This window comes from Saccostrea cucullata, unplaced genomic scaffold, assembly GCF_032062105.1.
Source record: "Saccostrea cucullata isolate Sc308-1 unplaced genomic scaffold, CSIRO_AGI_Scuc_v1 ctg1484, whole genome shotgun sequence".
Lineage (NCBI taxonomy): Eukaryota > Metazoa > Mollusca > Bivalvia > Ostreida > Ostreidae > Saccostrea > Saccostrea cuccullata.
In genome coordinates this window covers 35278-104446 of record NW_026925796.1, presented here as the reverse complement: position 1 = coordinate 104446, position 69169 = coordinate 35278, and the positions used below count along the sequence as shown (strand labels likewise).

General features: G+C 35.2%; 2 protein-coding genes and 1 pseudogene across 2 annotated transcripts; 1 reads left to right on the top strand and 2 right to left on the bottom strand.

Moving 5' to 3' along the window:
* Nucleotides 1–772: 772 nt before the first annotated feature.
* On the bottom strand, nt 773–10225 carry LOC134269821 (Fanconi anemia group D2 protein-like; the record flags this gene model as incomplete). The annotated part of the gene is made up of 20 exons (XM_062752023.1): nt 10104–10225; nt 9762–9878; nt 9596–9663; nt 9432–9484; nt 9041–9088; nt 8824–8884; nt 8643–8698; nt 8224–8311; nt 7300–7424; nt 6831–6918; nt 6064–6168; nt 5739–5824; nt 5528–5630; nt 5157–5330; nt 4728–4862; nt 4275–4406; nt 3881–3988; nt 2612–2661; nt 1237–1296; nt 773–956 (listed from the first exon to the last, which is right to left on the bottom strand). Coding segments are annotated over exons 1-20 (1890 nt in total), but the record flags the coding sequence as incomplete, so codon positions are not given.
* A 5080-nt stretch (nt 10226–15305) lies between these two features.
* Nucleotides 15306–16306, bottom strand: LOC134269820 (pseudouridylate synthase TRUB2, mitochondrial-like; annotated as a pseudogene).
* A 4147-nt stretch (nt 16307–20453) lies between these two features.
* On the top strand, nt 20454–58217 carry LOC134269819 (uncharacterized). The gene is given in 22 exon segments (XM_062752022.1): nt 20454–20626; nt 20629–20799; nt 20985–21133; nt 26799–26967; nt 27171–27262; nt 27686–27817; nt 28263–28384; nt 30288–30437; nt 30815–31016; nt 31308–31380; nt 32031–32102; nt 33151–34287; nt 35716–37987; nt 38265–38356; nt 41526–43275; nt 43640–45803; nt 45970–46088; nt 46259–46399; nt 46855–47020; nt 47247–47355; nt 51679–51909; nt 52931–58217. Coding segments are annotated over 22 exon segments (14034 nt in total). The 5' UTR covers nt 20454–20505; the 3' UTR covers nt 57331–58217.
* The last annotated feature ends 10952 nt before the right edge of the window (nt 58218–69169 follow it).

Here is a 69169-nt window from a genome sequence, read left to right as displayed (position 1 = left end):
TCTTTAACCTGTTCACTCAACCAGAAAATGTAGGTCAGATTCAGCATCCGAAGCAAGCCCGGTAGTATGCATCCTTAGATGTATCATCCATGCAAGTTTGGTCAACATAAGACTTATAGTTACTTGGAATTGAAATATGCACCAAAAACTTTAACCTGTTCACTCAACCGGAAAATGTAGGTCAGATTCAGCATCCGAAGCAAGCCCGGTAGTATGCATCCTTAGATGTATCATTCATGCAAGTTTGGTCAACATAGGGCTTATAGTTACTTGGAAATGAAACCTACACCAAAAACTGCACCAAAAATGTTAACCTGCTCCAAAAAACATTAATCTGGTCATTTCTTTGTTTAAACTGCAGCATCTGAATCTTGGACTGGTACAATGAAAGACACTAGAAGCATCTTCCATGCATGTCTAATCAATATAGGACATAGAAGTACTTAAAAAGAAAACTGCCCCAAAAAACTTAACCTTAACGTGGGACGCCGACGCCGACACCGACGCCGACGGTATCACATAAGCTCCCCCAACTTCGTTGAGGTGAGCTAAAAAGGGGTCTTAGCCTATCTTGTCCTTTGATTGGCTAAATGGAAGGTCACTCTGTCATGACATTGACTGGGATGTTGCCAAATATTTCAGAAGTGATAGTGTATAATTTTCATTGGATTGAGTACATTCAATGCTTATGAGCTTTGCTTGGTTTTTTTTGTGCCTATGAAAAATATTTGAAATATATCATAACTGATGACAAATGCATCCATTCACCCACCTCCACTTTGCTGTCAAGGTGACCTTTGCCCACCACATTAGCCAGCTCATCCATGAAGAGAGCGGCGGCCTCTGACATCCGGCTGCTGCTGGTTTTGACCAGTTGTAACAGGTTTATCACCTGTTTGTACAGGCTCTCCGTCATAGGACCAGCAGGAACCTGGCTAGGATCATTGTCTCCATTTCTAATGCAAAAGAACAGAATCTTCATGTTTTATATTCCAGTGTACATAATCTTTAGATGGGGGCCCACTTTAATCTTTTTGCTACCAAATTATACTTACCGGAAATATCATAAAATACCTATCTAAGTTTACGAAATCTAATCAGACTCTTTTAACAAATGATCTTCAGAAAATGAAGTTCAAGATTTGTTAACTGTAGAGATTTGTGGAGGTTGTCACATAAAATACATGTACATATATGTCAAATGTCTACCATTGTTTCTAAGTCATCAGAACTTACTGATTGTATGCGATACTTTTTACCACCATTACAGCTCCAATGATGCCCATTCTCTTATATCTAAAATAAAGACATAAAAATATCCCATTCTTTATCATGTTCATGCTTCTTAACCTACATGTATATACCATACTTATTTTGGATTATTGTAGTCCGAAAAATCTGACGATTTTCTGGCTTTTTTACGATTTTGATATTTTACATGCCAGGAAAACGTCAGAACTGGCACCATTACGAAAACCGGGAATTTTACCGTCTCTACCCGAAGTTGATTTTCTGAACTTGGGAACCGAATTAGATGCCGAAATCACAATTTATCAATGGCACAATGCTCCTAGAACTCACCAATATCGATGAATAGAAATTACCACTCCACATTCCGATTCAGAACTTGCACGATTTTAAAATGCACGAAATGAAAACAAATCTCAACAGTCAGATAAAATGTGTTCATTGGATTATATTATTTCATAAACGAAACATAAAAACGGTGTTGGTGAGTACTAAAGGTGTTGTACTATTGATAAAATGTGAATTCAGCATTTATTTCGGTTTACAAGTATCGAAAATCAACCTCTGAATGCCGCCTCCGGTTCGAGGCGGCGATTTCCCAGTTTTCGTAATGGTGTCAGTTCTTGACATTTTCCTGGCATGTAAAATATCAAAATCGCGTAAAAAAGCCAGATAAACGTCAGATTTTTCGGACTAGGATTATTGTAAGATGGAGTTGCACTTACTTTGGATTATTGTAAGACAGAGTTACCATTCTTATTTTGGATTATTTAAGCATTGAATTCATATTTTTGGCTGTCTTCGGTCCTATAACACACCTGGCCGTGCCGACAAATTGAATACCGCACGTTAGCGCAGTATGATAAATTTGTTGGCATGGCCAGGTGTGTTATAGGACCGAAGACAGCTAAAAATATTAATTCAATGCTTATATTTACATTCTCTAATTTTCCTTCTTCATAATTGCTTATTTCGTTAATATTTAATGTGAATTTAGCGCCCTTCAAAACTAACGTGGTTAATAGACGGAAGAGCCGTTTGTGATGTCAGATGACTTTGCAAAGTTAAATAATGCAAACAAACATTGCGAGGAAAAAAAGTGACAAATTAATTGTAAATGCACATTTGTATTATTTTTATGTTAATTTAACAGGATTATAGTTTTTAATTAAATTGAGTCAAATCATTGTACATTTTGGTGTTCCTAGATTATAGAAAATGCATATAGTTCCTACTATGTATTCTAATGCGCGGTGAAAAAGTTTCACGTGTGTTATAGAAATTTGAATGTCGTGGATTTCTAATGAATTTCCTAAGGAAAAATAGACGGAATGTAAATATTGTAAGATGGAGTTACACTTACTTTGGATTATCATTGGACAGCTGCTTCCTTATTATGATGTGAAGATCATCCTAGAAATGAAAAACAGACATTATTATAAATTTACAAAGTCATTTTCTCTAATAACTTCCAAGTAAAAACAAGAGGCCCAGGGGCCACAGTGCTCACCTTAGCACATTGGCTAGGAAAAAGCACATATCAGATCAGAACTGAAAGTTAACTGAGAGGGGGGCTTGAATTTTAACACCCAAGGGGGTCATGGTTTGAACAAACTTGAATCTACACTATCCATATAAATATCACTAATCATGGCTTCGAAGTACTTGAAAAGAAGATTTTAAAAGGTTTCCCTATATGTATAACCCTATGTAAAACTTTGGTCGGCCATTGTGGCCCCACCCTAGCCCCGGGGGTCATGATTTGAACAAACTTGAATCTACACTACCTGAGGATGACTCCACATGAGTTTCATCCTTCCTGGCCCAGTGGTTCTTGAGAAGAAGATTTTTAAAGGTTTTTCCTATATATTCTTATGTAAAACTTTGGTCGGCCATTGTGGCCCCACCCTAGCCCCGGGGGTCATGATTTGATCAAACTTGAATCTACACTACCTGAGGATGATTCCACATGAGTTTCATCCTTCCTGGCCCAGTGGTTCTTGAGAAGAAGATTTTTAAGATTTTTCCTATATATTCTTATGTAAAACTTGGGTCGGCCATTGTGGCCCCACCCTAGCCCCAGGGGTCATGATTTGAACAAACTTGAATCTACACTACCTGAGGATGATTCCACATGAGTTTCATCCTTCCTGGCCCAGTGGTTCTTGAGAAGAGGATTTTTTAAAAATACCATCAATTTTTCTCTAATTCATAATTATCTCCCCTTGAAAAAGGGCATGGCCCTTCATTTGAACAAATTTGAATCCCCTTTACCCAAGGATACTTTGTAGCAAGTTTGGTTGAAATTGGCCCAGTGGTTCTTGAGAAGAAGATGAAAATGTGAAAAGTTAACGACAACAACGACAACGACGACAATGACGACGACACAAACGGACAAATTTTGATCAGAAAAGCTCACTTGAGCCTTCTGCTCAGGTGAGCTAAAAAGCAATTAGCTGAAATATGAATACCTCTCTCTTCTGGAAAGGTACTAATTTAATATTTCTTTTAAGGATTTAAATTTTGTTGGGATAATAATTTGAATTTCTTGTGAATGTGTGTTTTTTAATCAATTTAAATTAATTAATTTCATCAACTAGACCCTTTTGCTTTACAGTTAAGTTGACTGTACCTGAATCATGTTTCCTCCCTGGGTACTTCTGAATGCCAGTGTGCTGAGGAGTGAGTACAGTTTCCTTATCTGGAGGACACTTAGATTATCAAGGTAGTCCAGAACAACCTAACAAAAGAAGACAGTGAAGAAAGCCTCAATGTGCATGGCCCATCATAAAATTTAAAGGGGATAAAGGATTTCTAAGGGGAAAAAATTTCCCTTCTAATTTTTTATCTGAAATTTTCTACATTGATAAATTTTTACATATATACACATGAACACTTAATATGCATTTATCACTTACAGGTATCTGAAAATGATAGATCATTCTCTATTTGGAAATACAAGTTTAGACAGTTATGTTCATTTTTTCAAAAAGAGAAGCAAATGTCTATCAAAGTTTCAATGTCACCTTAACAAAGATTGCAAAAGGTGCCATTTTGTCCAGGTGTTTATCCACTAGCTGGTACAGTATATCTAGAGAAGAATCTGTCTCTCCTTCAAATCCACTACCAAAGTGGGTGACTAGATTTCCAACTATCTCCTAAAAACAAGGAAGAAGTTGAGATTAATGGAAGAACATGTCATTCTTAATCATGTCCTACATCTTTTGCTAAGGATTTTGAATATACTGGTTACATGTATGAATCCTGTGTCTTCTTCTTCGGGGTCTGAGGGATCACTTTTCAATTTAATATGGATCCTGTGTCTATCAGTTGAGAGTCCAGTGTCTACTTAACAGGAATCCTGTGTCTAATTTTAAGGACACAAAATGTCTACTAGACAACCACAATATCACAAACCATATTTATATAAGACACTTTTTTTCATAAAATATTTAAAGAGGTTGACATAAAGTTTTGACCTGCTGACAGTATGTGTCAAAGGCCACAAATCCGTTCCTGTACATGGAGGCAGCAAAGACTGTAATGGCTGGTTCTGGTGAGCGGAGCAGGACTTCAGCCAGGGACAGTATGGAGGGGAAGTAGTCTCTCATCACCTGGTAATCAACACAAGTCAAGATGTTTCTCAAATATCAATTTATACTGCTTTTTCTGAATGATCATACAATTACAGTAAAACACGCATAAAACGAACACTCTTATAAAGAATCGATACTTATAGCGAAGAGATTTTTATTGATCATAGATATTAAAGATATTGTGAAGCTTACGGATTGAACGAATTACTTTTAGAATGGAGCAAAATCACCCATCCCTGGCATTTTGTTATAAAACTATTGCCTTTAAAATTAACAATAACAGCATTTGTTCTAAGTTAGAAGAACAATCACCTGAGCCCTTTCCCTGAAGGCCTCCTGCAGCAGAACCTCTGTGAAGGCCCCTGACCTGATTTTATTTCTGATGAGGCTCTCTACAGGTTTCTTTCGATCAGTGGAGTATAAAATCAGCAGGATAAACAAGTCTATTACTTTGTGGTCAGAGGTTTGCTTCACAGAATCTATAGCCTGCAAAAAAGATATTTTTCTTGATTTAAAATATACGAATGTAATTTTAATATCAATATTAACATTTAAATCATTGATTCTTATGGAGAATAATCTGGGAACCTAGCAGGTACCCTTCTCTGCATTCTATTTATTTACTGATTTGTTGATTTTATTTATATGTCAGACTGTTCTCAAAAATATTGCAAACTGCAAACCTTTATCCATGCCTCTGCGACACTCTTTTGAAACCTGATTCCTGATTTGATAGCATCCAGTGTCAAAGACTCTACACCTCTTGTTTCATCTCCAGACAGCTGTCTGAAATATGAATATTTAATATTAGGATGTTTGGTTCAATTCAGTTCTACAGCACAAATAAAAGAACAAATACTGACAAACTTCACAATCTTTATACAGGCCTCCTACCTCCTGCTAACTGTTTCATGGGGTGTGGATGTAGCTAATGGAAAACTGGATGTAAAATCAAGGTTCTGTCGAATTTCCATGACAACCTACAAACGATTACACCTAGAACATGAAGAAGTATCTTTGAAATCAGCTGGAATGAATTTGGTACCCAAGACTTACATGTAAAATTATGGCTGCTGATCTGCTCTTCCCAAGAAAGACTTATTTAATGCAAGACAGTTAGGATGCACAGTGTTCATATTACAGTTGAAACTATCTTAAACTTGTACTGCAGTCAACAGTTCAGTAAAATTGTAAAATGAGTCCCTCTTGTTTCTCCTACCTCCTGAGCATCAGCTGGGGTGACAGACTGAAGAAGGAAGCGGACCACAACAGGTAAATTCTCCACCTCCACTGTGGACAGAGTCTGTAGTACGGAGCCGCGAACCTACAATGTATAATATGAAGTACTGTAGACATTACATCTAGCCTAGTGTACACCGATACCAGAGTCTGTAGTACGGAGCCGCGAACCTACAATGTATAATATGAAGTACTGTAGACATTACATCTAGCCTAGTGTACACCGATACCAGAGTCTGTAGTACGGAGCCGCGAACCTACAATGTATAATATAAAGTACTGTAGACATTACATCTAGCCTACTGTACACCGATACCAGAGTCTGTAGTACGGAGCCGCGAACCTACAATGTATAATATAAAGTACTGTAGACATTACATCTAGCCTAGTGTACACCAATACCAGAGTCTGTAGCACGTATTTGCAGACCTACAGAAATGTATAATATAATGTGCCTACTGTCTAATCTTGTTATGCTTAAACATAATAAAATGTTGCTTAAATCAAAATCTTGCATAGGGTACATCAGTCTGTATTCATCAAACCTACTACTACATCTTTTACTCTTCTCATACAGCTCATACAATGCACTTAAAATACACTCCCAAAAAGACCACATACACTTTCTTAAAATACTTAAATTTTTGTGCTAATTTAACTCCCAGTCTCCCTCAGTTGCATTTACTGTACATTTCATCTTCAGAGAAAGCTTACTGTTATGGTATAAAATTTCTGTAGAATTCTTACCTCCATCATGAGTTCTGGGTTGAGATTGAGGTTAGAGAGAGCGTCCAGGATGGGTACAGTGAGACTGCTTTTTTCTACCAGTAGATCCCTGATAGCAACAAATATAACAGTATTAAATATAAAACTACTCAAAAAATCTATCAAAAAAGCCTTTTTTTTTTTATCATTGTATAAACATACATGCATTCCTTTTGTACTAAAACAATACATACAGTGCTAATGACTAGTAAAGCAGCAAATGTTACACACATTTTCATTTTTGAAAAACATGCAGCTTTCCTTCTTGATGTTTATCAAACATGCCTATCTGTGTTGTTGATCTGATTTGCAGAGCTTTGTAATGTTTTTCAGTTATCCTCACCTTACTGATGCTGATCAGAGATTCTTGCTGTGGTATCATTAAAATGTTGTGTGTGTGTGTGTGTGTGTGGGGGGGGGGGGGGGGATTTCGTGGTTTGGTCAAGCTTACCTCAGTGATGTGGCCACATGACTGTGCTCTGAATCCTCCACAACCTCAGGTAGACAGGTGATGATTTCTCTCTGGATGTCCACTGATACAATGCTGATCATCTCCAGCATCTTGTCTGCCAACTCCTGTTTAAGATTAGTTAAGATTAATCATGTAACTTATGGGTGGGGGATGATAAATTTGACAATACATGTATTTTATTCTTCACGCTTAAAATAGCAAAATACTATAACAGCAACAAAGTTATAAGGAATTCCAGCTTTATATAGTACAGTTAAATGTTCATTTTTGGTACTTTCAAAAAAAGTATGAACTTAACATATATTCATTAACATTGATTACAAATCAAAGGATTTGGCTACAAGTGTGTGTTACTGTATACATTTTGTAGGAAATACCTGAACACACTGATTATTCTTGAATAGGTCAAGTACCTGTAAATTTCATGGGGGATCATTTGTTTATGAATTCCATTGGTCATCTCTAACCACAAATTAAAATTGCCACAAATGTTTTTATTGTCAACAAATCAATTTATTGAATTTACCAATTAAACAAGTAACTCACAGATTGCATTCCTTGAACAAGTAAATTTGTGTCTACCCAAAAACATTGACCCCCACAAATTAAAGTGATTCCACAATACTGTTTATCACAAAAAAAACAAATTTATATTTCTTGTCGAACTGTAGATCACTTTATTTTCACAACACCTTATTTTTGTGAGATAGACATTAACTATCAGTATTAGCTAGACAAAATTTTCACGAACTATGATTACTGCTATATGCAATCTTTGCAAAGACTATATATACATGAGTCATGAGAATGATAGTTTGGCCGGTTAACTTTCTCTTGTAATTACGAAAAAATAAAGATCTCACAAATAAGAAGTGATTTACCGTATTTTAAGTCATATCCTACCTTGCAATCCAGGATCCTGTCTAACCAGCGGAACTGACTCATCAGAAGTCGAGGGAGATTGACTTTCTCTCCGTGCTCCACTATACAGCTAAAGATAACATATGACTTAAATCAGTAGTTATCTACACATAAACAACTTCCACGTGACATTTCATACTATTCACTCTTCTATTTCCATGTAACATTTGACACTACTCATTCCCCATGTGACATTTTATACTACTCTGGAAATAGCTAAGTTATAGTTCCACTCTCAACAGGAGACTATTTGAATTTCCCTGGGTGGCTTTGCCATCTCTGGAAATAGTTTCCTCCCTCGGGGAACCATAAATTTGGTCTTTTCGGTCTTTTCATCCTACCCATTCCATAACTGTATCATATTCACTTTCATTCTCTGAGTGATTCTTTATACTACTCACTCTTCATTCTCCATGAATTCTGCTAGCTTCTCCAGGAGACACATCATCATCTTGGACTGAAAAATAATAATCTTTTATAAAGAAAGATATTTTAGGACATCTGTAAATTCATGTTTTGTCCTTAATCTAGAGGATTACCAAAACGTCTGAGTTACGTTGTCACCTGTATGACCACACTTACCTGTAGAACGTCCACTCCAATCAACAACCTCACAAGGCTGTCCTGTGAGCTGCATCGAGCACTGAACAAAACAATGGAACTAATAAACTCTCTGTAGATTTTCTTAGAGCATCTAACAAATATCACACTCTAGCACTAGATTAAGACATGTATTTGTGACCATTCATTTTATAAATTGTATAGGTCTATATATCTTTGAACAAAAATACTGCAATACCTTTCACATTTGTCCGATGTTTGTGTTGGTAGTAAGCTATAGTGAAACCTTGAAATAAATAAAAAAAATGAGACTGTATAGAAAAAGAAATAACATGGCTGGCGTTAGAATAAAACACTTAATATTATTATACACATGCATATTCACATGCCTAATTTGTCAGAAAAAATCCCTCATAATATTACAATGTTAATAAGGTTCCGATATCGTCATCATTAGTGATATAGACACTGGTAGGCTTAATGTTTTTAAATACTGATTTTGGACCTGTTAAATTTAAGCTAATGGCAGAGATTTACATTCTCTATATTTGTGTCACTATCATACTTTTAATGGCATTTTTAAATACTATTTATAGATATAGACATTTTCTTTAAAAAAAAAATTTCACCTATGCTGATCTTCAATATATTCTTGGAATCCTTCAATGAACTCATCAAGAACCTGCAATTAAAATTAAGCAGATGCTGAATTCAGGAAAAAAAAAATTGGTTAACTCCTCTTGCAGCATACTATTCTCATAGGATACAAGAGTAACTATATGTAAAATCTCACCGAAGGAAAATTATCACGTCTCTTTAATGCTATTTGTAGATTTCTTTGAAATACAGCCTGGTCAACATCTACAAATATTGAAAGAAAATAACGTATGATTTAGCATCATTTAACAAGTCGCAAACCAACTGCCTACAGTATGTACGAAATGTATGAGAATTCTTACCGAGGACATTTGGTGTCTTTCCTGTTTTGAGTGTTAGTCCTGCTTTCTTCAAAACCTGACAGAATACATTGTCTTTAAAGTATTTCTCCTCATTTTCTGTACTCTTTCTCTTCTTTCCTAGAACAAATATGACGTATTTCTATAAAATATTTTACATTTGAACTCCCCTCTCCCCTCAACCTCCTAAAAAGATGACATGAAATTGAATAACACTTTCCTTAAATTATCATGAGGGAAAAAACTCAGAAAGAAAATATGCCAAACAAGAACTATCCATACATAGGACCCAATGCACTCTCTAAGCTGATCACAGATGAACATGTATATTCAAAGATTTCTTACCAGTTTTCCTTTCTTCTTGGTCAGATAATTTTCTCTTAGTTTTTGACATTTTATCAGCAACTATCTTCAATTTAAAAAGTAAAGCAAATATTCATTAAGTTGATTTTCTTTCTTGCTTCTACAAGATGCTAGGTCCCAAATTATCAAATTACTTAAGGTTCCTTCACACAGAAAAAATACTTTTACTTTCGGTTTTATCTAGTTTGTGCACTGACGATTTGCCTGGCACCGCTTGTAAGAGAGTCTTAAAAATGCTTTAGAGATAAATGTTTTGCTTTGGGAAAAGTATGCAGTACACTGAGAGCAACACCCTAATCATAAACAATGAACACATGGCATGATCACGGAGTGACAGATAGAAAAAAGATGTGCGGTTTTTTTTTCAATAGAAGAACAACAGACGTCTGGAATTATGTTACATAATAATTCGTAAACAACGGGTGCCAGTATGATGAGAAACTTTTAGGTTATTTATACTTTCAGGCTAATCATCAACTGAGCCTGTGTTTTTATAAATCAAATAAATTTCTCTAAAAAATATATTGATCAATAAAATTAAGTTTTAATGGTTATTCTGTGAGCTTAAAAATATGTGAAAGGTTCAGACAAAATTTGCTGTGCTAGGTATGAAAACGCCTTGGGAAATATATTGAAACTTGAGAAATTAATATTTCATTATTTTAAAAAATCAGTATAAATTATGTTTTATTCCTGGCCAGTTTTTAAAAGTTGATATTCTTGTTATTAGTAATGCACAGTAATATGAGAACATAAGCTGGGTGTGTGTGGAGGACCCTTAAGTTTTTAAATTAAATTTCTATATTTATAAAGAAAAAGTTCTGATAGTTTTCTGCTTCAATTTTTCTCAATTCGTCTAATTCACAAATGTAGCAGGTACATTTTGGACGTCTGATTTTTTCATATTGATAGAGCATAACTAGGCCTAATTCCATATGCATTAACAGTGTTTTAGGGTGTGACCGTTGAGGTGAGCCTAGTTATGTACTATCAAAATCCTCTACACAGCTTACATTTGCACTGCATATCCGCAGTTCATTAAAAAAGAAAGAGAAGAAAAAAACCAGAAGTCTCTGTCGAGACTGTAGCTCTACTGGTTTATACTTAAAACAAAGGAAGAGAAAAGTAGCAGTTGGGACTTGAGACTTTAAATCAGCAATAAACAGAAAAATGATCCTTGCCACTCATCAAAATAAAAACCAATGCACAGAATTATGTATCTTAGTATAGTCTACTTGTGTGCCAAGTTATACTGAAATCAGACCAAAACTGCAGGAGGAGTAGCATTTTGAAAGAATTTCACAGAAATTTCTATTTTTAGTAACCATGGGCAACATTGTTCATTGAAATCAAAAACCGATGCACAGAATTATGTATCTTAGTGTAGTCTACTTGTTTGCCAAGTTATATCAAAATCAGACCAAAACTGTAGGAGGAGTAGCATTTTGAAAGAATTTCACAGAAATTTCTATTTTTAGTAACCACTGCAACATCGTTTATCTAGATCAAAAACTGATGCACAGAATTATGTATCTTAGTGTAGTCTACTTGTGTGCCAAGTTATACTAAAATCCGACCAAATCTGTAGGAGGAGTAGCATTTTGAAAGAATTTCAAAGAAATTTCTATTTTTAGTAACCACGGCATAACCGTTTATCGAAATCAAAACCGATGCACAGAATTATGTATTTTAGTGTAGTCTACTTGTGTGCCAAGTAATATTGAAATTGGACCAAAACTGTAGGAGGAGTAGCATTTTGAAAGAATTTCAAAGAAATTTCTATTTTTAGTAACCACGGCAACACCGTTCATCGAAATCAAAACCCGATGCACAGAATTATGTATCTTAGTGTACTCTACTTTTGTGCCAAGTTATATTGAAATCAGACTAAAACTGTAGGAGGAGTAGCATTTTGAAAGAATTTCACAGAAATTTCTATTTTTAGTAACCACGGCAACACCGTTCATCGAAATCAAAAACCGATGCACAAAATTATGTATCTTAGTGTAGTCTTCTTGTGTGCCAAGTTATATTGAAATCGGACCAAAACTGTAGGAGGAGTAGCATTTTGAAAAATTGTTTACAGACAGACAGACAGACAGACGGACGGATGACGGACGCATTACTATCGCATAAGCTCTTCTGGTCTCTGACCAGTAGTGTTGTATAATCGGAAAAAATCTGAAACCGATTATCGGTTAATAATCGGAGTCCGATTTTAGTGATTAATCGAATTAATCGGTTTCCATATTTATTTTGAAACATATGTGAAATAAAGGATATATGACTCTATAAAATGTTTATTTTTTTACTATTCAATGTAACTAACAACTTATTAACATGAAATTTGGCAATTACAGTAACAAGGTAACTACTAACAAGTAACTAGTACTAACTACTTGTAACTAACAAATTACATAACAACCTCGCAAAATACGAAGAAAGAAATTCACACTGGATCAAGAAATTGACATCATAGACTAGGATATTGACAGTAGTGTTTGGAAATCAATTTTTAACCTCTCAAATGTCATCTTTTTTCCTGTAAAAACCAGGTGTCCGATAATTACTGGTCCGCTCTTCAAAATTTGAATGAATTTCGGTATGTTTTCTAGTGATCTTTAAACAATTTTTCAAGCAAAAATCATAAAATATTTTAATATATTTGTTTTGCTCTTGAGTTAACCTCTGGCGAAATGTAAATTTTTAAATTTAATTGTACAACACTGCTTAGAAAATCTGAAAAACGCACGATTTCTGTCCGATAATTACTGGAGGACCAGTAGCGTGTAAAGCGTTTTTCCAAACTTCTTACCAAGGACGACAGAGCGTAAAGTCGATATAGTACCACTATTGGTGTACGAGTTTGCAAACGGCTCTTGACATGTCTAAGTTTTGTTTCGTCGGCGGACCGGCTGTCTTTCTGTAAAATCCAAAGTATTTCCATACCTCCGACTTCGATTTAGTGCCGGGGTAGGGAAGTATTTCTCGCTGGTCGTCCTCGTTGTCTGCGACACAGGGCGCCGCCATCTTTGCCAATGTAGTGTATTCGACTATTCGTGTCAACAACAGTTTGTTCTTTGTAAACTCGTACGTTTACGGGTTTTACCAATTAATCGATCTCAAATTTCGATCCGATTAATCGAAATCGGTTGGGTTTCAGCGATAGATTCGGCGATGTCGGCGATAATCGAAACACCACTACTGACCAGTAGAGCTAAAAACAATAAAAAGAAATCGCATTTGTTACACTACTACACATAATATACGATATAATTCAGATTAAAAAAATTTTATCGATAAAAACATAGGTACTTGGGTCTTGGTTTATAAATATGTAAGTACTTTATTGATATGTAAGAAAAAAAAAAAAGGAAAGGTAACAAATAATGCACCGAGTATTTTCCTGGTTGAAATGCGGAACAACTTAAAACACTGTACCCTGTAGTACGTTTTTAATTATAGCATTAATTGTCAAGTGAAAGTGCTAAAAAAGTGCATGTGTTCATTCATGTAAATACCTATCTGGGTCTCCATCCTTCTGCTTATAAACATAGCTGCAGATCTTATTATATTAGTCTTTGAACATAACGCTACAGATCCCGTAATGCAAAAAAGGTGCAATTTACGGCACAATATTTTTTGCGCACTTTTGGAGAGAATTTCTCCACTTTCCAACATCAGTCAAGTAACTACCTTTTACTTCCTAATTCACGGCTTATTATTTAACTAGTCTGTTTATTTCATCCATCTCCCAACCCTTTATAGTCGTCTCTACAAGTGATAAACTCGCTTGATTAAAATTATTTGTTAGATTGCTGAAAATTCACTTCAAGCAAGTTTATTGCCTGTAGAGACAACTATAAATGGTTGGGAGGTGGATAAAATATACATATTGGCTACAGAATGTGTCTAGAATTAGGGAGTGAAAGGTAGTTGGTTGACCGAGACTGGAAAGTGGAGAAATTCTCCCCAAAAGTGCATAAAAAAATACTGCACCGTAAATTGCACCTTTTTTGCATTACGGGATCTGTAGCTCAAAGACAAATACAGTAAAACCATAACGCTACAGATCTGCAGCTACTTATAAACACTTATAGATGATGAAAAGTTGTGGTATTTTTTTTCTTCAAGTAGGCATATACCAAAATCTCTTCAGACTTTGTAATTTTTCAAGCCATAAGATTTTAGACGTATTCTTTTTATATATATATACATATATATATATATATATATATATATATATATATATATATATATATATATGTTTTCGCGCCATTTTCCGCCATTTTGAAGATAGCAGGTCGTTCCTAAACTGCCTTGTTCTTTATTAAGTCGTTCTTTGTTGAATAAGAAAATTCGAGTATCTGACTTTCTTTTTATAAATAAAAAAAATCTTGATACTTAGAATATTTTAACGTTTTTGTTTTGGTAGTACAACTTTCTTTTATTTTCTCTCAAAATATTGTTTTAAAATGAATATGAAAAAACTTTGTCTTGCCTGTATTGAAATCATGTGGGGGGGGGGGGGGGGGGATAAATTTCCAGATTTTGAAAAATAATAATTTACCAGTACACATACTAGGAAAAATTTGCAGCATTTAATTATTTTCTTATAAGCTTTAAGCCATAGGCTCATCAGATTTTTTCAGCATTAAACAAAAGTGAGTACAGAATAAAGATGTATGGATACAAAATTACTACACAAAGGATATAAATATCAATAGTATGTTAAAATCTAAACTTTCATGCAGCTGACTTTACATAAAATTTTTTACAGGCACATGATTCTGTTATAATTTTGACTAACTCATTAAATAATGACAAAAAAAACTTATTTTGACATAATACTAGTTCTGTGGAATGTACATAATTATATTAATTTCTAAAATGGATTTTTAATATGAAACTGAATCATGTTTACATTAATCCATCTGCATTAGAATTTTAATTATCTATAATTTATGTTTATAAATTAACGGTAATAGTGAAATCATAATCTTGGGCACCAAACTCTAAATTATCATCAGCCCATAGATTATACAATGTAATAGATCTTTGTAAATAAAAATTATTTATTCTTTCAATTGAAATAATTAACATGATTAATGAAAGAATTTAAAACACATATTAGGTGTGTGTTTTAATTCAGCCATCCATTGTACAATGTTGTTATCATTAAATTCAGTCCACAGCAATGTCTAGTTCTTTAAATTCTTGGCCTGACTGTCTCCCCAATTTTCTGGTAATAAGTTTATTGCACTGCCTGATACTGTTACAGATTTTCATAACATGCCCCAATCCTCTACAACCAGAGCGTGCTCTAGACCTATGGGTCCATATCGTATTCGTAAAAATTTTTAATTTCATTTTTAGGCAGTGGATATCGCACAATTCGCAATATCCAATTATTGTAAACAAATTATTAAAAAAGTGTATGACTCATTCACACAGATGAACTTGCAGTGTAAACTGAGGGGGCTCAAACTTGATACACTTGACACCATATATTTTAAAAAGGTAAAGTCACTGAGATTTCATTGGCTTCACAAGCCCCTGTTTCAACTTGTAGAATCATAAGCCTCTTGAGAATTAGGAATCACTCCGCCATAATTCAGCATTCTCCATTGGAAATGCATGTTGCTGTTTTGTTTAGCCAACATCTTGTCAATGTTGATTTACCCACATGTTCGTATCAGAATAGCACGCTTGCATTTTGTTTTCGCCCACGCGGTATTGTCCAAAGTGGTCCATCCTAAGGTACCAGATAAGTGGTAAACCCTTATGAATAGTTTCTTTTAAAGATTGTCCCTCAAAGCATTACGAGTCTTTTGTTTAAAAAAAAAAACTATAACCCACACAAACAGGAACAACCCCAGTACACTCATAGTCTAAACCGTCATACACAGGAATCACTTTGACATCTGAATTTCTAAACATATCTCCCAGACAAACCTATGTTTTACAGCATTTTGTTCTGTTAATGGAGGAATGATTAAATCCTTGTGTTTGCTTGAGAACAGGTGCTTGTTTTTATCTATATTGAAATCTATTGATACATTTTATCACAATGGTATTGGAACTACTAGAACCAAACAAGAATGTTCTGATTGTATGAATTACTAGAATCATCTCCGTTATCTATTACTCTTGATTCTAAATGGAAATCTGTAGTTTCCTTCCATTCAGAATCAGAACAGATAAACTCAGCTTGAAGCTTCCTGATTCTTCTGAAATCTGAATATATTGCTGTGCTGGAGTTTTTTTCGTTGAATAAAAAAAATAGGCTCTGTGGGGGCAAAAAATTGTAAATTTTAGGGAATTTTGCAATAAGTAGGCATCTTTATAGTACTTTTTGACTTAAACAATGAAAAAATAAAAAATGCTATTTGACTTATCCCGGATAACATGGTTTCTGGTTCAAGTATTTCAACAAAATTTTTTTGTTTACAGTGCCTTAAGAGCTTCTGAGTAGGAGTAGCCTGGAGGCTTGTAGATACAAAAGATACCCTGTAACTGGGACCTCCACCATGGACATTATTTTTCTGAATTGGTCTTGAAAATTTTTTTCTTAAAATAAAAATAACAAAAATACTGATATTTTCCTACAGTGATCTATAGTTAAAATTTTATAAAACATGTCCAGATTAAACATGATCAAATTATTAAAATCTTTTGTTTGATGTCAAGATTATGAGGTTATCTAGGGGTTGTAGCCTTGTAGGAGCCTGTATTCGGTGCCACTCAAAATGGTAAACAAATATGGTTTGAAAAAAATGTCTGATTGAAATCACTAAAAAATGCAATATGTATAATTGTACATCAGAAATGGTGTTCATGACAAGTAAAAAAACAACCTAATATTAAGGCATTACTTTGAGTAATGATTGCCTGAGTGTATTTACTAAAATAAGTCAATAAATACTTACCTTGCAAATAAAAATTAAAATAAAAACTCTTTGTTTTCATCTAATTGAGATAATTAATCCTCGACAAAAACATTGATTTTGACAAATGGACAAATTGCACAAAATTCTATAGGGACTGACACATGAAAAAGAATAGTAAATAATATTACCTTATGTAATCAAAATCAACACATGATCAATTCGAGAGCCAGAGGAAATTCGAGTTGTGACATGTGCGTATGAGGTATTTTGCGTTTTATATGTTTATTTACTATTGACAATTTTCTCCTGGTGTCAGATCATATGCATCTAACAAAAAATGTAAAATTTACCTAAAATCACAAACGATATATCACTACTATGAAGTTTTGGTTACTACATCTCTCAGGCAAGCGGTGCAAAGACTTCGCTATTGGTAAATCTAGTACCCTGTACAACCGACGCCAACTTTCGGAATATTTGTCTTGCTTTTTTACGCCCCCTTCATCGAAGATCCAGGGGTATATACTTTTTTCATACTTTATCTTTTGACTTTTGACTTGTTGGAGGCTTGGAGCTATGTGTTTCATAATATATTTTTTTTTTTAAATTAATCACATCACATATGTTACGTGCTTACTATAGTGACATGGCCTAGCTAGCTCTCTTTGGGTATCAATATATACAGTGTATTTGACATCTTTACACTGACCTTGGAGTTTAACCCATTTTTGCCAAACGATTAACCTTGGCCATAACTTTTGAATAGTTGGTGATAGGGCTTTTATATTTTACATTTATAAATATTTGACAAGACCTCTAAAAACTATTACTAAATAACCTTGGCTATAAATTTTGAAGTAACCTTGGCTATAAATTTTGAACAGTTACAACCTATAGTGCTTTCATCATGTTCGTATTCACTTCTTGTGACATTTTTTTTTACCTTTCTTTAGAATACAATAACTTTGATTGATTTATGCATGCATAAGGTAAACCCCTAAAGAGGCTGGTTTTATTACAAATATGAAATACTGTTCGTTATCTCCATATATGATTCATGTGCTATCGTATGTTACATTAAAAGTTTAAACTTTATGAAGTTAGTCTAAGTCAAGCGCATCGTTTTCGAAGGTGGAGGCAGCCCGGGAAAAATATTCTGCTAGCTTAGCACTACCTGAAAAAAATGACAAGCCATAAAAAGGGAAAATTGTCCAAACTCGTAATTAAATCCTATTTCGAGGGGTGGGGGTGTACTTCTTTCAGTGCCCCTTTTCACTAAAACACTACATTACCCTTATTTGAAATTGCCAATACTGCTTGCAACCGAAAGTGGGGAGGGGGGGGGGGCAATTAAGTAGACTTTCAATGAGCAATTTCTATAGCATAACCTTATGTCTGAAAAGGGGGAAAGGAGCCCCCCTTCCACCCCCCACCGGCCGATGCTACGTGCCTGGCGCGTTATGGTTTTATATTTTAAGTCTTTGACCGTTAAGCCGAATTAAGATTCTGTAATGCAAACAATGTGTAATTTACGGCGCAAGATTTTCGATCTGCGCACGGTTAGGGAAGTTATGCCTTTTAATTTCATTTGGTCAATTAACTGCATAATCAAGCATTTCATTACCTAATTCTAAATATATTGTACTTATGATTACCAAACTGTATATGTTTCTATCTCCTTCTTATCCCATATAGTCGTCTCTACATGCAGACCATAAACTCGCTTGTTGTGAATTTGGATGAGAAAAACTGTTTCCTAAAATTGTTCTGTGGTGGACGCATTGAAAAATTGAATATAATTATATACGCACTTAAAAAACAAAACAAAACAACAAAACAAAACAAAACAAAACTAAGGTACTGTGAGCAATGAGCTCACTATAAATGATACCCCCTGCCTCCCATATGAATATAATAGCAGTGTCCATGTTTTGCTGTGGGAAACCCAAAATATATGTAAATCAAAAAGTAAAATAGAAGGTACACAATGGCAATATGTAATAAAGATTCATCAAAATTCATTCAGTGGTATGAGAGGAGTTGTGGATAAGCTGGGCACCCCAAAGCGTAACAGACAGAAGGACGGACGGACGGACATACCGATTTCAAAATACCCTCCCACTTTTCAACGCGGGGGGTATAAAAATCAAAGTGCGTTAAAATTGTGATCAAGTTAATCATAACACACTTTCTAAGATAAAACTTTTTTTTTTTGAAATGCGTTAACATACATATTAATTAACACACTTTGAAACTAGAGGTAAATCTGTGAGCAATGAGCTCACTAAAGTAACCCCCCCCCTCTCTCCCCATATGGTTATTGATGGCTGTTTTGCTGTGGGAAACCCAAAATATATGTAGGATCAAAAAGTAAAATAGAAGGTGCACAATGGCAATATGTAATAAAGATTCATCGAAATTCATTCAAAGCGTAACAGACAGACAGACAGCTAGACGGACGTACAGACGGACGGACATACCGATTACAGTATACCCTTCCACTTTTCAAGCGGGGGGTATAAAAAAATAAATGGGTATGACTTGGTCATTATTCTTCGGTGTAACTTTTTTTTATAACCCCCGCTTGAAAAGCGGGAGGGTATATAGTAATCGTTAATTCTGTCCGATTTCGTCCTCTTTGTCCGTCCAATCCGTCCGTCTGTTACGCTTTGGGGTACTCGATCATCTCTTATCCGCAACTCCTTTCATACAACTGAATGAAATTTGATGAAACTTTCAGAGAATCTTTATTACATATTGCCATTGTGCACCTCCTATTTTACTTTTTTATGCGACACATATTAAAGGTTTCCCGTAGCAAAACATAACTGTTTTATACACATATGGGACATGTGGGAACTTTTTAGCCCATTGCTCACATTTACCTCTAGTTTTTATATAGATGATATCACATCCGGATCTAACATTTTAAATTTATATCTCTGAAATATGAAAGCCCTAGCACCATGCAACTACATGAATTCAAAAATTATGTGCATGCAAGTAATTAATGTTGGTAATTTTTGACAAAAGTGGATAAAACTCCAAAGTCAATTAAGATCAAGAGGTTAAATAATGTTGATGCCAAAGGAAGGCCTTACCACAAGGAATATACATATGTGAAATATTCATGAAAGCCATACACCTCAAACCAATGAAAAGTTATGGGCAAGGACAAGCTTTTTGCGAACAAACAATTATAAACAGACAAACGAACAAGGCAAAAACTAAATATCCCCGAATTTTCGATAACGGCTTGCTTTCGTAAAATCTAATTATTGCATAAAAATTTAAACGTTTAGTATAACAGAAAGTATCACCAGACTTTAAAATTAATATCAAATTGTTTCTACTGCTGCTCTGCTGTTAGAATGGACATTTATACGTACAAGTTGTTTAATAATGAATAATCGACCAATCAAATCCTTCGTTCTTCTTTCACGTGGTCTCATGTCAAAAAGAGAAAAAAGTCGATGCATGGTTGAGAAAATGATATGGCAAATCTCTTTGATAGACTGAAAGAAACATTCACGCTGCAAGCTTCTGACAATTCTAAGAATGCATCATCCAATATAAAGAAGGAACCAGAACCAGAAACCGATGTCACGCGAGAAAACGTGGAAGCTCCCAGGCCAGACGGGGCCTGGTTTCCGCGTACGCCGTCAACAAACAAGATGGCGGGAAGACTTCAGAGGTGAAAATCTGCTCATCAGCACGTAGCGACGATGCTTCAAAAATGAAGACTGATTCCCAGTTTATCATCCCCAAAAGGAAAAGAGATGAAAGTGGTAAATAAGGATTATTTTATTTATATAAATAAGGACATCAGGGGAATGAAGGAAAAATGTTTAGACTTTACTAAAATGAAAGTAGGCATTCAGTTTGTTTTGTTAAATTTTTAAATTGCAGTATATTATAAATATTTATAATTATATAAGGAACATTTTTCATAACATTCTGTTATTTTTTTCAGATATTTTGGTAGATTTGATGATCAATTCCCGTGAATTCCAGTATGAAATATTACCAGCAATTGTGAAGAGTTACAGAAACTCACAATCAGCAGAAAAATTTAAATACACCAAAGTACAAAGTGTGCACAACAGAGATCTACTCAAGTTGGTAATTATATGCATAACTGGTCAGTGGTTGGAAGAGCTTTTGCAATGGAATGTGTCCATCGTCGGTTCAAGTAGAGAAAAAAATTGAGCAATTTAATATTTTAAATGTAACTGTTATCAATAAGTACAAATCAGAGTAGCTAATCTCAGAAGAGACTTCTGGCTCAAGATTTAGCATAAAGGAGTGAAATGGATCACCATGGTATCGATTCACTGCAGTATTTTTTTTACTGGTTTGATACACGTTGCTAAATCACCACTTTCTGTTCAGCTCATTTTTCAGTCAGGATCATTATTCATTTAGGTTTAGTATAGATATAAACACATTACTAAGCAAAATTAAGTAATAAAAAAGTTTTTTTAAACACCCAATTTTACGTTGACGCCCCCAAAATCTACCTGACTCAAGATCAATTATTTACCGCCTGTCAGTCATTTAAAAAAAAAAAACAATAGCTTCTGATTTCACTGACAGGCCAGCTATCTGTGCTAGCTGATAATCTGAGTTTGTGTGTTTTGAAGACAATTGCCTGGTCATGCATCAAACACTTTCATGTACCCACCTTGTATACACAGCTGATACATGCGGGTTACAAAAACCAGTAAAGATTTTATTTCAAAAAATAATTTAGAGTAGATAATCAAAACACTGATTTCATAAAATATTTATTTTTAATCCTCACAACTGTTTGGTACTTGTAAGTGACATGTCGTCCGAGATATCTCTAGAAATATTTAGGTCGTCCACAGAAATTCTATTTACCGCAATTGGAAGTCCACCGATTAAAATAAAAAAAAAATAGAACAATAACATGTATATATAAATAAGTAAAAATATTCAACAGTAGTGGCATGGTTTACAAAAGATGTTTTATTTTTGTATAATGGATTCAATCTACAGTGCTCCAAGTTGCGAAAAATGGTACGCATTTGCGACCAAAAAATTGATTTTGCGACTAAAAATGAAAACACACTCGCATTTTCGCGACAGAAAATTTGGGCTGGAAATGTCCATTTTTAAGATCGGGATCGAGATTTCATTTGTAAAGATTCTCTATCAAGAAAATGTTTGATGACATATACTGAAATACACTTTACAAAGCGTCACATGGACTTGGATCACGTAATGTTATGGCAGCATGCTGTACAAAGTTTGATAGAACCAGAGACGTGTATAAATAATGTTCCTGATAGAATGACATCCAAGCTTCGAAAACTTTCTAAGATCTGACCTTGTTATTGAAGTATTTGGTCAATTGCTTGCATATCACAATGAATCATGCTAATAAAGAGTGTTTTGGCGGCATTTATAATGACTGTGTAGTAGGTTAGGTACGTAGTAGTAAGTAAACATGACAAACACTGAAACAGCAGGCAAAGTCCTGTCTCAACAGCTGTCAAGCTTGTATTTTCATTTGATAAAATGTTATTTCTGTAATCAGATTACTTGTGTTCTTCTGTACAACCATAAGGGTACATGTATTCAATAAAAATATTTCATTCAACCTAGCAAATTTTTATAGTAACAGTAATAAGTAATCTTTGACATAATAAAGACATAATACATATTCCTTATTTAAATCATCAAGTTTTATTCACAGAATGTATTTTTTTTATGGCAAGTGAAATATTTGATTATGGCGACCAAAAAAAATTTTTAGGTTGCCATTTTGCGACCTAAGAGCAAGTGTGACTTGGAGCACTGATCTACACGATGTTGTTAACAGAGATCTGGACGTCTCTGGTTGTAAAGAAATGTCAGAATTATATTGCTCGAATCTCCTCTATCGTCTGTCAATATTCGTAATGAAAAGGTGAAGATAACGAACATAGATTGACCCTAAAAATAAATCTTTCAAATAATAAAAGTTTGTATACACACAAACACTCGGAAATATTGAATAATATCCACAACATTGTTGACCAGAAAATTCAAAAAAATCTGATGATTGCGGTAAATTTTCACGCGACGGATGAATGGAATTTTTTTTATTTCAACATATATACACTTTTCTTTAATCATGGTGGTTTATTTTACTGAAGATTAAAAAAAAATGTATTATGTAGAATTGGTTGCTTTCTAGTATTTACACAATCTTATAATAAAACTATATTTCTTTATAATTTTATCCTTCAAAAGATTACGAAGAATGCATTTAGTTTACAAATGAATTTTATATTGAAATAATTTAATTATATTAAGGAGTTTCACTAAAAATTAGACACGAAACGTAATGTTGACCTTGATTTCCAAACAGAGACTTGCTGTGTAATGCTACGTATACACAGATTTTTGACATCTTGAGTATTGGGTCTCTAGGTAAATAACACCACTGTTACATAGACCACTCCCCCACCTCAGGTAACCGTACGGTAAAAAAAAATGGGTCTTTAAGGACTATATAGCTTGCAAAATAATCTGTAACATTCAAATCTTTCGTAAATGAAGTGACTAAATTAAGTAAAAAAAAAAAAAAAAAACCATAAAACAATTTATCAAAGACATCTTATAGGAAATAAATGTTAAAAATAAAATTGTATGGTACATGTTGTGCCATGAAGGAGGAGCGTGGTTTCATCCTATTAGCATTCCATAGCATTTGTACCATTTTTTGTGACCTTTTAGGGGACTTTGGGTATATCCATTACAATTTTTAAACAAGATGTATTTTTATACCCCCCCGCTTGAAAAGTGGGAGGGTATATAGTAATCGAGATTTCCGTCCATCTGTCTGTTATGCTTTATCTCTTATCTGCAATTCCTCTTATACTACCAAGTGATATTTAATGAAACTTTCACAGAATCTTTATAACATATTGCCATTGTGCACCTCCTATTTTACTTTTTTATGCGACACATATTTTAGGTTTCCCATAGCAAAACATGGACATTGCCATTATATGTTTACCTATGACGTCACATATAGAAGCTTCTGGATAACATTTGATAGGACGAGTTATTCCTCTTTACACATTACCGTAAAACAATATATAGCAACACATGGACATTATATGGGAGGCGGGGGTATCATTTAGTGAGCTTATTGCTCACAGTATTGCTCAGAGACCAGAAGAGCTTATGCGATAGTAATGTCTGTCTGTTTGTCCGTCTGTCTGTAAACAATTTTTATACGCCCGTCTTAAGACGGGACGTATTATGTTATAGGCTTCGTGTCCGTCCGTCCGTCCGTCCGTCCGTCTGTCCATTCCTGTCCGGCTCATAACTTCAATACTAATAGGCCTAGGATTATCAAACTTTGTCAACTGATACTTCTTGGGTAGACGGTGTGTCGGGCACAAAAAGTAAGTCGCTCTGACCTTTAATTAAGATGCTATGGCCAAATATGGAAAAATCCTGTCCGGCTCATAACTAGTAAACTATTAGACCTAGAACTATCAAACTTGGCAAATGTATACATCTTGGGTAGAAGGTGTGTCGCGACCTATTTCAAGGTCACTGTGACCTTTAATTTAAGTGAAATTTGTTAAAAAACTAAGTCTTGTAAATTTTGAATTTCATAATCCTAAAAAATGCAAAATTTTAGTTGTATCCTTATTAAAGAAGTGTTAAATCAAGAAAATACTTATTTTTTTCAGCATTTACTTGACAGCAATCTATAACAGATATTTTGTATGTTAGAGAAATTCCATGTCTCCCATGAGTGTAATTATCAAGCACTGGTCAAGAGTTTTGATAACAGAAAATTGCATGTCAAATTAGAGAGAAATTAATGAGTTAGTGTGAGGAGCAAACTGGAGAGCATCGGTGTAATCTATATCCCTTTGGGAATTGGGCAGATGGGTAAGCCTGTTGGATTAAAAATAGCTCTTGTTGGCTAGCCTAAGTTTTAAAATGATTTTGATGAAAAGTAATTAACACTAATTTGATACATGTATTGCATTATAAACTAATCTAATATTTTATAATATTATTAATTTAAAAAACTAATTTCATAGGGGTGGAATCAGCATGTCCATTTTCCATAGAAATTGCATATTAAAACCTTTCTGACATTACATGTTAAAAAAAAAATCATTGAGTATTTTATATGTTTTAAAAATATTTTATGGTAGATAGTGCAGATTCATTCATCTATATTAATGAGTAGACAAGCATCCAGTCAAAGATTAATTAATGAGTTCAATTTAGGAAGGCTAGCTAGCATCTTCTTATATCTGTATCCTTTGAGAATTAGACAGAAGAACTGCTGGTCAGTTTAAATAGCATATGTCATTTGATGGCCCAGCCTTTTTTTTTCAAAATTAATTTGGTTTAAATTAAGTTGTTAAGACTAATTTGATATTGTTTAATATGATGAGCATTTGACAAGGTCTAATACAACCAGTATAGATATATATCAATGATGTAATTTGTTATGATTAATGCCTACACCACAGGGGATATCGATGGATAAACAAATATTTTAAGGAATAGAAAAAATCATGAAAATTTTAGAATCAAGGTTTACATGATTTACTTGCACTCTAAACTGTTTAAGTTAATTGTAATTTTTGACGGGCGTATCATGCTGTGGCGTGGCACTTTATTCAAAATGCTACTCCTCCTACAGTTTTGGTCGGATTTCAATATAACTTGGCACACAAGTAGACTAAACTAAGATACATAATTCTGTGTATCGGTTTTTGATTTCGATGAACGGTGTTGCCGTGGTTACTAAAAATAGAAATTTCTGTGAAATTCTTTCAAAATGCTACTCCTCCTACAGTTTTAGTCTGATTTCAATATACCTTGGCACACAAGTAGACTACACTAAGATACATAATTCTTTGTATCGGTTTTTGATTTCGATGAACGGTGTTACTTTGGTTACTAAAAATAGAAATTTCTGTGAAATTCTTTTAAAATGCTACTCCTTCTACATTTTTAGTCTGATTTCAATATAACTTGGCACACAAGTATACTACACTAAGATACATAATTCTGTATACCGGTTTTTGATTTCGATGAACGGTGTTGCCGTGGTTACTAAAAATAGAAATTTCTGTGAAATTCTTTCAAAATGCTACTCCAAATACAATTTTAGTCTGATTATAATATAAATGTGGCATGCAAGTGGACTGCACTAAGAACATAAAGAGACTTAATCAAGGATCATTATTCTATTTATTGCTGTTGAAAAGTTTCAATTTCCAACTGCTTAAGTACTTTTCTCTTCCTTTGCTATAAGTACAAACCAGTAGAGATTCAGTCTCGACAGAGACTTCTGGTTCTACTTTCTAATGTTAATTATAAACTAAAAAAAATCTGTTTTGTAATACCGACTAAATAGCAGGTTTAGTTATTATATATCTAACTAAATTTTCACTAATTTTGAAGTAATGACTATTAGGAAAATTAACACATTCAATTAAAGGAAAAGGTACCTGTTTTGAATTGGGAATGGGGCTTTTGAATGCCCCTAGTTAGAGACAATCAAGAGCCCCATATGACACCCTTAACATATTAATTGAACAAGATGAAAGCAGTTGAAGATTCAACACAAATTTGCTTAACTTACTATTGTGTTGTTTTTGGTAAAATTGTGTACCATTGACTTCAAACAAACTTTTTTTTCTTAAGATAAATGTAAAATAATTGGATGTGTATTGCACACAACATTAATTTAGGGAAGAAAAAGATTCAAAATAGTGTTTATTGGTTGCAGTACTTGGAAAAACGCAAAGAGCTGAGGAACAGTGGGTATTCAGACAAGGAGTCCGGAGACTGCGTAGCCTTCTTATGTGTGGAAGATGAGGAGCTCATGTTCAAAATCTGTCGAGATGGGGTTCCCATAGGGAACTACCCAAGGTCCTGCCTGGGACATCCAGTGATGGGTAGGACTAAAATTAGGGCAGTTAACAATAACAATCTGCTTCATAAGTTTATACAATGTAAAAATGTCCTTCTACATGTATATGTGAATGTTCATTCTCTTACTAATAAGTATTTTTGAAAAATGGTATAGTCATATTTTAAACTTGATGAATGAGAGAGTTGTGGCATTGTAAATATTTATACCATTTAATTTCCATATCAGGGGTTCAGCTGTGTAAGCATGCAGACATAATCAAACCTGTACCCCTACAACCAAATGACACAGGATATCTTATTCTGTTCAAAATTATCAAGGTTAGTGCTACAATAATTGTAAATTTGATTCTTGGTGATTGTGAAGGGCATGGGGCATGCACCACCCCAAACAAACAGAATTAAATGTAGTGTTGTGTGTATCATAATTGTTCGTCATAATTTCATATTTTTCACGAAAAAAGCTCTGCAGGAAATATCGATGGCCCATTCATTTTTAATGTTTTTAACATGTAAAACCATAGTCTGATTGACTTTCAAGGTTTTCTAATGGCTGAATTCTTTTTGCCGTTTGCTTTTTACTTGTTAAATACATAATTGCATGGGAATTGGAAATAAAAGTTAGACTATTTACAGTTTCTGAATCAATATAAAAACCATCGTTGAACATTTAAGAAGTATAAAGTCAAGCTTTGCCATTAAATGTAATTTTAATTCGCAGTGTTCATTACTTGGTTATTACAGGGCAGAATCAAATCTGTATCTGAGTCCATAACTGAGAACCCCTTAGAGCCCACTCCACACTTTGATTGTCATGTTAGCAGTAATGTCCCTGACCCATCAGCATCCTGTCAGAGCTTGTTTGAATCCAGTCAGGTGAGCATTTCTTAATTGTAAACTAAAAAGAAGTTTTATTGCAAAAAAAGATAGTGAGTAATCCCAGGTGCATGGACTGAAAGACCTGGCCCCAAGACCATAAACAGAGAACAGACTGAAATCAAAATTTCAGACCAGTATAACTTTTGAAATAATTTTGATAATGATACAAAGTTTCAGGAAATGTTTAAATTTCAATGTTACAAAATTGCAAATTCAATGAAATATGTTAAATACAACTCAAGATATTAAAAATAAAAAAAGAATTGACTTTGTCTGTTCTTAGTTCATGGTCATGGGGCCAGGTAACTAATTTCTATTATAATGCTATTGCACTTTCTATTGTTTGAATGCTTAATTTCTTCCCAGAATAAACTTCTGTCGAGTGCTCCTTGCATTAGCCCTGTCCAGGGTTTGGAATTTTAACTGATATGATAAATTCTAGGTGTACATGTATGAGTATGGAGAGGAGGGGGTTGTACAGTACCCCAGAAATGTCTGTCCTGTGGCCGTGGTCAGTTTTGTGTATGAAAAAGATTCAAAGGACCCACGAACAAACAGTCCAAGGTAACTTATTGACGGAGTGAAAAGAAAGTCAGTCCATTTGTAGTGGTAGTAATCAACATACATGTTAACTCTCCCGATTTAGGCGGGAGTCTACCGCTTTTTCACTCCATCTCCCGCCTACCGATTTAATTCAGAAATCTACCGCTTTTCTACAAAAGCTGCGTCTCAAGTATTTTTGGTTCGCTTGGGTATCCATTTTTGAAGCCACTATCATAAAATCTCGCTAGATATCGCGTGATTTGACTCGGAATCATACAAACGCTTTTTTGTACATAGATTTCAAGCACGGATATGACAACGACAACAACATAAGACTACCAGTGATTACATTGGTTACGATAAATTAATCAACATCCCTGCCATGAAAAAGGAGATACAGCTTTTAAGAATTTGATGAAAACATTTGACATCGTCTTTAAAAGCACAGAAGCTCACAACTTTATCAATAAAGTCAATAGAAATCACTCGATTGACCAAACCATGTGGCACATCTCTACTTCCGTTTTCGATCATCGCGGGAAATCTGATTCATATAACGAAAGATACGAACTTGTTTTAGACTTAGATTAAACCATGCCATCATTTGTTATGTTTAAAAACTGAATGAACATTCAGAATTATTGCTTCTAGGCTATTTCAGCAAAGATCACTCTTCAAAAGGCTAAGTAAAGCAGCCAATCCAAGCAAAATGATGAGCATGAAAAATATTTGAATTTGTACAATTTATGTCAAACTTAAGGTCTTTCTGTCTTCTTCTTTGCTGTTGATATTTAAGATTAATTAGTGTAGGTACCTGATTTCATTTAAGGCTTATAATATACATGTATATACATGAAAGATATCGATAATCTAAGCGTTAAACAACACGCGCGCAATGCTACCGCTTTTGAGGTCTGAATCTCCCTCTTTTTCATCACAATAGCAGTCTACGCGAAAGTTTAAAATTTTTACAGGACAAAATGTCTGGTAAATATAAAATTTTTACCAGACCGAACAATTTCTTACCAGACCGACTTTTTTTTCCTTTAAATCCATACATCATTATAATACTGAGATTGAGAGGGTGGGTGGGATGGGGTTAATTCTCACCGTGAAATTTAACCTTAAATAAATTCAGAGTGAAATAGACAAGTTAAATATTTAAAATTTTCCTTTGTAAAAGGTATCTATTTATACAATTGCATGCATTTTTTTCTTAATATTTGACTAATACAACATTCAATGTATCAAAGATTTTCTTAAATTTAATATGCACTTTCAATTCATATTTATTTTTCCTTAAACAATTCATTATGGTTACTCAAGTTCAATGATCATTTGAAAATAATTTCCCAACCGAATCTACGTATGAGCTATCTAAATATTTTCCCAACCAAATCTACGTATGAGCTATCTAAAGATTTCTAATCCTTGACAGAGGAAATTCGAATTAGAATAAAAACGATCATGACAGGGTTGTAATACATAAAAATTAATCAGGTATTACTGCTAAATTGGTCAAATAAAGGATATTTGTGGGGAATTTGACCATGTGTACCTCTTAATTTAGATTTATTTGGCCTTATTTTTTATCGGACATTTGGTCCTGTATACTGAAATTTTTTACCGACCCGACCTAAATTTTACCGGTAAAAACCGACGGTCCGGTGACTTTCGCATAGACTGACAATAGGTTAACATGTATGTAATCAATGATATTTTAATAGAAATTTGTTAGTTATTGTAGATATATTCATGTCTAAAATATAATAATTTCCTCAAATACTTCATCATTTGAAGTTTTTACTAGAATACTTTTTATTTTAAATCAATTTTTACTTGGGATTGTTGGTTTCTTTTGTAACGTTTGACAAACCAGATTTCTTTTATTCAAGTTTAAGTTGTTGATCCTTTACATTTACAGAGTACATCAGTCCCTGTTTAGGGGAGGAGGATCCACTAGAGACGGGGAGCCGGAGTTTGTAGTCTGGTCCGGTAGTCTGACCATTAAGGGACTCTATGCCTGCAGTGTAGAAATGACATCAGCAGCAGCCTTTGTAAAACCAGCTGTCCTGTGAGTCATGTGTTTAATATATGATATAAATGATTTTTGCAACATCTGGCCCCAAGACCATAAACCTTGAAAAAGACTGAAGTCAAAATTTCAAAACATAAGACTTATTTAATTTTCAAATTGAAACAGATTTTTCTCATGTTTGAATTTTAGAAATTCTTTATAAATCTAGAAATTTTCATGCACATTTTTTAAGTAAATGTTAAAAGAGTTTTAAAATCAAAATTTTAACTTAAGTCTCTTCTTGGTTTATGGTCTTCAGGCCTGATGGTCTTTTGTTTTGATCTATGATAATCTTACCTGTATGATGTAGATATATGATAAAATACTAGACTGATCCCTGTATATTAACTTGCCTGTTTCTACTTTATTATCAGAGGGAGCCAAATTAACATCAGCTCTAAACTGGGTGTGAAGCAGGTTCAACAGAAGTACCTGAGAAATGTGAGCGGGATTAGGAAGAGCAGTGAGGGCTATTGGAATGGTTACTATGTCAACGCCTGTGAGCTCCGCCCACTGGCCCCTGAGGGACGGTCCCATTTTCAGAGAGTCATGAACTACCTGGGAAAGCATAATGCTGTAAGTACAGATGACATAGATCTTTTTCAGATATGTACATGTACTTGAGGAATGTATAATTGTATTCTAATTAATGTTAACTTTATTCAAATACGAACATTCAATCGTATCCCCATGCAGACATGGAAATTAAATCATTGCAGAGAATATTTTTCACTGTTGTAGACACTTAATTTAAAGATATTTTAACAAATTAAGTAGTTATGTAAAGAGGCTTTTTAAATAAAGTAAATACTTTTAATAAAACCTTTTCTGCCTTACAGAAGTTAATGTTTTGTGTATAATTGGTAGATTGCAGTTCAAAAGCTAGAGAAAGATGTGACTTTGTTGATGCTGACACAAAGTGAACTAACATACCAACTAGGTAAACAGGATAAATGTTTGTGGAAAAAATTATGTTTGATGTTTTTTGATCAGTGTTCTGAAGGTTTCATATTCATACTACTCATATTCGATATTTATGGTGAATATTTTAGCTCACCTCATTTTGACCTCAATGAAACGGAGGTGAGATTATCCTATCCCCCAGACATCTGCATCTTGGTTCAAGTTTTAGGAGCAAGTTCATTCCCAAATAATTATAAGCCCTTCCACGATCAAACTTGCATAAATGATACATCTAGGGATGCACACTAATAGGCTTGCTTTCAATGCTAGATTTCTGATGAGTGTTTAGAGAGAGTCCATAAGTAAGTACACACCTTATTAGGATCAAAATTGTATGGATGTTGCATCTATGAATGCATTCTAATAGAATTGCTTCAAGTGCTGGCTTTGACCTGCATTTACTAGATGAGTGAACAGGTTAAAGTTTTCAGAATAAGCCCATTTCCAAGATATAAAACTTTGCCTTATGTCTATTTAGATGAAGGGAAGCCTTGTAATTTCTAATTACCTTTGGTTTGAGAAAGGTAGTGGCTATTTAAGTTTATTAAACAATTGAAACTTTTTCCCTATTAGACATTGCTCTTATCTATTGCAACTTCATAAGAAGTTATGTTTTACTTGTTTCAGGATTGAGCCGCCCACATCAGTATCCTGTTTTGTTGTATTGCTTGTTTTTATCCAGAACATCTGCTAGAAAAAGTAAGTAAACAGAAACGCTACAAATAGTAACTTAATAACATACATGTATTCTTGAAAAGTTGACATATTCAAACTTTAGCACATTTACAGGGTATTGAGGGGTTAGCATAATCTTGAACTACTCTTGCATACATTCATGCAGTGTATTTATGAATGATTTACAGTATAAGCAGTATTTATGAATTGGCTGATTATTGCCTTAGTCAGAGCTGCTGAAATATTAAGTCTCCCTTTTAAAGGTACTTGGACACAGATTTGAAGTTATTATTTTCTCTATAATATTACAACTTATATATTTTAATAGCATTTCACACAAAAATTAATTAAAAATCTTATTTCGTTTAAAAGCTATTGAAATTTCAAATTTTTCGGCGGGTTTGATTGACATATCCTTGCACTCTCACAAATTTAATTTTATTCTTAATCCTTAGGAAAAGTGGCAATCTCGTTTTGTATAAATGAAAAATATTAATACTATAATCCAGAAAATTCAGAGTATTTACAAACACACAATCTATTGTCAGTCCGTGCAGTTGTGGTAAGCAGACTGTGACGATTGAACGCACCCGGTGAATTCTAAATATAAACAATAACAGAACTCGAGCCCTGTTTACAAAAACTGTGTACATAACACGAGTGTGCTCGATTTCCTAAACTCTGTACGCATCTCTTAGTTCGGAATGCCGATACTTGTGAAGGTGTTTTGCTGATTTCTACTCTGAATAAATTATTTTTCTTGATAAAAGTTTTAATATTTCTCATTAAAACACATCAAAATTGCCACTTTTCCTAAGGACTAAGAATAAAGTTAAAATTTGTGAAAGTGCAAGGATGTGTCAATCAAACCCGCCAAAAAATTTAAAGTTTTAATAACTTTTAAATGAAATAAGATTTTTAATTAATTTTTGTGTGAAATGCTATTAAAATATATAATTCGTGATATTATACACAAAAAATGAGAAAATATTAACTTCAAATCTGTGTCCAAGTACCTTTAAGTTCACATAAAGTATGTATGTATGTATGTATATGCTTATCTTTTTTTCAGGACTGTCTAATCCTGCTGGCAATGGTAAGGAAGCTGACAAGTACAACAGCAGCCCAGCTAAGCCACCACTACCCCCAATGTCTTCATCATTACCTCCATCAAGTCCGCGATCAGAAGATTCATCCAGGAACCACCAGTCCTCTTCCTCTCCATTCCTCCCTCCCTCTAGTCCTCAGCACTCCATTCCACCCTCTCCAATGATAGACTATCAGAGATCTCCTTGTTCCAATATTGTGTCTTGGCCTCAGAATCTTCCGTTTGGTAGTCCCAGAAATCCGTTAGTCCCACATTCCACTCCTCCTCAATCCCCGGCCAACTACCCTGGTGTACCCAACACCCCTCCCTACAGAATGCCACCATCCGCCCAAAAATCCCTCCCAGTAGCTCCAAATTCACCATTTCACGGTCCTTATAATGGACCTGAGTTCCGTGGAAGTTCACCACAAAGAAGGATAAGTAGAGAAGGTCAACATGGCTTCTCTTGTTCCCCAGAATCAAAATCATCAATGTCTTTCAATCCTACCAACACATTCCAAGGTGGACCAAACTTTGATGCACAATATCTGCTGAGACCAAACTTTTCACCCCTGTCCCCATACAAGCCTCCCCTTTCTCAAGGGGATCTAAGGTTCCAGGGCCCAATGCCCCAATTTAGAAACAATGCCAGTTTTGGAGGTCCTAGGTTTCCAGATCCAAATTGGAATTCCACTCAAGGCAATGCTTTTAGGGGAAGATTTGATCCAAACAGAAGTCCCAGAGTACCAGGACCAACATTTGAAATCAGTGGGGCATCTAATCCATTGTTTAATACTCCACCTCCTCTTCAAATGCATAATATATCAAATGATGTTTTCAATTCTCCAACTAAGCCTGCTTGGTCACAGAATGGTCCATATGGAGCCTCATCCTCAGACAGGGGTAATATGAATCAAAATGTTCAAACCACAATGCACAGAAGTGACCCCAGGCTAAGCAAAAACATGTCCCCTAAAGTAAATCCTGTTGCTCCAATGCCGAGAGGAAGTACGTCAGATACCCATGGGAGTCCCAGTCAAGGAATGATCAGTCCTGGTACTGTGGAGTTTCCATGTTCAAAAATGTCACCTATTTCATTTCCATCACCACAGCCAATACCAGGTATGAAACAGAGCAAATAAATTTCCTTCAGTCAAAAAAGCAATTTATGTATTCATGATTTTTAGCTCACCTGAGCCGAAGGCTCAAGTGAGCTTTTCTGATCAAAATTTGTCCGTCGTCTGTCGTTGGCGTTGTTGGCGTCGTCGTAAACTTTTCACATTTTCATCTTCTTCTCAAGAACCACTGGGCCAATTTCAACCAAACTTGGCACAAAGTATCCTTGGGTGAAGGGGATTCAAGATTGTACAAATGAAGGGCCACACCCTCTTCCAAGGGGAGATAATTATTTAGTGAAAAATTAATAGCATTTTTAAAAAATCTTCTTCTCAAGAACCACTGGGCCAGGAAAGATGAAACTCATGTGGAATCATCCTCAGGTAGTGTAGATTCAAATTTGTTCAATTCATGACCCCCGGGGCTAGGGCGGGGCCAAAATGGCCGACCAAAGTTTTACATAGGAATATATAGGAAAAATCTTTAAAAATCTTCTTCTTAAGAACCACTGGGCCAGGAAAGATGAAACTCATGTGGAATCATCCTCAGGTAGTGTAGATTCAAGTTTGTTCAAATCATGACCCCTGGGGCTAGGGCGGGGCCAAAATGGCCGACCAAAGTTTTACATAGGAATATATAGGAAAAATCTTTAAAAATCTTCTTCTTAAGAACCACTGGGTCAGGAAAGATGAAACTCATGTGGAATCATCCTCAGGTAGTGTGGATTCAAGTTTGTTCAAATCATGACCCCCGGGGCTAGGGCGGGGCCAAAATGGCCAACCAAAGTTTTACATAGGAAATATATAGGAAAAATCTTTTAAAAATATTCTTCTTAAGAATCATTGAGAAAGGAAATATGAAACTGTAGATGAAATTATCCTCAGGTAGTGTAGATTCAAGTTTGTTCAAACCGTGACCCCTGGGGCTAGGGTGGGGTCAAAATGGCTGACCAAAGTTTTACATAGGAATATATAGGAAAAACTTTAAAAATCTTCTTCTCAAGAACCTTTGGGCCAGGAAAGACGAAACTTATGTGGAATCATCCTCAGTTAGTGAAGATTCCATGACCTCTGGGGCTAGTTTTGGGCCCAAAATGGCTGACCAAAGTTATACATAAGGATATATAGGGAAACCTTTTAAGAACTTCTTTTCATGTACTTCAAAGCCATAATTAGTGATATTTTTCTATTTATATGGAATTTCCTCAGGTAATGTAGATTGTACATTGTTCAAAAACACCCAGGAGCAATTTTTTGATCTATATGTGCTTTTTCCTAGTAGATGTGCTCAGGTGAGCGATGTGGCCCTTGGGCCTCTTGTTAATTTTGGTAATTGTAGAATGATTAATTACTAATTCAAAAAGGAATTGGTAAATTTTGATGCATCACTGATTTGTGATTTGATCATTGTGGTTGATATATTGGTTTGTTTCAGTTTTAGCACCACCTGGGACACCACCACAAACAAAGGTACCCCAAGTACCTCCACCGCCTATTGTCCCGCTTCCAGAGCCCCCTATACCATCCAGAGTTACCACCGCCCCTGAATCTTTTGATGGTGGATTCCTCTTCAAACCACCAGCATCAAGTCTTTTGCAGCCTGATAAAGTCAAAAAGGTTTTTGAAGAGCAGAACATAGCTCTAGAAATCCAACAGCGAGCTAAAGATGCCATCAAGCGACATTTATTAGTGAAAAGTCGCATAGAAAGTAAGAAAACAAAAAGTTCAAAGGCAGGAAAGATGGAGGAGAAACAGATTGGGAAGAACTTGGAGAAAGAGGTGGCTGAATCTGCAGAAGACATGAAGCAGTTGTTAGAAAACAGTCTAGAATCCAAACATCCAGAAAAGAAAAAGGTGGAACAGGTTAAAAAGAAAGACAAAGGAAAACTTGATGTGAAAGAAAAGTACAAGTTAAAGGAAAAGGGACCTGGAGAAAAGCTTAAAGCAAAGGGAAAATATGAAATCAAGCAGAAGGACAAAGCAGCTTCAGTAGAACCAGGACCTAATCAGAAAATTCTAGAACCTGAAACTCCTACTACAGAATCTTTATTAAAACTGAAAATTTCGGAACCTGAGACCTTTAAATTGGACAGCTTGGAAGACATAGCTCGCATGAGGAAAATCACAGAGGAAGAGATCAAAAAAGAAAGTGAGAGGCAGGAGTCTATGGATGATATGGACTTAGATGAGGAACCACTGGAGAAAATTAATGGTAGGAATAGCAAGAACGGAGATCAAGCAGAGAAAATTAGTATAAAGAATAACAAAAACCCTGCAGAGAAGCCAGAGACCAAAGGTGAAGAGCCAATGGACAGCGTTTCTAAGAAGAGCAAGAAAAGACCCAAGGAGAGGGATGCAGTAGATGAAGTTAAAGACCCATCAGACACTGATGAACTTCTGTCAAAGAAAGCCAAAATTGATACAGCCAGTGACATGAAAGATTTCTTGAACTTATCTTTAGATGAAAATGATCCATCTTTACAGTCAACTCCTCTTAGGGTAGACTTACTGCCTAAAATGAGGCTAGAGAAGAAGAAAGTGGATGGGAAAACAGAGAAGGATAAAAAGACCAAAACTCAATATTATAACATCTGTGAAGAAATAAGTGGGATTGCAGGAGAGAATTTGAAAATTGGGAATGCTACTGAAGAGGTAAAGCCTACCATAAAAACAGAAATAAATGATTCTTCTTCTAATGCTGACAATGTCGTTCAGAAGTCCAACTCTTCTTCAAATGATGAAGGAAGTAGAACAAATCTCAAGTTGGAGGATGATCTACAAGGGTTGGCATCAGAGAAAAATACCGGTGCAATAGGCAAGGACCAGAAACCAAAGAGTTCAAGCAAATCAGATCCTGGAAAGGTGGAAGGAGAGACTTCTGATCAGTCTGGAAGGTGGGACAATCCACTGAAGAAGAAAAAGAGAACAGACAGTGAATCGGATGGAGAAAGAAAAATTGAAAACAAGAAAGGCAAGATCATAATTATAAAAGAGATTAGAATGATCCGAGTGAATTCTGATGGCAGCGAGATTAAGTCCCCTGAGAAAGAACCAGAGACCAAAGAAAAGCCCACTGAGATCCCTGAGAACCTGATACAAACTCCTGTAGTGGATGATCCAAAAATGGTGGATGTAAAGGGAGTGGATCCGAAAGTGGTGAAAATTAAGGTGGAGGAACCAGAGGAAAGAGAGCAAGATAGGAACGACAGAAAAGAGAAAGAAAGTGTGAAACAAAAAGAAAAAGATTACAGAAAGGAAGACAAGTGTAAGAGAAAGGAGTCAGAGGAAAGAAGAGAGGACAGTAAGAGGAAAGAAAAGAATGAAAGGAAAGAGAAATCGAGGGGAAGGGAAGGGGGCAAAGAGAAAGAAAAATCATCTGATTTGAAGAGCCGAAAAAAGGCTGAGGGGTCCAGAAAACACCTGGTTCTGTACAGTGACACTGAAAGTGAGAGTTCCCGTAGCCATTCATCATCAATGAGAAGCCGGCGATCAGAAACACCAAACTCAGATGATGGTAAGGACTCTGTTCCTCGTTACACTAGAATTTACCCAGACTTCAAACCAGGAAGATTAAAGCTCCCTAAGGCAGCCACCAGCAGTCAGAGTAGGACAGAGCCAGGGCGTAAGCCTGGAGACCAGAGACGAGGCAGTCTGTTCCACAGGTCCAAACATCAACAGGACAGCAAAGCATATCCACATAAGACTGGGTAAGTAGTGGATGAGATAATGGGGAATAGTTCAGAAAGTTATGTTTAGTATGAATCTGACCATTCATCATCATTCCTCATGCAGTAATGCTTTAATAATGCCAAACTAATATAGCAAAAATATATATTTTGATTTTTCATGGTGTGAAGTTTTAGTCTCATTTTATGCAGACTTGTTTATCAATTGTGCATATTGTATAACTGTGTGTCCAGTGCAGCAAATTAATGATCATGCTCGCTTAAAAGTGATTGGTTCCTTTGTCTTTACTAATATTAGAAGGGCAGGCATAAGCAAAATGACTGACATTCAGGTCAAGGGCAAAGTCAGATCTCTGGTCCAAAGTAGAAAAGATTTCAGGGCTCAGCAAGGTGGTATAATGTTGATCTACTAACATTGTTCATTACTGACCAGTTAGAGTTGATTCAGCTGTTGAAGTAATTGTTTGCTAATAGCAAAATGTTATATAGATAGTAATTAATCAATATTATTATCCTTCAGAATTATACAGTCAATCTGATTGGTTCAGAGCAGGTCACGTGCAGGGAGACAACTCGTGATGTCTCCCTCACGTGCAGGGTGACAACTGTTATCTCCCTTCAGATGACAATGAAATAGTGTAAGCAAGCATGCAGGGATACAACTGTGTTGTTGCCCTTTGAATGAAACTACAGTGATTTAAGAGAGATAACTCTTATTTATAAGTACAATTTTGAAATAAATGTGCGGGATCGGTAAACAATAAATTTTAACGATGACGTCAAAGTTGTCTGTTGACATATTTTGAAAGTATGGAATCGGAGCAGAGTAGAAGAAAACAAGAGGTTTGATTACCATTTTCTACTCTACGTAATTGATAATTGTATATTCTTCAGGATAATAAAACTATTATGGACTGTTTAGAAGGGAGACATCACCAATTATCAGGTCTGAGTGGGGTTGTCACCCTCAGGCGTAAGCGCCCTCAGGTGACAACCCTACTCAGACCTGATAATTGGTGATGTCTCCCTTCTAAACAGTCCATAATTGTATATTGTTTGTTACTAATTGGGTTAGATACTGCTTAGATAGCACCTAGATCAAATATATTTACTGAGCGACAGTTTTCATTTCCTTTTAGCTTCAAATCTGGAGAGAAAAAAATGAAATGTCAGTGTAATTTGACAAAATTTTGGATATACAGCAATTATTGAATTCAGATGAATTCAGAATTCTATGTATTATCTTTAACACAACAACTGCAATACATTACAATTTAATAAATGTATCATAAAAGAACGTGATAGAAGAAAAACTGAATCTAAATAAAAAGGTGTATGGTAGGGAATATAAAAACTTAAACATGGCTTTTGTGGTCAGTTAAGTCACTTAATACTTAGTGCTATCTGCTCCCTTGGGGCCATTCCGTTGACGTGTGATACCAGCAAGACCATCAAGGGTCAGGGAATTCTTGTTTAAATTTCTAAATTACACTACAGAAACGTAAGTAGATTATAGAAACAGATAAGAACAACTTGCCATGTTGCATGTTTAATACCGACATTTCATCTAATATGAAGGTCTTCATAGGTGGCAGGTTCAGACCATACATATACAGCAAAACTCGATTGGAACGAACACGGATATTGCGAATTCACTGATATAGCGAAATTATCTTGGATCCCCAGCTATATAAATTTAACGAATTCCTTATACTGATATAACGAATTATGGATATAGCAAAGTAATTTCACTGGTCCCGGTGTCTTCGTTGTAACTGACTTTTACTGTAACAATTCCGCAGATGAAGTTTATATTTTGAACAGATATTTTGTTTGCATACATGCTTATACATTTCAGTAATTAAACCTCAATTTATTTGCATGGAATTTTTAAAGTGCATGCAATTTTGACATCAACTGTTCATGATTTTTAGCTCTCTGGGTTAAGTCTAGAAGAGCTTAATGCAATAGTAAAGTGTCTGTCACCAATCCCCATCTGTGTCTCTGAGAACAGTTTTTCGAATTGAAAGTATTTTTTTGATGTTTTACAAAAATACACACATGTATTTTAGGAAAATAACATTAGACCCTAAATCTGCATGAATATTTTAGATGAGAAAAAGTAAATACAGCATATAACAGATGGTTTTCCTATTACAGCCTACTCCGGATATATTGAAATTCAGGGGACCATGCAAATTATTTCAATATATCCGTAATTCAATATAAGCGAAATCGTGAAGCCGCCATTTTTACAAGTTCAATCCCAATCTTAAATAAAGAAGAACAAACCCGAACAAATTAATTTGTCATCGTTTATCTATAACAGTGAATAGATACAAAGAATATGAGTCCTTGAAGGTTTGATTTTTTGTTTTATATCTGTTCATTGAAAAGACAATCTTTACCCCTCATTATTATTCCCCGATCGCATTTATTTACGTTTTGGAGAAAATTCAACGGACTTTAAAGGTTAGGTACTGCTGAACGCTGCTTGTATTTCATCGTAAGTGTACTCGGGTTAATTCTTTAATTATTATTTCGAATTTAGGCATATCAATAGCCATTAACGGTATTTCAAAATTATGTTTTTTTCCCTAGATCTGTGGGGGCTACTATATTACGTTTAGCTGTGTAGTCTCGATATGTCCGTGTTATACACGTGGACGCAAAGAATTAAACAGTGAAGAATTTTATTTCGTAAGAGCACGTAGTATAAAAACACATAAGGTAAAAACTTCATTATTCACACCTTTGTACATCAACTGGTTAATCAGGCATAATTAGTCACCAACCGTAACGACAGCCGCGAGGGATTACTTCAATATAACCGTTATGAAAACAACTCATTATTTCCTGTGGGGACCGATCAGTGGCTTCAATATAAGCGAAATTTCAATATATCCGATTTCAATATAACCGTTATTTTAATGCAGAGAATATGAGAGGCAAAAACGGGGGATTTATTTCTATTTCAAAATAAGCGGAATTTCAAAATAAGCGAGTTCAATATAAGTGGAGTAAGCTGTATGTATTTTGCCTCAGAGTTATTCCCCTTACCCGCCATCTTGTAGGGCTGGGTAATGAATTTTCCTGTTTGAGCAACCAATTTTAAACATGCATGCCAGAAATATACATAGAAAAATATTTTCAATCTTGAAATTATGAATGAGTCTTTTACAAACATTTATTCATAAGAAAAATAGAGTTATCTTTACCTCAGTACCCAGTATAACAAATTGAATTTGGTTGAATAATGAGGGGATCTGGGAATGTTGACCTACAATATATGGCGGCCAAGGGGAATAACTCTTGCTTAAAACACTGTAATGAGTGCCAAACTTCTATTAGTTTTAATCATCATTTACATAACAGAGTTAATCAAAGTTTGTCTTGTTTAAATTTTTATCAGATATGTTGGAATGTATGATACAATGTAAATGTATAAATGATTAGAGTTTAAAACATCAAATGCATTTCATTCCATAAATGTTTCTATTTTCAATTTCCCTTTGTTATCAATTTCACTTTATAAAATAAATTTCTTTATTTATTACAGCTATTATAGAAGGCATTATTACAAGCGCTAAGATACCACTGAAGAAAATACCCAAAATTCAGAAGAAGCCAACTACCAACTCTACCTCTTCACCAAAACATGAATCATTGCCATCAAATTCATCAGAGGATCAAGAGATAAGTGAAGAATTACACCTTAAAGGGACACAGACAGATAAGCAACAGGAAGATAGCAGAAAGAATGAGACACCTGCTACTGTTATACCTGGAGAAGAGGAGCTTTCAATGGAGATTGATAATGGAGAAATAATACCAAACACAGAGGTTAATTCATTTGAAGTGGGTAAAAAGGCCATGACACCTGAAATTAAAGATGGAGGTTGTTTGGATGATGGGAATTTAGAAGCACAACCAGATGTTTTAACAGAGATGTTACCATTAGAAAATACGGGGACTGTATTCTCTCAAACTCCCCAAGACAGCTTAACATGTGGAAATAATTCAACAACTTTATCACTAATAGAAGGTGTTACCGTATCCTCTGAAATTCCTGCAGAGTCTCAAGACATTTTATCAATAGAGGAAACTGAATCAGATTCCTTTAAAATTTCTAAGGAAAATGATCAAGCAGTCACTGGTGTATCTAATTTGTCAAACACTGTCGTGACCAGTGAACAAAGAGAAACAGCAGATTATTGTGAAGTTGACCTTGATCTCTCTTCTGTGAAGCTGGAGAAAGCACCACCTTTGTCAACTGAACTAGAGAAGGAGAAAGTGTTGCAGTCCCAAGACCTTAACGATGAAAAACTCTCGACAGTGCTTGAATCTAGTGATGAACAGTGCTCAACAGAGCTCAAGGATGAACAACACTCAACAGAGCTTGAATCAAAAGATGAACAATGCTCAACAGAGCTTGGGTCCATGGATGAACAAAGCTCAACAGAGCTTGGATTAAAAGATGAACAATCCTCAACAGAACTTGAATCAAAGGAAACAAACAGTCAACTGGGTTCAGATCACAAAACAGCAAATCTAGGAATCAAAAAAGCAGCTGTTAAGAAAAAGTTGACAAAGATGGATGCAGACTTGCATAATATAATGAACAGCTTCCTTTCAACACAGCATAGAAAACTTAAAGAGAAATCTGCTCACATCAAATCTGAAGACACTGCTGAAACACAGAAAGCATCAGGAGACATGGCACTAACAGAAATACCGGGACATGACGAAAATGTAAAAGAAAGCAGAACTGAAGAGGTACAGCAGCAACTAGAGGACCTGTTGGATCTAGAGAGCGGTCGTGGTGTGCCAACAGTAGAAGAAACACAGCACACAACATCTGAGCAAAATCATGCTCCAAGCAGCACAAGATCTTCTGGATCCTTGGAAAATCTTTCTTTAACACTAACAATGGATAAATCTTTCAGTCTTCAAAATTTAAAAAGCAGTGGTTCTACAAATGTCATAGGCTCTGCATGTACAACTTTAAATCCAGTTCACAGTTCACTACAGATAGATAAAATTAAAAATGAGGAGTGTGTATCCTCTCATTTTGCCCAGTCAAAAACATTCCATGCCATATTCAATGAAACTGTCCATCCTGATCTGGATGGAGATAATGGACAATGGAATGATGGGAGTGAAGAGGAGTTTGAACCCGATCCAGACAGGTTGGTACAAGGACTGCCGGATGACCAGGGTCTGAAGATTACAGTCACCAATGATGTACCAGTGTATTCAAAGTTCCAGTGGATTTCTAAAGAACAACTCATTAAGGACTGTATCCATGGGTAAGACACTCTTTAGAGTACATTTGACAAGAAATTCTTATTTTATAAATGTGTCAGGATATTAGGGTATGAGAATTTCTAAGAAAAAGAAAAAAAACACGAAATATATAAGGAATATGCAATGATTTAGTGAAGTATTCTGCATTACGATTTTAACTGATTCAGATAATAACTAGAACAATGAAGTAAACTTACAGGATTGAGTATGTTGTTCATTTTATAGTGAATAGTAATTCAGTATTTTTAACAATCACTTTATAAAAAAGAATTAAAGGTTTTTGTTTGCTATAAGACAGTAATAAACCCTTTTAGATGATTACATTACAATAGATACATGTGCTTATTGTGATAATTCTTTTGACAGAAAAGACCACTCCCCAATTAGTATGAAGGATGTTTACTTGATAAATGCCCTGAATTCTGTTGTACACAAGAGTCTACCACAGACGGGAAAGCATCAGAGGACTATTTCCTCCGGACAACAATCGGACGACAGCGATAAATCGGATCACAGAGGGGAAAATGGAGATATCTCACTTGACGAGGAGAACATATTAAATGACTTTCAGGAGGAATCGTTCAAGCTTGAGAAATCACCCAATACGTTTGAACACTCGGTCGAAAGACAGGAGAGGCCTGAGGATGATTCAGGAATTGTGAAATCAGGAATGGAGAGAATTTTAAACATGGTGAAGTGCCAGCTGGAGGACAGTAATGATGGAACCTCAGTCAGTTCTCTGTCGTCCTCCCAAACTTCATTTAAATCTCTGTCGGCTTCTCAAAACTCTCAAGACAAATTCGAAAAGGTCCTCTCTGATCAGCTGAATTCTATCTCAGAAGGACTAGACCTTCTAATGCAGTGTAATAGCAATTCTCTAAGTTTTATAACTCCTGATGAAGGAAAGGAATTGAATAATGTCATAGAGAACACTATGAAAACACTCAAAGCATCAATGCAGGAACAGAATACAGAATTTGAGAAGAAAGAATCTTCTGATTTTAAAACCTCTGAGACTGAAACAACCAAAAATGAATCCAGACTGCTGGAGAGGCAAGGTATAGAGAAGAATGAGCTTAAAATGGAATCAATTGGTTCAGGTACAGTTGAATTAAGGCCAAAAGGTGATTCCAGTGTTACTTTGTCTACAGAAGTTGGGGGTTCACATAGTAAAGACTGTACAGAGAAAGTGCATTTTGACAGTAATGCTGTAAGTGCCTCTTTAGAAGTGAGCACAAATCAACCAACTGATAAGACGGCATTCTGGTCCAAAATATTAGGATTTTCTTCCCAAGTAAATAAAAATCTTCCTACATTTTCAACACCTCCAAGAAAAGAAGAGAAACTGAATAAAGATTCTGAAGGGAATGAACCCAAAGAAAGTGTCATACTTATATCTGATTCTCCAGATCCCAACCAAATAGTGAGAAATGCTGAAAGTCCTGAAAAACTTGATGATAGCACTATAATGATAATGGGCTCCTCTCCCATTGATAAAGTAGTAAGGGAAAATGCCGAGTCAGAGTGTCCTGAAGAACTTGATGATAGCACTGTAATGATAATTGATTCCTCACCCGAGACCACTCAGAAAGGTGTGTTCAGTGGACACGAAGGCCTTAAAGATGGGATAAAAGAGAAAGACAATGAGAAAGTGTTGAGTTGTGTAGTGGGAGGGTTGTCCACTGAGGTATCAACAGAGTCACCAGCAAGGGCTGAAAATGAAAAGGAAGTCCCTAAAGTTCGTAAAGCTTTTATTTCACCTATAAGATTTCCAGATCAAATTGAAAATGCCAAGAACAAGGATTTCAAGAATGATGAGAGTACTACCCAAACCAGGAACACCATTGATGATAATAACAATCCTAAAACATCAAGCAAAATTCCAGAAATTAAGATAGAGCCTGCAAATGAGAATAACAAGAAGCTGGAACAAAAAGTAACGGTAAAAGTTGAAAAGATGCCCCTTCTGAATCTGGATCTGGCAGATACCATGGGACAACGTGACAAAACTCCACCTCTGAATGTTTCCATGCCAACAAAAAGAGTTTCACCTCAAGAAAAGACTTTGACTGTCATTATTCCTGAGAATAAGAAAAAGATTACAGCACAAAGACAGTCACCAACAGTATTGGTTAAGACAGAGGATAAAATTACTCCACAGCATTCCCCAGCATTAGGGAATAAAGAGGAGAAAACAAGAGGGGCTTCCCCCGTCACAGGGACAAGGACAGTGCACCTTAGAAGCACAGAGAAAAAGAATGTATTCTCTCCACAAACAAGGGAGGAGGAAAAGAAAGAAAAAAGTGCCTCTGGTACTGAAGTGAGTCAAGAGGGAGGCCAACCAGTTAAAGTAGAGAAAACTGCAGGAAGTGAGAAGACCCAACCAGGGAAGGAGGATATAGTAGTGGTCACAGTCAACAAGGAAAAGCCAAGGTCAAGCAAATCCAGGTCAAGGTCACCGGTTACAAGAGGAATTTCTTCAAGTTACAAACCTCCACCATCGTCTGCTAATGCTGAACCTCTGTCAAAGGTTAGATGAAGTTGAGGTGTTTAACAGTTTTCACTGGATTTTTACATCTCTCATGTATTAATATTTTATGTGCTAAGCTATAAGATATATATCAGTATACTAAATGTTAATTTGATTTTTGAAGAAGTTGGAATTTTTTTTAGAGAAAATGTTTAATTTATTCTAGGCAGGGCCAATAAGAAATGAGGCAAAGGCCAAGAGGGATGAGCGTCAGTTTCACCCATACAGGAAAGAAAAAGAGAAACCCAAGAAAAAGAACAAGTGGTCTTTTGACATTGCATATGAGTATGTGAACTTGAGAATTACTTAAGTAATTGAGAATTCATTTAAAATAGTTTTTGTACTCAACCATAACTACAGTAAAATGAAATCATATAGGGAAATTTTGAAAATTTTTATGACTTCTCTTAAAAATTGGAGAAAGTTTGTTTAAATAAATTGTTCTGATTCTCTAGCTCTCTGAGGGAGTTGATGCATGATTTGACAGTTTCTTCCTACAAAAATCAGAAACACAAAGCAAGACATAAGAGGACAAATTCCAGATTTGCCAACTACACCTTTGTACGGTCAAAAGTACCAGACTCTTTGCCAGGAGGGTATGATTTTTATTCACCTTTAAAGTATAAATTATAAATTAACACAAGATTATATTGATGGAATGCTGGCAATTCCATATTCTTAAAAATTTTGAGTGCTGGAATTTGATATTGTCCTTACAGGTTGTCTTTAGCTTAGCTGAGGATCATATTTTGTCCTATATACATGTACATGTACATCTGTCTGCTTATAGACTTCACTTTTTAAACTTCTTTTGAAAAACCACTTGGCCATTGTTAATGAATCTTTCTACAAAGCATACTAGTCTTTTAACAAGGGTTTGAAAGCATTTCCAACAAGTAATTTATTTTCTGATTAAAATCTCAAATAGTGCCAATGTTTCATGTTTAATTGAAACAAGTTTTGTTTCAAATGAAAAAAAATTATTTAATTCTGGTTGTTTTGTAAACCTTCAAACTGAACATAGTAACATTACAATCCTCTTCCTCTGTAGCATCAGCAGTGCAGATGATGTAGTAGATGAAGATTTCAATGAGAATGCTATCCCTGATTTTGAGGAGAGGAAGAGGAAGGCTGACTTGGTGGATGAACTGACAATGAGGGAACAAGAAGAGGGAGACTACAAAACAGAGAGGGCAGTCTACTTCATGGAGGAGCAGGTGAGCTAAGGAAGACCTGTGGCCATTGTCTGGGATGTAGATTTATAATTGCTTCACAGTAGTCTATTGAAAGTAGTCACTCTTAGTTACTGTTTGAAAACACACCCTTGTACAGAAAAATTTTAAAAAATTTAAAACATGGTAAAGTGCAGTTCATGAATAATTTCAAATATAACATTGTTGATTCTTTAATGATCCTTAAATGATCCTTTACTCTGACCTGTAGGAGCAGGCTGATCAGGAAAAAGAGGATGAGAAGAAGGAAGATAAGAAGATGATCCCTAAGATGCTGGCTAATCTCCCTGTTAGGACAGCTTCTTCCTCCAGTGCCCCAGGTAATTACTGAATATCATAGCGTATAGATTCCGTCGTCGTCGTCGGCGTCCAACTTTTGGTTAACCCAAATGTCAAAGTTTTATAAACTGCAATAACTTTCTCAAATTTTATTCAGTCTTCTTGAAATTTGGACACAATATTCAGTATGGATAAAAATTTATATCCCAAGTATGATTTTGAAAAAAAAAATTCAAATTTTTCCGTATTTTTTCCTTAAGTTGGACTTAGTTTTTTCATGATAATTTATGGTGAAGACCTATATTCCAGCAACTATAAGTTATAGGGATATGATAATTAGTCAGTGGATACATCATGGGTAACCACAAACGTCAGTACCAGAATTAGGTCATCTTGACCTACATTTTTCTGCATGAGTGACTTTGGTTAAATTTTTGGTGGAGGTCCATATCTCAGCATCTATAACTTATAATGGCATGATGATTTGTCATTGTACAGGTTATAAGTAACCAACAGTACCAGAATTAGGTCATTTTGACCTACATTTTTCTGCATGAATGACTTTGGTTAAATTGATAATGGAGGTTCATATTTCAGCAACTATAACTTATAGTGGCATGATAGTTAGTCAGTGGATACATCATGGGTAACCACAAACGCCTGTACCAGAATTAGGTCATCTTGACCTACATTTTTCCGCATGTGTGACTTTGCATAAATTTATGGTGGAGGTCCATATCTCAGCAACTATAACTTATAGTGGCATGATAATTTGTCAGTGGATACATCATGGGTAACCACAAACGCCTGTACCAGAATTATCATCTTGACCTACATTTTTATGAGTGACTTTGCATAAATTTATGGTGGAGGTCCATATCTCAGCAACTATAACTTATAGTGGCATGATAATTTGTCAGTCTACACATCATGGGTAACCAACTATATCAGTACCATAATTAGGTAATCTTCACCTACATTTTCTGCATGAATGACTTGATACATATACAGTGGATTTGATTTCAAAATGCGAGTTCAAATTATTGCGACTCATAACACGTTGCAATATTCAATAATAAAAACATCACAATAATTTGTGAATTATAAATGCCAATATAATCGCCAAGGGATAGATATTAGAGCTGTTCCATTTCTTTATTATTGTATTTTTGGTTATTCCTTCTGAAATGTCAATAAATGCTTCAGTTTATCAGACAATCATTTCTTACTAACCACAGCGACAGCAGGCGAGACACAGGGTTGCGGGCAACCCTTACGTACTTTTTACTGAATATCAGTGTATTTGTTGTATCCATTTTACACATTATAGGATTTACAAGGTTTCGCAGGGGTCGTCCCATACAGCAGGGGACATTGAAAAAGTAGAAGGGAGTCAGGGGTTTCTTTCACAACAATAGCAGAATAACCAGAGGCGTGTCCAGCAGACTTTACAGAGCAAAGTGCTCGCAAACATTTCTGTTGGAGGTACAAGGAATTTTGGCGAGCGCTCAGAAATGTTCACTCTGTTGAACAGGCCTCTGGTGATTATGTTAGTATGAAAAGGGAAATTCCTGGCTTCTGGGACTTATGGACATCCTGCTGCAATTTTATGAAATTTTGATTGAATGGCAGGTAATTTTTTATGCTTTAACTAGCTGATATTGTGATCCTGAAATGTATTCTTCCTATTTTTATGCCCCCCTTCGAAGAAGGGAGGGCATATTGCTTTGCTGCTGTCTGTCGGTCGGTCCGTCCGTCCGTCGGTCTATTTAGTTTCCGTTCATTTTCTTCATAACCGTTGCACATACTGAAATGAAATTTGGTATACAGGTATATCAGATGAATATGTAGGCTAAGTTCTGTTTTGTATACGATCGGACCATAATTGACAGAGTTATGCCCCTTGGACTTAGAAAAATTCCATATTTTTGCAGTTTCCGTTCATTTTCTTTGGATAGGTTGCACATATTGAAATGGAATTTAGTATACAGATTAGTCCAATAAATATCTAGGTCAAGTTCTGTATTGGGTACGATCGGACCATAATTGACAGAGTTATGCCCCTTGGACTTAAAAAAATTCCATATTTTTGCAGTTTCCGTTCATTTCTTTGGAGAGGTTGCACATATTGAAATGGAATTTAGTATACAGATTAGTCCGATGAATATCTAGGTCAAGTTCTGTTTTGGGTACGATCGCATCATAATTGACAGAGTTATGCCCTTTTGGACTTAGAAAAATTCCATATTTTTGCAGTTTCCGTTCATTTTCTTTGGAGAGGTTGCACATATTGAAATGGAATTTAGTATACAGATTAGTCCGATGAATATCTAGGTCAAGTTCTGTTTTGGGTACGATCGCACCATAATTGACAGAGTTATGCCCCCTGGACTTAGAAAAATTCCATATTTTTGCAGTTTCCATTCATTTTCTTTGGAGAGGTTGCACATATTGAAATGGAATTTAGTATACAGATTAGTCCAATAAATATCTAGGTCAAGTTCTGTTTTGGGTACGATCGCACCATAATTGACAGAGTTATGCCCCTTGGACTTGGAAAAATTCCATATTTTTGCAGTTTCCATTCATTTTCTTTGGAGAGGTTGCACATATTGAAATGGAATTTAGTATACAGATTAGTCCAATAAATATCTAGGTCAAGTTCTGTTTTGGGTACGATCGCACCATAATTGATAGAATTATGCCCCTTGGACTTAGAAAAATTCCATATTTTTGCAGTTTCCGTTCATTTCTTTGGAGAGGTTGCACATATTGAAATGAAATTTAGTATACAGATAAGTCCGATGAATATCTAGGTCAAGTTCTGTTTTGGGTAAGATGGCACCATAATTGACAGAGTTATGACCTTTTAGACTTAGGGCTATTCCAAAAAAATTCCCATATTTTTTAATTGCTTTCTCCCCCACCACCCATCAAATTAAAAATGCTTTTAATACAACCACCCATCTAAATTTAAAATACTTTTTTTAAAGAATTGTTTTTAAGTTATGTACAATAAAATTTATGTACTTTTTCAAGCATTTGCACTTTATGCAACTTGAAATGAGTGTTCACTTTTGGGATGTATCCAAACAATGGTCTCATTTAAAAAGAAAAAAAAATAAATATGATGCAAATCTAAATATTATGCACAAAACTTTCATTTTTTCTTTACTTTGAAAATAGTTTTAATCTTTTTTGAAAAGAATTTAGAAAGATATTTTTATGCAAATTTTAACAGAAACAAAAGTCTTGTAAGATTTTACAATCAGCTTTTTTTAGTTCAAGTCCAAAGTTCTTTTGTACAGGCCTGCTATAGCCTGTATATATGCCCCTTTTTAGGACTTAAAAAAATGTAGGGCATTGTCTATTTAGTGGGACGTAATGATGTTCAGTGGGCCTTTGCCAATTATCGTAATTGTGTTTGTGCCAATAAAGTATTTGTATTTGTATTTGTATTGTATTGACATAATACATGTATATTGTTACAAACCCTGTTATATATAAAAATTATTTTACACCGTATTTGGTATAAAGTAAAATATATGACTTGCAAACTCCATACTCATGCTCTAAAATGTTTATTATCAGATACGTTTTTTTCTACTTTCGGTTTTAATCAAACGATCTCTGATTGTTTCTAATATCATTTAATTTACCAAAAATCACGTTTGAATAAAATGCTGGAATGAAACTTGAGCTGGAAGCAACAAAGAACACAAGAACACAAAGAAATCGTGTCCCAATCCTCCACTGTCATTACACCATGTGCTTTTATTTTTGCAGTTTCCGGTTTGTTCATTCTACTTTTACTTTCAATGTAAACACACTTGCAACTGTTTAGGACGTTTTTTTTTTTTTAAATAAAATTTTACTGGCTTATACAAAATGTAGGAAGGAAGTTCTTTGCAGTTGATTATTTGTGAGGGTAAGTGCAACCACCCATCTAAAAATATAGATGGCACCACCCATGCAAATTTAATTGCTCCAGATTTATATGACCTTACATTTTTTTCTGGAATAGCCCTTAGAAAAATTCCAATTTGTGGGGGAGGGGGGCATAAGTGTTTTACAAACATCTCTTGTCATATGTGTAAGGATCTTGTATCTTCACAAGTCGGGTGTTTCTTTTCTGCAATATTCAAATGAAACCCTTTGCCTATCAATTATCTGAAATTAAGGATTGAGTAAAATATATGTTCGCTTAAATCTTACCTCAGTGCTGCTAGGTTCTTTGCTGACAGAATTACAGAGAAAGTGAAGAATAATTAACAAACAGGGATCAAGCAATTGTTGTTTGTATTTCTTTAATGAAGAATTTCAGAAATGATCAGCTTCAAGACTTATTATATCAGTTTTTACAGGTCAAGAATGCAAACCTGACATAGCCAAAATAGAAATCAAGACTGAATCCACAGAGGTTAAACCAGATACCAGGTCCATCATTATAAAGACAGAAAGATCATCAAATATAAGGAAAGTGGAGACTGCAGAGAGAACACCCTCGGAGAATGACAGGGCTGCTGATTCCTATCCAAAGATCAAGTCTGAAAAGGAAATCAAAACGGAAACTAAAGAACAAGTCAGTAACAAGGGTTAGTTTTTCTTGAAACTAGTTCAAAATGTTTTGCAAATACAGCCTACTCCGGATATATTGAAGTTCAGGGGACCAGGCAAAATATTTCAATATATCCATAATTCAATATAAGCGAAATTGTGATTTTTTAAGCCGCCATTTTTCAAAGTTCAATCCTGATCTGAAATGAAGAACAAACCCGAAAAAAATTAATTTGGTTACAGTTTATTTAAAATAGTGAACAGGTTACATGGAATATTAGTCTTCTGTATAAAATTATTTCTTTCTGTTGCATTGAAAAGACAACCTTCAACCTCATTATAAAATTCCCCGATCGCCTTTTGTGTTTTAGAGAAAAATCACTGGACTCCAACTGTTAATTCACTGCTGAACGTTGCTTGTATATTATCGTAAGTGAACTCGAGTTAATCCCAAAATTCTTAGGTTTTCGAATTTAGGCTTATCAATAGCCGTAACTAGTTCCTATATATTTAGTGTCAGATTTTAGGGTTTTCTTTTTCTGTGGGGTTCCTGTATTATTATTTTTTAGCCTCAATATGTCTGTATGCGTAAAAACAAAGAATAAAACAGTGAATAATTTTATTTTGTAAAAGCAGTATGAAAAGACGTAAGGTGAAAACGTACAGTGTATTTATTCACACCTTAATTAATATATCAGTCGGTCAGTCAGGTATAATTACTGTCACCAACTGTAACGACAGCCGACAGGGAGTACTTCAATAAATCGTTATGAAAACAACTCATTATCACCTCTAGGGACCGATCAGTGGCTTCAATATAAGCGATATTTCAATATAGCCGATTTCAATATAAATGTTATTTTAATGCAAAGAATATGAGAGACAAAAACTGGGGATTTATTTTTATTTCAAAATAAGTGGAATTTCAAAATAAGCGATTTCAATATAAGTGAAGTAAGCTGTAGATAACTTGATTTACATTCTGTAGAAATGTAGTAAACTATAAAATTGTGTCAAAGAGAATATGCATATATGACTGAGCATATTGATTATTTTCAGAAGAAAAACTGAATTCCACCATGTTGGAGATTAAAAGACATTCTGTGGAGGTGGTGGATAATGACAGCGAAAATTTTAGGGATAACTTTATAAATTCGAATAATGAAGGCCAGGATGAAGAGGGGGACACAGAAATGGAGGAATTTAATGACTGGATTGTTATTGATGAAGCCCCAGACATAGAGGAACTAGATGTAGTATCTGAAGTTCCTGCTGATATGGGGGAAAATACTGCAGATGTTTTATCCGATGTAGGGGGAAAAGACGTGGATTTTAAACAAATTAGAGAAAGTAGTACAAATCATAGCAAAGACATAGATGATTCAGCAGTTATTTATTCAAAAGAGAAATTTAATATGCTTTATAACAAAGACACCACTGAACCAACAAATACCTGTAGTGTAGAAGAAAGAATGAATCCTGACATGAATGATTCTGTGGCTAGTTTAGAGAATTCTAGAGGAAACCAGAGTAGGACAAGAGACCCTAATGGCAGTCTGAACAGAACAGTGTCAGAGCTTCAGGATATGAGTATCTCAGAAGAGGAAAGCATTTGTAAACAGAACGAGGAAAATGATCAGTACATTCCTGTTATTCATCTACTGGGTGTAAAAGGAAATACCTTCTGGTGCCAAAATAAAAGTTGCGATGGTAATAAAGAAGTATTAGGCAGGGATGGCGGATATAAAAATGATGCAATGGAAATCAAAGAATGTGCATCTGTTTGTCCAGGCGGATTTAAATCTCAAGATGGAAGTGGTGAGGATGTGCAATCAGTTTCTGAAGAATGTTATTCGAAAGGAAAGGACAGTGAAAATAATTGTGTTAATGAAATTTTGAGTAACTGTGGCAATGAAGTTAATGATCATGAACCTACAGCAAAGCAAACAAAGGAAGCAAATGGAGAAATAGAGAGTGAACCTATACAAAAGCCAACAAAGGGAGACACTGGTCAAAGTCAAATAGACAGTGAACCTACAGCAAAGCCACCAGAGGAAGAAAATGAAGGTGAACTTACAACAAAACCAGCAAAGGGGGAGAATGGTGAAAAAGAGGGTGAACCTACAGTAAAACCAGCAAAGGAAGCAAATAATGAAATAGAGGCTGAACTTATAGCAAAGACATTGACGGATAAAGAAAATGTTAAAATAGAGACTGAAACTTCAGCAAAACCAGCAGAGGAAGAAAATGAAGAGAAAGAGAGTGAACCTTCACTGGAAGAGGAAAAAAATGATGAAAAGGATGAACCTTCAATAAAACTGGCAAAGGAAGAAAATATAGAAATAGAGACTGAATCTTCAGCAAAGACAACGGCAAAGGAAGAAAAGGGTGAACCTGCAGCAAAGCCACCAGATGGAGCAAGTGGTCAGAATGTAACGGAGAAAGATCTGCAAATTGAATCCAGAAAGGAAGAAGTTGTTAACAATTTTTTTACAATGCCATCGTCTATATCCACACACATTGTATCATCAGCTTCTGAACCCTCAAACATTGCAGCATACAGTTGCTTATCTACAGAAACACAGAATGAGAAAGAGGATGTTGATTGTGAAAAATTTGTTTCTTCAAATTTACACATAACAGACGCTAAATCAGAAAGCAATAACATACCAAATGAGGATTCAAAGACGAACATGCCTGAAAATGATAAAGAAGTGAACAGTGGAGAAGAGTCTACAGAAAAATCCACTTTATCTACAGTAAATGTAAAAGACAATGATGATAATTCAAGGAGTGATGAAAAACTAGGACAAAATAAAGGATACTTAAATTCAGAGTTAAAAGTTCAGATGGTGTCTGAAACAAATTCCTCTATGTTTAATAGTACCAGTACTCCAAAGGTGATTTACTCCCTACATGGCACTCCTGGCAGTTCTGGAAATACTCAAGATTTGGCAAATATGAGTGTACTCTCTGAGAGTTACAATGAAAAGGGGGATGGACTAAGTCTATTGATTGGAGCCTATGATCAAAGCAGTGGCGGTGAAAGTTACAATTCATCCACTGATTTTCCACAAGATCAGACTGTCTCTCTTGTTAATAATACTCCAGCAAATGATTCCTGTTCTGACAAAGTTGTGAAACCAGAGGAAAAATCAGAAGAACATCTTGAGGAAATGTTGGAGAAGAAGGATAGTGATGGAATACATTTTCTGGCTGCTGTACAGAGTGTTGTGGACAGTCCATCTTGCAATGAAACAAGTAAGACCACTTTGGATGAAGAAAAGAAGCAGGTAGATTGTGCACCAAATACAGTGTTAGCAGATAAGAAGATGGAGATAAGTTATGATATTGAAAACCCCAGAGAAGCAGATAGTTCGTTTGATGCAGAACAAAGACTTGAGGACATCATGTCTGTGATACGTGAAACCGACCATGATATTTATCTAGAAGTAGAAGTAGAAAAATCAAACCAAATGAGATTGCTAAAATTTTCCAGCAATGAGTGTGGTTTATGTGATGACCAGCTTTGCCTAGCAAAAGTCAAATGTTTAACAGGACCACTTGATCCATTAGAAGAGGCTATGTTGTCATCTGGGATTCTGGACATTAATGATGTTCCAGTTGGAAATGTTGTAGAAATTGGTACTGATGAGAGTTATGGGAGTTCTATCGATTTATTGCCAACAAACAACAATGTGATCAGTATTGATAATGGAGAGTCCAAGAATTTGCATCCAAGTGAATGCAAAGGAACATTTTCTGTAGGTGATGGCATGATTCAAAGAAGTTGTGTAAATGTTCCTGAAATCAAGGCATCTAACTTAAATAACAACAATTCAAATTCTGAAGATGAAGATTCAGATAATTGTCTCATAATTAATGACAAAATGGAGGAAACGTTAGATAAAAGCGAAATAAACATAGAAGATGATTCAGACCACACCTCATCAACTGAAACTGACTACATCTCGGATTCCATGGATAGTGAAAATGAATTATCAACCCGAGGTGATGACATGTCAAAGCTAGTTGTGTCAGAGTACTTAACCAGTCAACAAAGTGGAAGTATTGATACTGTAGTAACAAACCCACAAAACGGTGTAGGATCATTTAATGTATGCCATTCCAAAAGTATTCAGGAATCAATTTCGCATGATACGTCAGAGATATCATCAAAGACCAATAGTACAGCAACTTCCCTTTCAAAGTCCTCCATCAGTTCTAGCACCTCCTCTGGAATCCAGGAAGAAACGAGGAGTGAGCATTTGAAAATAAGAAATCAAAGTCTAGTGAAGCCTCTTATTGTGGAAAACAAAGAAACTACACCTATTCCTGTGTGTTCCCCATCTCCAACTTTGTGTTCAGTGCCATTGATAAACCAGATGATGCTTTCAAACATTTCTTTACCTAGTCAACAATGTGCCATGTTACCTTCACAGCAAGTGCCCTTGAATCCTTTATCCTTGTTTTATGCTATTCCTCAGTTTCAGCAATTTTCAAACATCTCCAATACATTACCAACACTTCCCCTTCTACCATTTCCAAATATTTCTATTGTACCTCCAGTGAATCCATTCATGCCAATTCAGTCATTTTCTCCGTTTTCGCCAGCACCTGCGTTTGAGCTCACAACTGATAAGTTTGAAGCTTTTAGAAGAATGAACAATCCTGGGAGAGTGGAGTCTCGTTTTCAGAGTCCTATTGTTGGATCAATACCTATGTTTGGAAACAGGAATATTCCCCAATCTCCAATGCATTATCCCTGTATAACTCCTCCACCACAGAATGTTCCTCAATCTCCGATTCATTATTCCGCTATAACTCCACCACCTCAAAGGCCATCACAAAGTTTTCTGAGCAGAAAAGTCACACCAGAAAGATCGACAGTCAGTGAAAATGTGAGAACCACGCCAGATTTTCTTCAAAAGGAACAGTCGCCTTTATTACCCCCAATATCTTCCTTTACTCAAAGAAAAGTAGCAGAAATTGGTTGTATGAAAAACACCTCTTTATCTCCCAACTTCCCAACACATACAGGATATACGACACCAAGTCATTTAAATCACTCTACGAGATATCCATATTGTTCTTCATCTAGCTCATTTACACCTAATTATGACGTTCCCAGATGCGCTGCTCAAAATGCTTACCCTTATAAGGATGTTAATGCATCACTGAATACGGTGGTTCATTCCAAATCTAGCACCGACTCGCAAACAATGAATAACCAGAGAAAGAATAAGGAACACAAGCCAACAAAAAGCAAGAAATTAAAGCCTAAAAAACAAAGCAACGATGGATATAAGCTATCTGAGAATTTGTACGAAGGTCATGAGAGTGTTCAGAAGGATTTCATGACTAGAAAAGATGGAGTGTGTTCGGGCAGAATACCAGTGGGTCATGTGAAGCCCATGTCTTTCAGTGACGTAAATCACAGCGACAATCAGACAGACTAGTCAGGATCACAGATGTCTAAAAATAGTCTGAACACTTCATCTCTTTATGTCATAGTAAAGTCTTGTCTTAAAAATAGTTTGAACACTTCATTGCTTCATTTCATAGTAAGCCTGTGTTTAAGGAATGTGCACTTCATCTCTTCATTTCCTAGAAAACTTGTAACGATGTTCATTTTGAAATTATGTATTGTATCTAGTGAAGTAGTGTATAGTAAATTTTTAATGTTGTTGACTGAAAATGGCTATTTGTTGAGTTATGTAGTAGTGTAGAAGCGACCTTGTTCATGTATGCCAAATTTTTTCTTAAAAAGACAACCGTGAATGTAATTTGACGACTTTTTTTATGTTGAGTGTGTAATTGTGTATCTTTTACAGTGTTGAACAATGCCTACATGTACATATTATTATATTAACCAAAGCCTGTCTCGATAACAAATCACAGAATCTCGTGAATTTATCATATCATTTTATGTGGATAAGCATAATGCTACAAACGTATAATGCAGAGGCGTCTATTTTTATCATGACATGTAAATTGGTGCAAACTGTGCAATGGAATTTATTGTTCTGATTTTTCTTGTGTAGCAGTAGTGTAGTAGTAGCGGTAATATTTGTGGGGAATAATAGGAAGTGTCTGGGTATTTAAGAAGTGCCATATCATTTGACCAGCTCATTCTTTTTTTATTTACCATTTTTTTGTTATGTTTGTCTTTCAACTTTTCAATACTTTCTAGTGGCCACTTACTGACAACTAATATTGAATATAAATGTACACATTGCTAGAGCTGATGAATATTCTTTTGAATGAATATGACTATAGTTTTGAATATTAAAGGGTTGAAAAATATTATTAAATTTTAGCTTCGGTTCTAGGTTCCAGTATTTATTTAAAAAATTAACTTATCAAAGGTTAAGAATGTTTCATAAATAAAATTTTACAACATTTTTAAATGTTTCAAGGAACATATACTTCCAAGCCAAAAAGAAAAAAAAGCTGAACTTTGGTTTTAACAAAGCATGTAGTTCTGAATTACTTGTAAATCAAACCAAAAAGCTTTAATGGTATATTTTTTACAATCTGTTTGATGAATTATAAACTTTTGCCAATCTTTGTTAGTGCTGTCATTCCAGATAAATGATGATGTATCAATTGGGACAGCTCCTGGCTTGAGCAAGGAAAGTGTATTGTGCTGTCGGTTTTATTGTATACATTACTTTTTTCTTTGTTGCAATCATTAAAATTTAGTTTAAAAAAATATCTGAGACTGTTTATTTGATGGGGTTGCGTCTTTCTGTTGGAACAGTTTTAAGCTGTTACAATTTCTTCTCTGTTGCTTATATAAGAGAAGTACACTTACTTATCTGATGATTCATAAGTCGCCCGCGTTGCTCAGTGGTTAGAGTGTCTGCTCTAGAGTCTCGATGAAAGTTGATTTTACATCGCAGGTTTGAATCCCACTGTGGGACTTTGAGACTGGTTCTTCTAATGAGACCATATACACCGAGGTCCCGTGTCGCTGCAGGTGCTGGCACAAAAAAATCCCCGCTCAATGACCCTGAGTGCCGAGTATAGGACACAATCTGCAGCTCTCCACCGGCAAGTGGTGGCGGCTCCATGTAAGTGTAAAATTTACGAGAGACATGGAGCTTAGAAGTTCACACTTGTAAATCGTTTGACAAACCCAAGTGTTGCTTTTGACAAACACTAAGAATTTCCCCGACATTACCTATATAAACAGGGACATTAAGATTTGTACTTCATAATCTTTACTTTATGTAGAAATTTGCGACTTGCATAAAATCTATTGAGATAACAAACAGTATTCAAGGTCCATTTCAAAGTACAATTTTTCGACCAGAACAAACACGGACCTCCAAAACATCAGAGGTGGGATCAGATGCCATGGAGGAGTGAGCCGACCGGTCACACCCGCCATGTGGTCCTTGTCAAGATGTTACGTGAAAGTCCTTTAACAGTTCAGTATGTAAATAATGGTCTAAAAACGTCAATTATGATTATGATACTAATTAGTATTTGACTTAAAGCTGAACACGATCCGTAAAAAGAATGTGTCCGCCATTTTCGATTGAACTCTCGCTATATCTATGGTCCCCTATATAAAGGGACTGACTTAGTCTCTGTTCAAGAAAGTGAATACAATGTAGTTGTACCGGTCAGTGCAGTATACAAACAGATACCAGTAACTGCAATTTATTTAAAGAAGATGGAGGGATAAGGCGGACGAAGTGCCTGTAGTGCGACAGATAAGAAGTCAATTATATCAAATTTTTTTGGATAAAAGTCATCTAATATGAAAGTATACTTAATGTAAAATCTCTACAATTTACGAAAATCTTACAAAGACTGAAAATATTTGCCTATGAAAAAGCATACACACACTAAAAAGAACAAAATTTTTTTGAAAGATAATCCTAAAAGTTTGCAATAAAATATACATTTTTTGGTTTTAAAAAACATGGAGCGAAGACCCACTATACCTTAAAAGTACACTTTTATGAAAAAACATTCTTATCTTTCCGAAAAATACTCTTAAGTCCATTAAGTCAAGGGTCATATCACAAACATGATTTAAATGCCCAACGTCTCAAAGCAGTATGATGCGTCGGATTATATATCATCTTATATTTTTATAAAAGCAAAAAATAACGAGATTTTTTAGTGCTACTGGTCAGAGACCAGAGGAGCTTATGCGATAGTAATTCGTCCGTCCGTCCGTCTGTCTGTCAAAATGCTGCTCTTCCTACAGTTTTTGTCTGATTTCAATATAACTTGGCACACAAGTAGACAACACTAAGATACATAATCCTGTATATCGGTTTTTGATGAACTGTGTTGCCATGGTTACTAAAAATAGAAATTTCTGTGAAAAACTTTAAAAATGCTACACCTCCTACAGTTTTGGTCTGATTTCAATATAACTTGGCACACAGGTAAACAACACTAATATATATATATATATATATATATATATATATATATATATATATATATATATATATATATATATATATATATATCTATGTATCAGTTTATTTATTTCGATGAACGGTGTTGCCATGGTTACTAAAAATAGAAAATTCTGTGAAATACTCTCAATAATGCTACGCCTCCTACAGTTTTGGTCTGATTTCAATATAACTTGGCACACAGGTAGATAACACTAAGATGCATAATTCTGTATATCGGTTTTTGATTTCGATGAACAGTGTTGCCGTGGTTACTAAAAATAAAAATTCTGTGAAATACTCTCAAATTGCTACTCCAAATACAATTTCAGTCTGATTGTAATATAATGTGTCATGCAAGTAGACTACACTAAGATATATAATTGTCTTTATTATTGGTTTTTTATTTTGATGAATGATGTTGCCATGGTAACTAAAATTGAAAATACTGTAAAATTATATTAAAAGCTACTCCTAGAGTTGTAGTCTTATTGCAAGTTATTGCCCCAAAAAGAGACTTAATCAAGGATCATTATTCTATTTATTGCTGTTGTAAAGGTTTAAGTCCCAACCGCTACTTTTCTCTAATCCTTTGTTGTTAAGTACAAACCAGTAGAGCTTCAGTCTCGACAGAGACTTCTGGTTTTCTCTCAGAAAAAAAATTTTTCTCACAATTTCATGCATTTTAATAATGAGAAGTTAATTTAAATGCTGAATTCACATATTGAATATGATTTCTTAATATCCGACGATATAGGCATTCTGCCCGCCTTGTTCCTCAGTTCCTGAGTTTAAACTCACATTGAATCTACACTAACTAAGGATGCTAGCTTGAATATTTCTTTGACTACCTGTGCCTTTGCATTTGAACTTACATTGTGCCCCCCCCCCCCCCCGTCCAACTAAAATATGACCAATAATGGCTTTGCTGTCCTTTAAATATTTTCCCTATTCTATTCCAAAGTAAAACTTTGATAGTCCATCGTGGCCCTGCCCAACCCCCGGGGATCATGATTTAAACAAACTTGATTCTACACTACCTGAGGATGCTTCCATAATAATATGACTGATCATGGCTTTGCTATTCTTGAGAAAAAGATTTTTAAAGAATTTTCCTATATATTTCTATGAAAAACTTTGATTGTCCATCGTGGCCCCGCCCTACCCCCAGGGGTCATGATTTGAACAAACTTAAATCTACACTGTACCTGAGGATGTTTCCCCATAATTTTCATCTTTCCTGGCACAGTGGTTCTTGAGAAGAAGATTTTTTAAAACATGCCACCAATTTATTCACTATTTCCGAATTAATCTTCCCTTCAATAAAAGCGCGACCCTTCATTTGAACAAACTTGAACCCCTTTTACATAAGGATGCGTTGTACCAAGTTTGATTGAAATTGGCCCAGTGGTTCTGGAGAAGAAGTCAAAAATGTGAAAAGTTTACAGACAGACGGACGGACGGACGCCGGACAAAATGTGATCAGAAAAACTCACTTGAGCTTTCAGCCCATGTGAACTAAAAAATTGCTTAAAAATGTCGTATTTTAAAATTAAACTAAATAGAAAACCAACCTTTTTTCTCATACAACTTCGCATGAGGTATCTTTATTATCGGTCGCAGCAGCGGCCGATCTGTTTGTGGTTGTGTTAGAAAGTGCTCATGAGGAAATGAGACGTTATTTTTGCATTAGTTTAGTAAAATCATTTTTAAATGATAACATTTATTAAATCACGAGTAAAATATTTTAAAAACTTGCTTTAAACAAAGTATTAAGTACCAGTCCACATAAAAATCAGACAAAACTGTAAAAAAGTGATACATGAAGGTTTTCAGAATTTGATGATTTTCCACTCGTAGATTTATTTTGAAGTATGAACAATGTATGTAAAATGAAAAATGTTTTGAGTCATGGTAACCATGGAACCCCGGCCAAAGAAATTTCCTTAGCAACGGGCGGATTTTTCAGTCTTGAAGGACAAAAAATCACCTATCTTTGAGGCTTAAAATAACATGTAAATACCAAGAGAATTATTCTTACTTACGGGTGTAATAAAGATACACATTTATTGTGTTCTAATAATGTAATAAAAAATATTTAGGTCTTAAGTCAGTTCTGTGGTAGACATTGGAAGGTACACATGTTTTACAAGTTTTGCAGATTCAGCATTTTTCGTGATTTTGGCAATATTCAAGGCCAAATTTCAAAAATGGCCAGATTAATACAGTTGTTGCATGTATTTCACATAAAAGCAGAGGTATTTCTCTTTTAGAATTTGAAGTCAATTCCATGGGCTCTTTTGAAAATCGAAACTGTTGCCTAGCAACAAAAATGGGCTTTTTGATGCATAAAATGAGAAACAATGTAAAAAGTTTACGAAAAAATCAAATGAAAGGTTATTTATGATAAACGAGAAACCAATTTTAAAACAGTATAATTAATTTCGGTCTCCATAGCAAATAATTGAATATTGCATAATTCTTTATTTCCATAGCAACGGCAGGTTCTCCATAGCAACAGGGCAAAGAAAGGTAATTTTGGCGTGTATTCGTGTTATCTTATTAAGGCTTATTCAAAATAAGTCAGAAAAATCCGGATGAGCAAATTTGACAATGAAATGTTGGTAATCTTAATTTTTTTTTCGTCTTTAATTAACACATGGCAACGATTCCCAGTGCATGGCAACCAATGTACCCTATGCCTCCTGTAAAGAGATTTGACTTTTGGATCAGTGTTCGTCATGGAAATGAATATTAAATTAATGTGTTGATGATTGTATTTATGGAGAGTGGTGAAAAAATATATGAAATGTTCGATCAATTGTTGTCATGGCAACAACTACATGTGAGTGAATTTAAAATGGGGCGATTAAAAAAAACACAGTATAAATTCTTGAACAGAACTGTGACTGGGCGAATTTAAAACGGGGCAAAATTTCTTGTATGTGTGAACGGGCAAAAATCATATGAAACCTAATTAAGGATGTTTTCCATAGATAATGTTCTAATGTAACTTGTACGATACTGTGGATTAGATTCAAGACACTCACGGTGCATTTTATTTTTCCGGAACTGTTTTCATTTCCGATATTTTTAAGTTTTCATCTCTGACATTTTTCAAGCAGTCCTTTTCTGCAATGAAAGTAGCTAGGATTTTTAAAAAGATTTAACTCATGAAAAATATTACAGAATATATCATGAATAAATCATTGAAATCCAAAATAATGAGTTTTGCAATTGACTTTGGGTTATGTTTTAAACCAAAGGCCATGACATGGGGGGGGGGGGGGGGGGGGGGGGGGCAACAGCACCACTTTTAATTCCTAATTTTAAACCTATTCTGCAACATGTCTGTGGAAAGTGGGGGGCTAAACCTACGCAGCAATGTTCAATGTCTATACTAGTAAAAGGCTAAGTCCCTATGTATTTTTCAAAGAATTAATTCATGTGAACTAATAATCATTTAAGCCCCATCCTAACACCAGAACCTCTGTCCAAAGGCCATGGAATTCACTACTGTAGAACAGGAATTCTTTCTCATCGTAACTATGTGCTTAATTAGTTTTACCCAGGAGCAGAGGAGAAGATTTTCAAAGAAATAATGCATTTTCACTATATAGTCTATTTAGCCCAGCCCTAGCATATACAATCCCTGACCCTGGGGCAAAGATTTTACTATTTTGGTACAGTGTAGAGGACTCAATGCTTATAACAATCATTCCAATAGTTTCACTGCTTGATGTCTAGAAGTAAAGAAGATTTTTAAAGACTGCATTAGTTTTATTGGTTTTGGTTCCACCCCTCAGGCCCAAAGGACCCTGAAATTCACAATCTTGTGTTCCTCTTTTACCCATAGATGGGTTATTTCAAATTTGGTTGAAATTGGTTCAGTGGTTCCAGAGAAGAAGCTAAAAATGTTCAAATGTTTACGACCGCCGAATGACGTACGACGACGAACGAACAGAGATAGCAATAGGTCACCTGAAAGACGCAGATGATCTGAAATTCTCAGAAGCACATCTCCCTTTTAAAGTGCAGTTTTAAGTTTGAACTAAAATATGCAAAGATGGAAATTAAAGGGCATACAGAAACCACTTCTGGTAAATACAGACCCTTAGTAAGCAATTTCGGGGGTGGGGTGGGTGTTACAACCATATACGAGTATTTTCAGTTTGGGCACTATCAACAACCGAAAATTCCTTGGCAAACAAACCAAAAAATAGAAGATCTCCAGATATCATTATTATTTAGGGGGCACATACAGTGTATATTGTAGTGAAGTTTTCAATAGTATTCTTTAGCTAAGTATCGGCAAAATAGCCCCCCCCCCCCCACCGCTTCTTACACAGCCATAGGGAAAAACAATCATCGTTGAAGGAATTCTCAAAAGACAGTAGAATGGTTTTAATATGAAGACATCACAATTACCCCTGTACATGTAGCACAGGGAAAGATATTAATATAAGTATTATTGCTACTTGTATAAGTATGTATTGAATTATAAATATGTTTTTATTTTTTGAACATGAAATAAATTTATTTAAAATTCTTATTTCCAGCTGTTTGGCAAGCAATTAAATTGTCAGAAAGGGATCCTGCATATATCCAAGATATATAAAAATGTCGGAAATGAAATAAAATTGTCGGAATTGAAATTTTAAGCATGGCGGAAATCTTATGCAAAATACTGGAAATAAAATGCAGTGAACGAAAACATGAATATGAAATGAGCAAGCACAAGAAATTGTGTAGACCTAATAAAACCCTTAACCCTGGTAATGTTTATCTAGCATATATTGTGTTCATTTGAGATAATTTCCATTTTTCAAAAGATAAGATATTTATAAGCTTGTATCTTTAACCACAGGCACCTGACGTTACTTATTTTTCTTTTAATAAAAAAAATATACACATACCTAATAATAAACGTTAGGTACGTGTATATTCTTTTTTATTAAAAGAAAAATAAGTAACGTCAGGTGCCTGTGTCTTTAACTTGTTGTTGGGAAGCTGACGCTTATTCAGTTCACAAGGAATCTGTAGCTCTGGAGCTTCAAACGCTATTACCCAGAGAACAGGCCCATATCAAAGTAGTAGGAGCAACCTCCAACATCGCTCACCTGAGCACATGGGCTAGGTAAAAACAAATCAGCTCAGCACTCAAAAGTTTACTTGGGGAAGGGGGGTGGACTTGAATTTTATACTTCTTGCCACCATATCAATATAAACTAGTGCTAATTGTAACAGGGACCGTTACAGATGTTCCCCAAACGCTCCCTAACTCCCTTTTGATGCCATATTTCCTCTAAGCTTCATTAAAGAAGACAAACGATTTATGCATTTGACACTTAAACAACGTTTCCCCAGAAGTGTACCTAGTTCATTCCAATTTTAGCATTGCATGCGTGCACATGTGAATGCATGTGCGTAATGACCATATCATCTTGTCTAAACAATCTAATTAATAATGTATTAATGTAAAAACTTTGGGCCAGGAAAGATGAAAGTTATGTAGAAGCATCCTCAGGTAGTGTACATTCAGGTTTATTCAAGTAATGACCCCCGGTGGTAGGGCGGGGCAACAATGGACGACCAACGTTTTAAATAGAAATAAATAGGAAAAATATTCTTCTTAATAACAGCAAAGCCATGATTGGTCATGTTTATATGGAAGCATCCTCAGGTAGTGTAGATTCAAGTTTGTTCAAATCATGACCCCCGGGGGTACAGCCACACTGGATGATCAAAGTTTTACATAGGAATATATAGGAAAAATATATAAAAATCTTGATTGGTTTTGTTCAAATGTTAGTATCCTCAGGTAGTTTAGATAAAGATTTGTTAAAATCATGACCCCCAGGATTGGGTGGGCAACAAAAGTACATAACTTATTTGCAATAACAGGCACGTAGCATCGTTTTTGAAAGTAGGGGGGCCAACCAGAAAATTTTTTTTTTACTTACCTGAAAAAATTGACAAGCAAAAAAAAAAAAAAAAAAAAAAAAAAAATTAAAAGTTGTCCAAACTCGAAAATCCTATTTCGAGGGCCAACTTACTATCACTTCCAATTTTTTCCCTACAATCCTTGATATCACTTTCCTATGGTTAAAGTGGGGGGGGGGGGCAAGCATCCTATCAATGAACATTTACTATAGTAAAGGTTATGTTGGGGAAAAAAGTGGGGGGGGGGGGGTGCAGGCCCCCCCTTGCCCCCCTGGTTGCTACGTCCCTGAATAAAGCCACAGTTAGTCAAAAAATAAGTAAGCACCCTTAATTAGTGTAGATTCAAGTTTGTTCAAATCACTTCCTCCCCCCCCCCCTTTTAGGATCGGGACTACTTACGCATTTACTGAATTGATTTTTCCTAACCACAGTGCTCAGGTGAGCGATGTGGCCCATGGGCCCTGCGTTACATGGATGAGTTCGATCTCAATTGTTTTGTTTTTGTTGCATAATATTTAGATTTTAAGATATGAACTAACCAGATACATGAAGATGACCATCTGACCATCGTTTGCATAATTTTTGAAATATGTTTGCACTACATCAATGCAAATCTCACCAAACAACAAACAAAAAATAAAGTTTCTAATTGTGTGACTAGCCATGTTTTAAATTCATTTGTATTTGATCTAGCTTTGGACATCTTGCAATATTTCTTTCAAATGGTGTAAACTTCAATTTTACGTAAATAACCGTAACTGACTGCGATGCTACTTTTCTTATTTTGATTTATTTTAATGTGCCGTGTCGCCCTCATGGAACAGTGGTTAGAGCGTCTTCCCTAGAGTCGCGAAGTAAGGAGCTGATCCTTTTGTCGCGGGTTCGAATCCCACTGTGGGACACAGTAGGTGCTACCTTTGAGCTACCGCAAACGTTTTTTTTTCGTTTGGAAAAAAAAAACTTTCCAATCTATGACAAGTATCAATAGAATAATTAAAACCTGATATTCCTATTCAATTGGAAATATCATGGGAAATGTTCCATAGTGACGTTATTCACAGAGGCGTAGTCACAAACTTAAAAGTGGGGGGGGGGGGGCTCAACTCCAGAAATTCTTTGACAAGCAAAAAAAAAAAAAAAAAAAAAAAAGGAAATTGACCCCAAACTCGAAAATCCTATTTCGTGGGGGGGGGGGGGGGGGGGGGGTTGGGGGGGGGGGGGGGGGGGTGGTAGTGGTCAACTTTTTCAAAGGCAAGTTACTTTCAATTCCTATTTTTTCCCACAATTCTTCGATATAACTATACTTTCCTATAGTAGTGTTGGGGAAAAATAGCTGTGATTTTGTTTTTCATTAAAAAGTGGGGGGCACAGACATACTCTTGCCCCCCCCCCCCCCCCCCCCCCCCCCCCCCCCATCTGAAAGTGGGGGGGGGGGGGCTATATGATTCATTTTATTTATCTATTTATTTTCATGAGGAATTAATTCATACAATGTAATACTTTCTCAGAAATCTGTGACAAGTGCCTAATCTTTCAATATTACGAATAACGACTACAGAGTATCCCATACTGACAATGTAACATTGTTTGCTATGTGCTAGAAATACATGTAGTTGTTATGGATTAAATGAGTTTAAAAATACTTTCGAAAAACAAACATTTCAACATCATTTATTTTTCTTCATGACATGATTTAGATAAAGATTTACAGGTAACATGAATAAAGGTCAAACTTTCTTTGTGTTGTTGCTAGGGGAGTGGTGTTGTTGCTATGGAAATAAGTCATCGAACAATATTCAATAACTTGATACAATATTTTAAAGTCTTTCCGAACTATCAACATGCAATTATCAGCATATTACTTAAATATCCAATTCCATGACAAACAATACAATCTCAAAGTCAAATCTGTTTTACAGGAGACATAGGAACTTTGGTTGTCATGTACACAGAACCCTTGACATTTGGGTTGATTAAGTACCAAAAAACAAGATATGTTTGTGAAACACTATGCGCCCGGCGGCAACAAAGTTCGGAAAAAGCTATTTTTAGCATTAAGATCACAGTCAAGGTCACAAGGTCATTGACCTTGGTGTCACCTGAAAGAACATAATTAGTGGAGTTTGCATACCAAATATGAAGTCTCTATCTTTCATAGTTCGAAAGTTATGGCGAAGGTTCAAGTTTGCAGAAAAAAGCTATTTTTAGCATATAGGCCACAGTCAAGGTCACAAGGTCATTGACCTTGGTGTCATTTGAAAGAGCTTAATTAGTGGAGTATGCGTACTAAATATGAAGTCTCTATCTTTCATGGTTCAAAAGTTATGGTGAAGGCTAAAGTTCGGGACAAACAAACAACAGACAGACAGCTAGACAGACGGACAGACAGACAGACAGGACAAAAACAATCTACGTCCTGGATCTATCGATCCGGGCGCATAAAAAATAACAATATTAAAACTAACATTTCATTGTCAATTTGCTCAACCGGATTTTTCTGACTTATTTTGAATAAGCCTTAATGAGATTACACGAATACACGCCAAAATTACCTTTCTTTGCCTTGTTGCTATGGAGAACCTGCTGTTGCTATGGAGATAAAGAATTATGCAATATTCAATTATGTGCTATTGAGTCTAAATTTAATTAAACTATTTTAAAATTGGAATCTCGTTTATCATCAATAACCGTTCATTTGATTTTCCCCTAAACTTTTTACATTGTTTCTCATTTTATGCATCAAAAAGCCCATTTTTATTGCTAGGCAACAGATTCGATTTGCAAAAGAGCCCATGGAATTGACTTCAAATTCTAAAAGAGAAATACCTCTGCTTTTATGTGAAATACATGCAACAACTGTACTAATCTGGCCATTTTTGAAATTTGGCCTTGAATATTGCCAAAATCACGAAAAATGCTGAATCAGCAA